This window comes from Clytia hemisphaerica, unplaced genomic scaffold (genome assembly GCF_902728285.1).
Source record: "Clytia hemisphaerica strain Z4C2 unplaced genomic scaffold, Clytia hemisphaerica genome assembly, whole genome shotgun sequence".
Taxonomy (NCBI): Eukaryota; Metazoa; Cnidaria; class Hydrozoa; order Leptothecata; family Clytiidae; genus Clytia; species Clytia hemisphaerica.
This window is the reverse complement of record NW_027103734.1, coordinates 15,813-87,009: the sequence shown is the minus strand read 5'-3', so window position 1 is coordinate 87,009 and position 71,197 is coordinate 15,813. Positions and strand designations below refer to the sequence as shown.

The 71,197-nt window shown below is 36.9% G+C and overlaps 5 protein-coding genes across 8 annotated transcripts in view; 1 reads left to right on the top strand and 4 right to left on the bottom strand.

Moving 5' to 3' along the window:
• Positions 1-7,336, bottom strand: part of LOC136805019 (dipeptidyl peptidase 1-like) — a 10,409-nt gene extending 3,073 nt beyond the window's left edge. Inside the window, exons 1-6 of one of the 2 annotated variants that reach the window (XM_067061550.1) lie at positions 7,059-7,336; positions 6,234-6,403; positions 5,254-5,479; positions 4,408-4,655; positions 2,784-3,053; positions 315-1,620 (exon numbers count right to left, since the gene is read on the bottom strand). In XM_067061550.1, coding sequence (XP_066917651.1) covers positions 1,400-1,620; positions 2,784-3,053; positions 4,408-4,655; positions 5,254-5,479; positions 6,234-6,403; positions 7,059-7,315 — 1,392 coding nt within the window. In that variant the 5' untranslated portion in view covers positions 7,316-7,336 and the 3' untranslated portion in view covers positions 315-1,399. Of the gene's footprint in view, positions 1-314; positions 1,621-2,783; positions 3,054-4,407; positions 4,656-5,253; positions 5,480-6,233; positions 6,404-7,058 lie in introns of those variants that run through there. The other variant, XM_067061549.1, reaches the window with a different exon arrangement.
• A 3,675-nt stretch (positions 7,337-11,011) lies between these two features.
• LOC136805016 (pre-mRNA-splicing factor ISY1 homolog) lies at positions 11,012-12,132 on the bottom strand. Its single transcript, XM_067061545.1, has one exon. It carries the CDS (start codon positions 12,069-12,071, stop codon positions 11,217-11,219), a length of 855 nt encoding a protein of 284 aa, XP_066917646.1. The 5' UTR covers positions 12,072-12,132; the 3' UTR covers positions 11,012-11,216.
• A 10,266-nt stretch (positions 12,133-22,398) lies between these two features.
• LOC136805100 (uncharacterized) lies at positions 22,399-30,353 on the bottom strand. Its single transcript, XM_067061662.1, has 9 exons — positions 30,317-30,353; positions 29,878-30,013; positions 28,401-28,593; positions 27,960-28,071; positions 26,740-26,865; positions 25,895-25,984; positions 24,442-24,563; positions 23,826-23,865; positions 22,399-22,911 (listed from the first exon to the last, which is right to left on the bottom strand). The coding sequence occupies exons 1-9, from the start codon at positions 30,351-30,353 to the stop codon at positions 22,757-22,759; spliced, it is 1,011 nt and encodes a 336-aa protein (XP_066917763.1). The 3' UTR covers positions 22,399-22,756.
• A 2,448-nt stretch (positions 30,354-32,801) lies between these two features.
• LOC136805017 (lysine-specific demethylase 7B-like) lies at positions 32,802-49,279 on the bottom strand. Of its 3 annotated transcripts, XM_067061546.1 has the most exons (17): positions 49,084-49,279; positions 45,095-45,180; positions 44,723-44,755; positions 43,982-44,023; positions 42,506-42,564; positions 41,785-41,843; positions 41,207-41,373; positions 40,997-41,037; positions 40,455-40,555; positions 39,819-39,905; positions 38,969-39,080; positions 37,991-38,153; positions 36,514-36,601; positions 35,867-35,973; positions 33,975-34,162; positions 33,329-33,518; positions 32,802-33,000 (listed from the first exon to the last, which is right to left on the bottom strand). In XM_067061546.1, exons 1-17 carry the CDS (start codon positions 49,182-49,184, stop codon positions 32,825-32,827), a joined length of 1,800 nt encoding a protein of 599 aa, XP_066917647.1. In that variant the 5' UTR covers positions 49,185-49,279; the 3' UTR covers positions 32,802-32,824. The 3 variants fall into 3 exon arrangements, with proteins under 3 accessions (XP_066917647.1, XP_066917648.1, XP_066917649.1); XM_067061547.1 differs by lacking the exon at positions 44,723-44,755 and having other exon boundaries at positions 32,803-33,000; XM_067061548.1 differs by lacking the exons at positions 43,982-44,023; positions 44,723-44,755 and having other exon boundaries at positions 32,803-33,000.
• Positions 49,280-65,544: 16,265 nt separating this feature from the next.
• On the top strand, positions 65,545-69,312 carry LOC136805005 (major facilitator superfamily domain-containing protein 6-A-like). The gene is made up of 2 exons (XM_067061536.1): positions 65,545-65,825; positions 67,914-69,312. Exons 1-2 carry the CDS (start codon positions 65,545-65,547, stop codon positions 69,310-69,312), a joined length of 1,680 nt encoding a protein of 559 aa, XP_066917637.1.
• Positions 69,313-71,197: the final 1,885 nt, after the last annotated feature.

Here is a 71,197-nt window from a genome sequence, read left to right as displayed (position 1 = left end):
TTGATAATACAAGCTTGCAGCCAAAATTTCTGCAAATTGGACAGGCGGTTATGCTAAAAGTTAGCATTTTGGGTAAAATACTCGCATAGCTAAATTGAAATAAATTTTGCACACAGCCCTCGACCGTCAATTCAGGTCTTCGGCCTTTAATTCAGGTCTTCGGCCGCTAAATCAGGTCTTCGGCCGCTAAATCAGGTCGCTGTGTCCGCTGATAGAAAATAGAATCTGCGAGCCCCCCGTCCAAGATGCTTCAACTAGTAAAAAAATAGGAAGATGCTCGAACGATCAAAAATTGAAGATTTTATTAGAGATCATACTGCTACAACAGAGCATTCTTTTTCATTTGAAGAAAAATAGTTTTAGAAATATATATAAACCTTGTACAAAAAACATTCTATGGAAAAATCAACTAAATGCAAAATAATGAAAGAAATACCACTCTATATATACAAATATTCTATAGAAAGAGGGAGTTGACGGAAAAAAGATATACCTTATCGGCCAAAACTTAGCCGGCCCTAATTTTAGTCACCTCGTCAAAATTTAATCACTGAGGGCCGACTAATAATTAAGACCGACTAAAAATTTTCAATAATTATATATTCGTAAATTCTTTGTTAAAGTAATACCGATATGAAAAGTGGGTTAAGGAAAGCTTAATTATAAACTTTCAATTTGGCCTAAATTTTAGTCGGCCCAAATTTTTAGTCGGCCATAATTTTAGTTACCAAGCCAAAATTTAGTCACTTAGGGCCGACTAAGTTTTGGCCGATAAGATAGTCGTAGAGTAAGCTAAAATTCCGGGAAGTTGTGGTGGCGAGCTTTAATGACTAATACACGGATTGCAAAATTATATCAATGCAGTCAAAACATGTCATTACTCGAAAAAGTTCACGTGATTTTATTCCCATGGGACTTGCTTTACAACTTACAGCTTTAATAGTGTCAATAGATTTGAAGCAATCAGAAATAAATATCATGTAACCTGATGTAACAAGCACAAAAAAATTTCGAATGAAAACGTGATTTGTCTTTTTGACTCATAGATTTATAAAGCCCGAACGGCTAGATAGATATCGTGCTTTTGCTGAAAAGTGTGCCGAGGTTAGGAAGGAAATCCTACCTAAGTCACGTGATATTACACAATAATTTCAGCGCTTGACCAATCAGAAGCTTCGCGGGTTTTCGAAAACAATGGCAGCAACATTTTTTGCAATATTCACTTTTTTTTGCTTGGAAGAGCTTAAAGCACTCCATCTAGCCCTACTTGTTATTTTGCAGCCGTACATGTATTGATAAAAAAAAAATTCAAAACTGTTAATTGTCATATAGCTGGGCTTAAGTTTACACACAAAAATAGTTCGACAAAACAAAGCGTGATGTCGTGTCATAACATGAATTAGTGTCCAACATAGGGAACAGCCCATACTGCCATAGTCTCGATTGCCAGCTCATCCGTACCGCGACGAATTCTAAAGTAACCTTCCTCACCCCATTCCGTTCCCCATGAATTTTTGACGGTCCAGTATTTCATACCGTCTTCCACTCCATACCCGACCAATAAAACAGCGTGGTTGGTGACTTCAAAAGGGTTATATCCAGGGTCATCCTCTAGCATTTCTAGAGAGAAAGGGAACATGATGTTATATCAGAACAGACTGACAGAGGGGTTCCAATCTTTAATGCACTTTTTTTACGGTTAACTGCTTCGTATAAAAAGTCACCAAAATTTCGAGTAAACAAACACTCTCATTGGCTAAGAGCAAAAACATAAACAACAAAAAATGTCCAGAGTAAGAGCACAGAAAGCCCATTTTTCTCATACTCTGCACATTTTTTGTGTATGTTTTACTCGTTTTCTCGAAATTTTGGTGACTTTTTATACGAAACGGCTAACCGGAAAAAGGTGTATTCACAAGAGAATCGAGTTTGACTTTACTACCAAGTTATTTAAAGTATGAATTTTACACATTTATCATAATTGAATAAAAGGTCGAATCAACCAGATCTTTTGTTCGACCCCCTCTTACAGTCAAAGTTTCTCTGATATCATTTAGAACCCCTTAAATCAAGTCAGTTTGGAAAAGTTATGTCATTTCAACCATTATGAAAGATTTGCGTACGTAATCGCCTGTTCAAATCTCCCATAATAATGGCTGAATATTACATTACTTGCGAAATACAGTCAACTCCCTCTATAATTCGAATCTTTCTGTAATTCGAACTAGAAAAACTTGGTCCCCTTAGCTGGAAAGTGGTTTAAATTACTCTCTATTCGAAAAATATTTTTTGGGTCCCTGGAAAATCGAATTAGAGAGAGATTCAACTGTACCTGAAAAACCTCTTCGAAAGCAAATGGTGAGCCGAACAACTATAGATCGATAAAAATTTGACAAAAAGAGATAAGGGGAAAGAGCAGAAAAGCAAATGATAAACTTTTGATAAATAAAAGCTTGAAACAAATAGGAAAATACCTTATCGGCCAAAACTTAGTCGGCCCTAAGTGACTAAATTTTGGCTTGGTGACTAAAACTAGGGCCGACTAAAAGTTTGGGCCAAATTAAAAGCTTATAATTATATTTTCCAGTATTTTAAGCTTTCTCCTATTTTCCATTTGCTTGTAAATTTAGAAATGGCCCAAATTTTAAGTCGGTCTTAATTATTAGTTGGCCCTAAATTTTGACGAGGTGACTAAAATTAGGGCCGACTAATAATTAAGACCGACTAAAATCAAGGCCGACTAAGTTTTGGCCGATAAGGTAGAAAATAAAGGGCATGCATACCTGGTTGAGTATAAATACCACTCTTGTATTGAAAAAACTCGTTCGTGACGTTGAAACCAATCACCAAAGGTCCAACTTTATGTAACGCCATTCTCATCAACGCCTCATTACACCCACCATAAAAGCCGCCCACATAACCGTAAGCGGACACGTGAACTGATGGAATAAAATCTTGCGGACACGATGCGTCTTTTCCGATATACGGATACTCCTGTTCAAGAATGGCTCCATAGTCTTGTGCGAATTTCCCGGCAATCAGATACGGAAAGCCTGCAAAAAGAAACCGGGCAAAGTTTTTTTAATTTTATTACGAAATTTACTAAAGTGTGCAAAAAATAATTAAAATGGTCCACTAATTCTAAGGTGGTCTAAGAATTTGATTTTTTAAGCTCTGTTGGTTTCAATGTCGTTAAGCCAAGTTTTTTCCTTACAAGCTTTACATATCTATATAATAATAGCCGTCCGTGTCTGGAGCCTTTTTTGTAGCGTTTTGGTTTTCGCGAGCGATTTTAGCTCTCGCGGGACTTTTATTAGGGGGTATTGTTTCATTTAAAAGCAACAGTTTTCTGCCTTACACGTTTTTTTTTTATAAGGAACACGTTTATAAGGAACTCGAGGCTGAAAATGGTTCAAAAAATAAGGAATTGTTAAGGAACTGCTCAGGCTGAGAATAAGTGGATTTGAAAATAATGTACCTTTTATTGGGACTAATTTGACCAAATTTTGATCTTTCAAGGGGCAAAAAGTTCAAAATTTCCTATGTAGTAAGGAACTCCATAAGGAACTTTGAGACTGAAATTCTCTGTAAAAATAAGGAACTCCAGGCTCAGAGCAAAGTTAAGGTTCCTTATAAAAAAAAACGTGTATTTTATTAAAAATAGGAAAAGTCAAATCCCCCTGTTGAAAATTCTTAACACATCACAAAATTAATTGCAAGATAGAGAAAAAAACAGCATTACTCCGAACACATTTTGTCAGTTATCATGTAAATTCTACGATAAAAGATTATTAGCAGTTGGAATAAATGATATTTTGTGAAAAGTCGTCTTCGACGACGTCTGGAAACGCTAGCTTTTACGGCAGCGACGCCGATTTCCTGGTGCGACAAGAACATTGAGTTTTTAAAGCCCGGAAAGAAGGGAAAAGAAGTTTAGAGTCCGAAAACCCGGGCTTAAAACATTCGGAAAAATAGCAAAATGGAATAGACGGTAATTGCGTAGAAAAAATACGTCTAATATAGGCTATATCCAAACCGGCTGGCTCTGGATCTCGTGAAAACAAATAAAAGACTAAAAGTAAGTCTGCGACCGCAGTCGGAGGCGACCCGAAGGCTCTTCTTTCGATAGCTATCCACCCGGTAGGGGAGGGCGCCACTCTTTCTCCCTGGATATCTTCATTTACCCTTGATCCTTCTCTTAATTGCCGAGCATCAAGCAGAGAGACATCAAGTACCATTTTGAGAATCATTGGTATGACCCGGCTGGAGGCTGAACCCACAACCTTGCGAACCGTAACCGGATGCTCTACCACTGCACTACGGTCCAAAGACTAAAATTCCTAGATTAGTGGGCTATCCACGTAAAATATCAACTCTATCTCAAAACTCAAAACAATTGAGCCTCACCTCCATCGCATCCTTGAGAGTAATTGGAGCAAGAAACGATATATTGCGGTGAAAACACAGGTTTGATTCGTCCGTTGGTTGCGATGGCAACACCAGCCTCTAGAGCACCCATGGAACCGAATGAATAGCAACTACCACAGCTTCCCTGGTTACGAATGGGCGTGACGTAACTTTGACCTTCTTTGTTGCGCCAATCGAAACTTTCTGGAAGATCTTTAACCATCTCTCGCATCTCCGGTGTGATTTCACTGAAAATCAGAAAGCAGATGGAATAAGTGAATGTCAGAGGAAATGGTAAACCACAGATTTCTGTAAAGCCCAAAGGGCTAGATGGAGTGCTTTAAGCTTTTCCAAGCATCACTTAGATTCGAAAAATATGATTAAGAATGGTAAACCGACTTGAATAATAGATTTGCAATGCCTTATCTTTCAAATAAAATCATTACTTAACTCATTTTTGAAACAACTAGAATCTTTAAAACAGTCCGCCTAGGCAAAAGCCTGAGATTAAGAACTCCCTTAGGACTGAGAACTGCCAGGCCACTTAATCGCGGCGTCCAGTCTATCAAAAAGTCTTAAGTGGACCCCGGGCTAGGTGAATGGATTATGGAAAAAATGAAAAATACATACTCAAATAGAGATGTAGTCTGTAAAATTCGTTGAACATTGCATTCAATTTTTGATACCTGTCCATTTAGCACACAACGTTGTTTCAGCGTTCATCTAACGTTATTTGGACGTTGTGAACATTAGATAAACGTTGAAAAAACGTTGTGTGCCAGCTGGGTGTCCACCATGCTATTTTTTCAATTCTGATTGATAAATACGTGAAAACTGTAAACTCACCTTGGGCGTACATTTGGAACATTTTTACGCCCTCCCGCCAATTGAATCATATCACTAATGGTCATATTTTCAAAGCGTGGGTACGCAGCCGCCCTCCACGTTAATTGGTGATTGTTAAGACGTTGTACGTAATCTGATTTGTCTCCGTAACGTTGACTTTCGAGGAAATGAGAACGCGACGGGCGGACGTGAACTTTACGTTGGGCGGGACCTTGGTCTTTGACACCTGGATAGAAAAGAAATTCATGATAAGAGCCCGCTTTTAGGAGGCCAGTGATCCAAAACCGTTTCACTTTTTTTCAAAATGTCCGTGACCGACTTTTTGATATGTTTCCTAGCCAATTTGAGGGTGCTGATTTTGAATTTAAATGTTACCAAGCTTTTGAGTAATTTGCGTTTTTAGGCAAAAAAATCCATGATTTTTGGGAGGGTCTCTAAAAAAAAAACCTATACTACGTGATATCCACTACCCTTGCCATTCCTATTACTCTATTATGCCTGATTTGTTATTGTTGCTTTATTCATCTAGTATCATCTTTTTGAGAAAAAATTTTGATTTTCCTGAAAAGTGGAAGAGTTTTAAGTACCCTTATTCCCTTGTGTCGCCTGATTTGCTCAAAGAATAAAAGAGAAAAATTTCAACATTTCTAGAGAGGGGAAAGAAAGAGATTTTTTCATTTTCAGTTGGGGGGAGGGTGATTTGGGGTGAACTGACCCAGGAGGAAACTATGCTATAATAAACAAAGTTACCATAATAGCAGCCACGATTTTTGACAGGAAACACGGGTTGTTGTGTATTCAATTCATCGCGAACCCATAAGCATTATTCTTAATTTTTTTGGCCATTTTCATAATGAAGTGTATTCACTTATAAAAAACAGCGTTTACTGATAGCGCCATATAATAATTCTCTGGTGTTCATCAGTAACGTAAATAAAGCCTGGGATACACAGGAACGAGATTGGTATAACTGTTCTTACCATAATAGCAGCCCCAATTTTGAACAGGGAACACGGGTTGTTGTGTATTTAATTCATCGCGAACCCATCCAGTGAAAGTGACATTACAAATGCTGACGATGACATCTTTAACGATTTCTTTGTATTGGAGAAAAGCGAAGAAACGACGCCCTTTAATGCTGACGTCAAACCTGGTATAGGAAGAAAAAAACATTGTTGTAATTTGAAGAAAAAAACGTTTTTAAAGCCTTTCCCACTTTAATCTATAATTCTAGAGAAAAACTTAAACTCGTTTTGTCATGTTTATATAAGACATTTAGCTTCAGAAGATTAGGTTAAATAAATCAGTCTAAAAGTTTTGACCTACGGTAGAAATCAGAGGGGAAGTAATCAATAATTTTACTTCCAAATCGTACAACTGGGTAGGAGGGGGAAGCAGAGTAGACTGAGAAAATATAATTTAAGTTCTGACATTGAAATATTTGGTTAGCCCATAATCAGTTTTTGGGAAGATCAGTCCCCTACCAGGGGCTTTTCCAAAAGAAAATTGAATATGGGGGGTGTAGGATATAACATTTTTTGGAATTTTACCCCGCGGACAGCATGTCTAACCCCCGAGACAAGCATCAGTTGACCCCCTGGACATTCAAAATTACCTTCAAACTGAGCAAAATTACCACCAAACAAAGCAATTTTATATGATTATATACCATATTCGAGCATCAATTGATTTTAATAGACGAAAAGTAGTCTAGCAAATGGATTACAGGAGAAATAATGGAGTTTTCTGTGGAAACTTTGAAAGAATAGGAGCCTTACAAAAGGGTGTAATATATATTCACTCACCCTTGATTATATACCATCGTCCAAGTTCCTATACTACCGTCAGAATCCATTACTTTATCAGGGAACATCAACTCCAAATGGATTTTCTCCACAGGATCAACTTTCCCTTCTAGAGGACACTGATAACCGGTGGTAAAATTTGACTGTCCGATATAAAATGTCCATTTTCCTACTACCTCCGGGTAGGAGCAGTTTGTCGGGACGTCGCAACGAACGGCAGCGAAGCAGAACACCAGGATGCAAATATAAGACAGCATTTTATTTTATACTTGTTTTTTCTAAGATAAAAAAAATGTAAATGAAAAATAAATGAATAGGATGATATAGAAATTCGTATTTTTCAAAAAACTTTAATAGCTCAGAATAAACATTCTGGCTGAAACATCAAAAAATCAATCAATCAATCAATCAATCAATCAATCAATCAATCAATCAATCAATCAAGCGAAAATTCAGTCAGTCAGTCAGTCAGTCAGTCAGTCAGTCAGTCAGTCAGTCAGTCAGTCAGTCAGTCAGTCAGTCAGTCAGTCAGTCAGTCAGTCAGTCAGTCAGTCAGTCAGTCAGTCAGTCAGTCAGTCAGTCAGTCAGTCAGTCAGTCAGTCAGTCAGTCAGTCAGTCAGTCAGTCAGTCAGTCAGTCAGTCAGTATATACACTTTCTACATTAACGCTGAGGTCAAATAAACCAGATCCTTGTTTATGATTTGTAAACTATATTCGGTCAGCTACCTCTTTTAAAGTAATCAAAGTAAATCGATTAAAAGGAAACGAACTATATAACACTCAACTGATTCTTATTATATATCATGCTTTAACATAAAACATGACGTTTATGACATAACGCATTGACAATAAAATCTAAGAGTTTTTTAAGCCACATAATACCTATCTCTTCTATTGTAAATAGAGGCTACGTTTAGACCAGCCTGGCATTTGTAATTGCTTGCAGTATTCTTTTGAATTCTATTGTTCCGCGCAATTGTTTAGTTTGTCAAATGCCTAATGATGCCAGCGTGTTGGCATTTCGTTGGCATTTGTAATGCCATTTTGAGCAAAGGAATCCCCTTTTCTGGCATTTCAAATAAAACAAAGGAACCAAAACAAAGAGAAAAAATGACATTTTTGATTGTTTAAAGTATTTGCACGTTTTTTATTCAGTTCTTTCTATAGATTGTAAAATTTGCAAGATTTGCCATAGCCTAGCCCTACGGCAAAAAGTTTCAGTCTTAGGGGTCTTCGACAAAAAACTTTCGAATTTTTTATCGGCATTGGGCCGATAAGCTTCAGACCCCCTCCCCCCTTGCTGTTATCGGCCTAAATTTTTCAAATCCAACTTTTACATCTTTGAAAACACAATTTCCTCCAATCTTGTCCGCCATCGCCTTCCCACCCGTTCTCGTTGAATTTTTGTCTATTTATGCACCAACATTGAGTTTGTTCATACCCGCATTGATATTGTTAATCAAAACGAAAGTTAAAATGACGGGATGAAGTCGCAATATTTCGAAGGAAAAGGCAGCGCGCTGGCCAATGAAAAATGAGTTTTTTATCAAAGCTATTTCAAAACTGTACTTTTAAAGTTGCAAATTTGCGCGCAAAGGTGAAAGCAAGTGTAATCATATGCTTTCAGTGGAGTTTGTGGACGAAATCAGAAAGAAATTGGCTGAATGAAAGGATTTTCGTCTCAATACTTGTTTTTTTATCGGTATGTAGTTGGACCCCCCCACCCCCTTATCGGCCCAATGCCGATAAAAAATTCGAAAGTTTTTTGTCGAAGATCCCTTAATGACTGCAGTTTTTGAGAAATTCCATGCTTTTCATTGTTTGATCTGTCAAAGTTGAACTTGAGGGAATCACCTTTTCAGTAATGACTCTAAAAAGACGATTCCTTAAATGCAATGACAGAAAATACAATGGAAAAGCTATTAAAATCGAATCCCTCATGAGCAAATGCCAAATTACAAATGCCAGTTGGTCTAAACGCAGCCAGAATTGAGTGATCTTTCTCTCGAAAGCAATAATCCATCGAAGTAATTAGTAAAACATTAAAAGTATTTAAGTTTAGTAAAATACATTTCCACTTTTTTTATTCAACACCAATTTGCAAGTTTACTCAAACTTTACTGATGTAAACGTGATCTAATGGAACATATGACTGTCTGGAGAGCGTGCTTTTGCCTCGATTATCTCAAACATAAACAAGAGAGGTTTCTATAAAAAGATTTCTTGTTTACATTATGTCATATGATTAGACATGTCTCGATTTTAACCTGATAAAAGTAATAAACGGTTGTATGAAAACATGATACTGTCGAAGTCTCAATCACCGATTTCTGCAAAGCTCGAAGGGCTAGATGTCGTGCTGTTTCTGAAAAGTGTGCCGTGAGGTCATGTGACATTATAAATGAATTTCAGCGCTTGAACAATCAGAGGCTTCGAGGATTTTCGGAAACAATAGAATATTTCTTGCGATATTCACTTTTTTGCCTGCGATGTCTAAGAGCACGACATCTAGCCCTTCGGACTTTATAAATCTGTGTCTCAATGGCACAGTGGAGTGCTATCATACTTGCTTTTGTTTGGAACATACTTAAAAAGTGCATGGAAAATATTTGCTCACTCAGGGTTCCCAGCACTTAAGAGAAATATTTTTCCCTGACTTTTTCCAAAAAAAGGCCCTTTTCCATGACTTTTAGATTGACCAAGGTGCCTTTTTCCCTGACCAGAGCAGAATATTGGGTCTTTTTCCCTGACCGTTCACCCCAACGGTATTTTGAAAAACACCATATTGAGATAAAAAAATAAAACTTAACAAAATTTCAAAACATATATTTTTTAAAAAGTGAGTCTACTAAAACTCCACTAAAACCAGGATACAAAAGGAGTGCCCCCCCCCCCGGATCATTTTTCTACCACTAAAACGAAATAAAAGAAACTAATGAAGAGATAAGTAAAACAAAACTGTCAGAACTGTGGAATAAATAAATATCACAGAGCTTACAATACACCAATACTTACTGGCTGATAAAATACCTGCAAAAATGAAAGATGAAAAGGATAATATCATTTCAATTATCATTTGTAATTTGGAGTTGACTGATTTTGGAATTCCCTGACTTTCCCTGACTATTCCAAAAAAAGTTCCCTGACTTTTCCCTGACTTTCACTACTTTTTCTAAATTTTCCCTGACTTTTCCAGGTTTTCCCTGACTTTTTCCAAAAAAGCTACTTTTTCCAGGTTTTCTAGGTTTTCCCTGACCGCTGGGAACCCTGTCACTCTCAATCAACCAAAAAAATGGAAGAAAAGATGTTTACGTAATCTTTTCGATGTCCTCGATGTCCTTTAATCAAAATAGTGCAGTAAGCTTTTTGAAGTTGATATAGAATTTAAGGTCATCATCATTTTCTACATGCAGTTCATTGTAAAAAAGTACTGATTTTTACATTTTAGAGCTATAAATGTCGCATGACCCTCATTATCTATGACAAGTCTCTTCTGTAATCCAAATAAGAGATAATATAATTTCAAGCTTATTAGGCGAGACCAGTTTAATTTGTTGTTCTATGGGCAGATCGTTAACAAAATATGGGTCGGTCGGTCGGTAAAATAAGAATAAATTTTTCATTTATCAAGGTTGGTAAAGTACCGAAAATGTTTTCTAAAAAATATCCGGATTCAAAAATTCACTTTTTTCTTGAATTAATTTTCAGCGTTATTCAAATTTAATTCTTCCAAATAACTAGTGTGTAAAATATATTGTAGTGGAAATTCAATATTATTATTTTTTTGATTTTAGCAAAAATAGGGTCGGTCGAGCCCGTAGAAACAACAAATTAAATTGGTCTCGCCTTATATGATTATGTATGCCATGTTATATTATCAAAATAAGATCATTTTCTCATCAAGCTTATATCTTCACCATTACGTCATTGAATCGTAATGAATTCATGGATAGTTCTACAGAATCAAAATGAAACAAAATATTATTTTCAATTTTCATAGCATCGCCTAGACTGATAAAAAACCATTTAAAAACCTCTGAAGGTGTCAAAAAATTCAAAAATCTGGTCTGATTGTATATACAAAAGTAACCAGGAAAAAGACCCTTCAGCATAAAGAGCGCCATAAGTCAAGGGCGGAAATGCCTGAAAAGGGTGGATTCAAACGCCCATCAAAGTTTTAGCAGTCGAGCTTTGTTTTTGAAGAAGCTCACTTGCATATCGTTCCATTAGTTCTTGTTTTTTACGCTGAATCAGCATATCTTCGACATCTTTTTGAGTCGGTACCGGTACATGAGAGACGAATCGTTTGTCTCGATTACCCGATTCTTCCTCGCCTTCCCCGTCACTTTCGTTTTCACCGAAATCGAATTTCTCCGACGTGTAGATATTCTCGTCCGCGTCATCTGGCACTTTTATTTCTCCCCGATCACGTTTCTTTTCCCATTCCGTTATTTCCTCTTTCCGATTCCGTTGTTCTAGTTCCATTTCCAAAGGCGCTAAAATTCCGTCATCGTCGTCTCGGTAACCATAGTAATCAGCATCAATATTCTTATAAAGTTCTCCTCTCGTCTTACGGGGCGCTTTGGGTGGCTCCTGCTCAAAAAGCTCCCTTACGCCCGGTAAATCTTTAGCCGCCCCGAAATACTTATAGCCTCTATTCCCTGGTAGTTCCTTTCCTTCATGATCAAGCATCCGCGGGCCGACTTTTGCGTAATTCGGCCCTTCTAATTGAACAATACGTTCCTCCCAGTGGCGTTTCTCTCGTAATAGCTTATTAATCTCATCATTCAAATCACGGATCCGGAACTCACCCATTCCCGCATTTTGAATCTGTGAAACTTTTTTTGATATCTCACGGATAATCTGGTGGCGCCACTTCTCCGCTTCCTTCAAATTGTTGCATTCCGTAGCTAGGAACGGCCGCCGGGTTGCCACTTGCGGTTTGTCTTCCGCATTCATCATAGCCGTCCAACGGGACAAAATGGCCATTGCTTTTTCCGCACTACGAGCCATGATGGATGACTATGGACTTAGGTCTTGTTTTTTTATTTTTATTTAGTTTTCCTGAAAGAAAATCGACAGTTACTTGATTGTGATATCTAATATATTGTAAAACTACGAAAGAACAAAATGAAGGGAAAATCACTGTTCTGTATTACGGTGCATTAAAAGAAGACTTTTTCAACAAAAAACCTTTTGGTAGCCATAGAATCCAAGCCCGGGAACCTGGTGACGAAAACCCGTTTGCTGAATCCGATTTTCCCGATGTTTATGCCGGCGATGGTTTCAGGAACGGATTAGGTCACCTGGAGAGAGCTAGCAAAATTTTCTGTGGTTCTCATATCCATAGTTCGTGTAAAAAACCTTAGTCTGGGAGCCTAATGTTATAACTTTTTGTTAGCTTTTTCTTTTGTTGATATGAAAAGATAAAAATCGATTTGTTTGCTCAGTTATTGTTCACGTTACCAAATACCCAAAAATGTGGATTGGTCCACAATTCATGATGAATTCATGACGTAATGTTTGCTACGGAAATATCCCGGTTTTAGCCAGTAGTGGCAAATTTAAACTAGACAAAAGTTGTATTAAATTTGTCCATACTGGCCAAAACCGGGGTCTTTTCGTAGCAAACATTACGTCGTGAATATCATGAATACTTAGAATAGGAAGGGACTAGTTCTAGAATTCTGAACACGAGTCTTGTGGAGAGTTTTATTGGGAATGGTATCCTTAAACAAAATTAGGGTGACCCTAAAAGCAGTTTACACTTTTTTCTTTTATGAAAACAATTTTATTTCAACAATGAGGCTCAAAATCGCCAAAAAATAAGAACAGTTTAAGAACAATGTTGAGGCTGAAATTACCCAATTTCAAGCAATTCAAGGGTCAAAGTAGAAAAATTGGTTATAAAGCCTAAATACCTCTATTACACCCTATAAATGAGAACAGGATAAGAACAATTTGAGTCTCAAAGTGACAACAAATTAGTACCCGAGTTTCAGCAAAACTTTACTGATTCTTTAAAAGAGAAGTTTGTTAATAATACGCCGTTCAGTGACATCTGTAAAGATATACAGGCAGAAACAGGAAAGGGTCTCAAGTGATCATTCCAGTCGAGAATACTTTAAGCATTGGTTTTTAAAAAGTGGTGTGCAAAACTTTTAAGTGTCAATGTCACATTAAGTCGTGTCATATTATATAAGAAGTTTGATATTTTAAGAAAATATAATTTACACATGTTTTTTATAAGAACATCCAAAAAATTTTATAGTCTTCGGATGTTCTTAATGTTCATATCATCTCATTCTGACGTCAAATAAAAACTGAACGGACGTGTTGTTAAAAGATGTAAAGATGGCGGAGAAAATTCAGGAAAATCTACGAAAACAACCGAATTCAGCATCAACTTACGACCTTTGCAGCCCATCTGAATGTGTTACAAGTGAAGAAGGAAGATCCAAAGACACACTTGAATGCAAAAAGTGCAATCGAATCGTACACTACATTTGTTCAAAGCTCCCCGTCTATCAAATCCAGTTATGTCTAACATACAAATCGAGAGCTTTTATCTGTCAAAACTGTGTCGTGATCACCCCTGATCTATTGGAACGGGTCAATTCATGTGAAACATCAACAGTTTCAGGATTCCGAAAGGAGATAAAAGCTTGCGAAAATATAATGAAAGCCCAGGATGTAGAAATCACTCAACTTAAGTCCAAAGACGTTAATACAATGATCAGCGAAATAAAGGATAGCTTTGAGACCAGAATGGCAACGATCGAAAAGAAGATGGAAGACATCATTGAGAAGAAAGGAGAAAATAGATCACAAAGCTACGCAGCAGTCGCGTCGAGGCAAATCGAGAAAAACATAGAAAACGTACTTCGAAGGGAAAAACAGGAGGAACGACAGATTCAATCCACGGCGTGCAATCTAATTCTTCATGGTGTTGACGAATCCACTGAAGATTCAGAGGAGTCAACCAAAATCTACGACGAAGAATATCTAAATGAAAAAATCTTACCTAAGAAACTAAGCTTAAGGAATATAAAGATTGAAGAAACTCAAAGAATCGGAAAATTTTCGAAGGAAAAGGAAGATGAAAAACGCTATCGACCAATAAAAGTCCGATTTGCAAACGAAGAAGACAAAAATACAGTGTTAAGAGCAATCACTAAAGGAGAAAGATTGCCCTTCCGTGTGACAGAAGATCTTACGAAAAGTGAAAGGAAGACAATCAAAGAGTGGTGTATGAAAGCCCAAGAAATGAACACGTCACTAAAGGATGCAAACTTTAAATTCAAAGTCAGGGGGAGCCCTAGGAAAAAACTTTATCTTAAGAAAATTGTAAACCGAACAAAGAGCGGTTCATAGAGGCCCATGTGCTCGCACGGTGGCCTGCGAACTTGTATAGCATTATTATTAACCTTTTGAGCTTTTAGCCTAAAATATTCTTATTTTCGCCATTTTGTGAGTACTTTTGTCCATTTTCATAACAAACCGTGTTTTTTAAAGCACGCAAAGTTTAGAATGTTCTTTGCTTGTTCTTAAACATTCTGGCCATCAAAGACTTATGTTCTTATATACTTTGTACTAATAAAAAATATGTACGTCTAAACCTATTGTTCAGCCCAGTGAGAAAATAGAATTTGGAGCGAATACACGTTATTTTTAGCATGGTTATAATTTACGCCCGCTTCCGCCCCGGTTGAAATTGCTTAGGGATTTCAAGGGGTTTAGAATTCTCTAATTCGGGCAAAGGCATGGTTTAACGGGCAATCCATTTTTACGGAATCTTCTTCTACGATAAATTTTGAGTAAAACTGCCCTGACTTTTGAAATTTAACAGAGCTTTCGGAAGGAATTGCGTGTCAAAAATATAGGAAATTTTAAAGCGTGCAATTGCACGCTTACCGCAAAAGCCGTCACCCGTCAATCTTGCTTAACGATTACCGCCCGTTTCAGAACAATTTCGAAAAGAGTGTAAAAAAATTCTGCCATTTTGATAACCGTAGTGGTCCTAAAACCCGGGTAGGTGGGAGGCACTCGATTAAAAAACAACTGTACTTGCGGCCCAAAATTAGGTCTTTGAGATCAGATCCTAACAATGTGCAGAGAAACTTTAGCCAAATTTGAGTAAATTTGGGCGAAAAATCGATCCTTACAGTGCATTTTCTTGAAAAGTTTTGACCATTTTTAGGGAAACTATAGTCAGATTTTCCAAATTTTACACCCTTAGAATGTACTTTTTCTGACCTTTGCTCATTTCGACCCTTACAGTGCACTTTGGGAAGCTTGGAAAATGGACACGTACGGTAGATCGTTTACCTTGAGTGTCCTCCCCCGGGCCCTAAAGCCAGCCTCTTTATTATACACCGTTCAATCTGTTGACGTCTGTAAGATATATACGGGAAAAGACAGGTAAAGATCTCAAGTGATTACTCTAGTCGACAATAATTTAGCATTCGTTTTTACAAAGTGGAGTGGAGTGCAAAAGTAGCAATGTGATATCAAGTCGTGTCATATTATGAAAGAGGTTTTATGTATAAGAACATAAGGCTTTGATTGTCAAAATACTAAGAACAAGTTAAGGACATTTTAAGACTTCGCAGACTCCTAAAAACCAAATTTCTTATGAAATCGCACAAAAATACTGAATTGTGAAAATGAGAACGCTAGGCTACCCAAAAATATCCGAAGGCTTCACAAAAATTTGGGATGTTCTTAAAAAAAACGTGCGTCTTAACTTAATCTTAACCTTGACCTACTGTTCAGCCCAGTAGCGAATATCGCCGAAACCCTTACACAAGTGTGAACATGACTCTGAATAAAAATAACATACTGGAGTAGTAGAGGAACACGAGCATTGCTTTGTTTTTAGTTTCTTTCTATGATTTGACTTATGTCGTTTCGTCGTTCACATGACTTAAGGTTCAATCTCAAAATAAGTGTCTTGGAAGATTGGAAATCTTGCAATTCTGTTCTGCCTTTGAGATTGGTCTTTTTGTCATACGAAAGCATTGACTATTCCTCTACATGAAAAAAAGGGCAATCTCAAAGATGACCACCACAGTAAAACTTTGAGTTTTTTAAGGTACTATAAATTTTGAGATTTAACCTTTAATCATGTAAACGAGGATTTGTTATTGCATGGCGTAGAAAATTAAAGAAAAGGTGACAGTCTAGAGCAAAATAAACCAGTGCAGTGCTATAGAGTGACAAATATAATGTATGATTTGTTATGTGTACCAGGGTTGGGTTTTTCTGAGAAAGGTTATTTAAGGTTTTATTTTTACATAAGTATTTCCGTTTCATATTAGACACATATTTCATATCAGGACAGTGTCTCCCTATTGTTATATTGTGCTGAATAAACAAAAAAATGTATTTCTTTTCCTCTTTCTGACCAATATTGCTCCACATTCGTGTCAATCCAATGTGAAAAAGCTTGTGAATTAACTCTTATTTAAAAACAAAAGCTTTCAAAGATCTGAGTGTTCAAGATAAACTCAAGTATTTCTTAAAATGAATTTCAAATGGTGGTGTTTTGGTACTAAATTGCAGTGTGAAAGGTGCATAGCAAGAGATGAATTTTGGAAACCTAACTTTTGATCAAGCATACTGAGTGGCTCAAACCCGATCGTTTAGACACACCTGTTATTGATCTCAAATTAATTTTAGACTTATTGAGCTCCTGTGAACTTGTTTGATTCTGTACAGTAGTTATCTGATATTCTGATGGCGGATTGGCGGCCAATCAGCCCCCGGGGGAGGGTACGGGTATGTACCGCCCTTAAGGGTACCTTTTTTGGACTTCCAAAGTCTCTTTAAGGGGTTTGAAGAATCAGAAAATGAAATTTCAGTCCCACTAAAGGGTCGGAAGAATAGGAAAATTTGAACTTTTTGCCCTCGAAAAGATCGAAGTTTGGTTAAATTTGTCCCAATAAGGATAAAAAAATTCACAAAATTTTCTTTTTCTCCTCCTTTTTAGTCCCGCTAAGGGTCCGAGGTTTGGAAGGCTGAAGCTCTTAAAGGAGCGGGCCAATTTCCCATCAGAGAGGCCTTTGATGTGCTGCATCTCCAGTCAGGTTCATCTACAATTACGTGTAAACATTAAAATATTTCAATTGGACCCTCTAATCCCCGGAAACGAAGGCTGGGGTCCAGGCTTCTCGCTACAAAATCCTTGACGCATTCTTTAATCTCATTCCGTAATCTAAACCTTCCGGATATTGCAAAATTTTCCCGACCTTCAGAGCTTTGGCATGTTAGATGAGAATTTCTGCATCTTGGTACCAGTATAGTGTTTTCTATTTTTTTAGATGTTATTAAAAGTTGAGTATGTTGAGAAAGCTGGTTTCAAGGCTTTAATGGCAGCGTGTGATATCAAAGCCGGAACGAAGCTTATTGACTTATCGGGAGATACGGAAATTCTCCGGGAATCTGCCTGGAATACTATACATATTACTGAGAAAGAACATTTAGTGATCACAACAAAACTTTTGTATACAAATCACTGTTGTAGAACTCCTAATGCTGAGTTTGAGTTCAATACGCAACCATGGCTGTTGGTAGCTACGCGAGACATACGTAAAAACGAATGGGTTACGTACGATTACGCAACAACGGAATACGTAAGCGGAAGAGCGTTTGATTGTCAATGTAGCAGCGGAAAGTGTCGTGGAAGTTTTAATGGTTTTAGCGCCCTATCAGATGATGAGAAACGTGACATGATTGAGAAGAAGAAAATTTCACCTGTCGTTTTGGCGCTCCATCTTAAAGAAAAAGCGTGACCGCCATTTTAATTGGAAATGCGTAACTGGACTCTCATGCCGACATTTTTTCTTGTCTTTAGAGTTGGAAATTATTATCATAGTGATTATAAATAAATAATTGATTGTTTGAATTAGCAACGTTACGGTAGTAGTGCAAACACAAACGTTTTGGCACGTTCATACCAATGTTAATTTGCTATAAGATTCTATAATCTTTTATTTGTATATAATGGAATGTACGAATTTTTAAAGAATTGCAGAGCTAAAATTTCACCCCTAGAAATGCGTGACTTCTTTCTTACACAAGCCCTTCTTAGACAACCACCCTTTTAGACGACTACTTTCTTCGATGACCCCCTCTTAGATGACCCCCCTCTTAGACGACCCCCTTCTTAGACGACCCCCCTCTTAGATGACCCTCTCTAAAATGACTCCCTCAACGTTGAAGAATGTCGGTACCAAAAGCTTAGAAAATGTTGAGTGTTAAGATTGCATAATACTCAAGTTACGCTCTAAAATTGTTTTTGAAATGTTAAAGACATAAGGAAATGTACAAACATTGGTCAAAGTTCAAAAGTACCAGAAAAAAAGACACACCTTTCTGACAAAAAAGCTTTAAGCTTTAAGCGTGATCCCAAAGTTTCTTGCCGCCATTCCTACACAACCTCCACAATAGAGAAATCTGTTTCAGCTACTTTGTTTACAAACTTAATTTTAAACATCTCTTCAGTTTGCAGAATTACAATACAATTGACATTCCCTAATTCGAACTCGAACAGGGAAAATTTGTTCGAATTATAAGGATAACTGAAGGTCCCACTTGACAGGGAATGGCAATTACAGAAAACTTTCCCTAATTCGAACTCGAACAGGTAACTCTCTCTAATTCGAACTCGAACAAGGAATCTCATTTGTTCGAACTACAGAGAGATTCGAATTATAGAGAGTATTTTAAGAGAGTTCCTCCCTGACGAGGACTGGGAATAAGTTCATATTATAGAAAGATTCGAATAATAGAAGTTCGAATTATAGAAATATTCAAATAATAGAAGTTCGAATAAGCAAGATTTTACTGCAAGTAGACTTACAGACCATGGATTATAGACAGTAGACAGCACTTTGAAATTCAACATTATGAAACCAGACAAAATTGATAAAAAAATCCAACAATCAATCAATCAATCCAAATTATCTTCAGTTCTCCAGTTAAAGTGTTTTATTCTTTTACTTTTTTGTTTTTTCTTCTTAATTATTAGTTCCCTGAAAATAAAAGAAATATATAAGTGAAGCTGCTAAAATTGACCTAAAAATACTTATATTTATTGCTTATTTTTGACGATTTTATCGATTAATTCATATTAATTAAGTAAGAGAGAGAGAAAGAGAGGTTCTACTCTAGGTATAGCGACCGTAGTGTAGTGGTAGAGCATCCGGCTACGGTGCGCAAGGTTGTGGGTTCAACCCCTAGAGGGTCATACTAAAGATTCCCAAAATGGTACTTGATGCCTCTCTGCTTGATGCTCAGCAATTAAGAGAAGGATCAAGGGTAAGTGGAGCAATCCAGGGGGAAAGAGTGACGCCCTCCCCTACCTTCGGATAGATAGCTACCAAAAAGGAGCCTTCGGGTCGCCTTCGACTGCGGTCGCAGACTTACTACTCTAGGTATAGGAACCAATAATTCGAATATTCTCAGGTGCCAAATAAACAGGGGGCGGGAAGGTCGGAGAAATTATACCTTTAAATACCCCAAAAAGCAACTATAGGCTAAGGAATGGCAAAATAAGGAAGTTACAGGCTAAAACCTGGCTATTTAGAACAAAACAAGGGACTGCGCTTTTGACAGGTGAATTAAAATTTTTTCAAAAAATTAATTGCCGGAGGAGGGGGACTATTAGCCCCTCTTGGGTGGAAACGATAGAAAAATGGACCTACTTCGCATGGGGGGTTTAATTGTTGCCTGAGAGTAGGGCGGATAGAAAATTTCGACTCTTTTTACAATAGATACAATAATTCTACACCGGAAAAAAAACAACGCACAACCACGGATAAAGTGACTAAAAAAAGTCACATTAAAAAATTGTTTCAGATAAAAAAAAAATTCATCCTAAATTTATCATAAGCAGTTTGAAATAATATAATACAAGGAGAACTAATTTTAGTGAAAAAATATTTGACTATATACACGAAAAAACAACCAAGCACCAATCAATCGTAGCTATATACTAAGAATAAAAAATCATTAAAATTTTGTTTAAATTAACTAGCCATTCGGTTTTGAGTTACTCGAACGAAATTTCAGTAAAAGGACGGCCTATACAGTCCCAAAAACCTTGAAATGGGCGTGCGTAATATTTTACCTTAAAGATGCTAATATTCGCAGTGAAAAAACATTCTGAAAAGCCGCATTCGACGGGGAAAATATTACAGAGCAGCCAGCGGCGAAATATTTCAAAACTTCTGTTCTTTTTTTCCAGGAGAGAGAATTTTGGAGTCAGGAGCCAGTTATTTTCCAAGCATTTAAAAAAAAAATCCACAAAGGAGCATTAAATTAGAAAAAGTTGCATTTATTTTTCCAGCACTCCTCAGATTTCCCTGGTCAAAAGACTCCAGGACCAAATTTGAACAAAGAGCCGACGCTCAATTAAATACCATAAGAACAGAGGAGTTTTTACAATAACCATGATTTGAACTAGCCTAGTTAACTAAGCCTGTATTCACAAGGCTAGGACACACGACTTATGGCAATATAGCGTTTTCGGCGCTTTAAAGATTTTTTATATTTACGGATTTTAAGTTTGCCTTGGAATACTGTTATTCAGTCACAACTTAACCATCAGATTTAAGTGACTGAATCAAACTAGCTTAGATTTCTAGGCTAGATTTAAATTTAGAGCAAATGGAAATTTCCAGGCACCTAAATCTTTTTAAGAACAGATAATTTTATCCAAGAGTCTGGCAAGAAAAGAACATATATTTTTCCAGGGAAAGTTACCATTCAGAACAGATCATTTGTAATTTCTAACCGTTGGCTGCTCTTGTATTGTCGGCTATAAGACTATGTCGGCTTTTATAACTTCGGTCATTTTTTCGTCCCTTTAATTCACCGGGTTAAATGTTCATTGTTCATTTACGAAAAATTCTTTCTTTTACGGTAATCAAAATTTTGCATCACGAGTGAATAATCTTGACGTGAAATTAGATACCGTCAACTCACTCTAACTCGACTTCTATTGTTCGAATCTCTCTGTAATTCGAACTAAAATATTGGTCCAAAGGGGCTTAGAAAGTGGCTTAAATAAATTACTCTTTACAAAATAAAATTTTTGGACCCGTGAAGATCGAATTAGAGAGAGTCAATTGAGTCTCCGAATAACAGATAAAAACTAAAACAAACACTACACAATTATTTCAAACGAAAAACAAGTCAAGGTATAGATAGATCAAGTGGAATTAAAAGTTTATATCTTATATACAGAAGTAGATTCAACATAAAGGTTAAATCATAAAACTTTCAAGTTGCCACGTATAAAAATGAGCAGTTTTATATTTTGATGCTCTGAGGAAGCGGTGATAGAAAAAACCATACCAAAGAACTACATAATGTGAAAGTTATTGGACCCTCCCCGTTGAGGAGGTCCATTTCCGTTCCAAGGGGGTAAGGTTTGAAATGCAGTGGAATTCCATAAGGGTAGGCGAAAATCCGTCAAAAAGAAGGGGAAATTCCAAAGCGGATAGTGATTGAAAATTTGTAAAAATTCGGAATTCCAGAGGGGTATGATCCTAAAATTGCCTGGAATTCCAAGGGGGTAGGTCACAAAAGGTTGGAGCTCCTCAACAGGGGGTGTACGGTTTTTTTCTGGAAAAGCCCATTGAAGGAAACCAGCATTAAAACTTAAAACTTAGAAGAACGTTGGGCAGTGGCGGTGGCGGTGGCGCCCTAACAACAAAACAATCGGAAGGGCGGGTCATCGACAGAGACTGGGTATTAAAAACATTACTGAATATAATAACATACATCATTAAACTACGTCACTTAATTACATACAATAAATTATTAATTTCTTAAAATGTTCTTATAAAAAACAACGATATCTTGAAAGGTAAAAGTTTAAAAAGAAAACAAAGGGACAAACTAGACATAGATCTTATCGGAGTTTTTGATTTTTCTAAAAACGCCATGCATTGTGGGATTGCTTCGGGGGTATTACAATAGAAATCTCTTAGGAATTCCTGGAGGGAATTCTATTGTTATACCCCCGAAACAATCCAACAATGCATCGCTGTTTTAGAAAAACAAAAACTCCGATAAGGTTTATTGAAAACGAGTTGGCAGGTCAAATCAAGATCCATAATTCGCGAGTTATATTTTGTGATTTATGCGTTGTTACGTCATTCCGAATTTGGAATAACATCACTCCCAAAGAATAAATCTGTGAATAACTCGTCATGTTATTTCTAAGAATATTTCTCAGTGTTGATATTCTTAGTAATAAGATGAGTTAGCATGCTTATGATGTGAAAAGTATTGAAAACGTCCAAAAATCAATTAAACTCAATTAAACGATGGAAGCTTTCGACTCTTGACACGACTAGAGCATAGTCTAGGTATTTCGCTGAAAAGTTCAATTACAACTTTACGTTTGGGTATTACCACTGACTTTTATATACCCTGGACCAAGTTTCTCATTCCCAGTCAAGCAAAATCTTTGATATATAGATCTACTTTCCCTCGAAAACTTTTGATAATATAGCGCCGTTAGACGTTAATTCTTAATGGCTTCTTTACGGGTACCAATTCAAAAAAACTTCGATCAAAGAAGGCAGGTATAGCTTGGTCCAGGGATATATAAAGGTCAGTGGGTATTGCACATGACGAAAACGATCTAAATAGAAAGACGAACGTTTCACAAATGTTCATTACCATCATCTTACATACCGGGTACCAGTTTTGTCCAATTTCAACAATTTCCCTAACCGTTGCTTCGTGGTTGAGGTTTTAGGCTTCTTTTTTATTGGTGCTTTTGAACTCGGCCCCAGTCCTCCAACAAGGTTTGATTTGACGCTTTTCTGTCTCCCATCTAAAAGAGATTGAGGAAAAATGCGTTAGAGCTATCAGAAGGATGTGGTGATACAGTGTTTAGTCTCTTGGTAAACTTTACACTAAAAAACTCACGAAAAGTAAGAGAGCCGCTCAATGGGTAAACCTTAAAGTAAAAAAAGTTTGGAGCAAGAGGGTAAAGTACAGTCTCTTTAACTCGAACATCTATAACTCGAATGTCTTGAATGTCAAGTTTCCTAGTCCCTTCAGTTAAAAATGTCTTATAAACCTTACTCCATAACTCGAGAAAAGTCTCCGTGCGTGTTCCAGTTATGATGGAGAGTTATATTAGTTCTAAGGTCTTTTCCCTCACCCCATGCGAAGGTTACTCGAATGACTCGACGTTTGTTATAAAATGATGAACTTATATACTGGAGCTCCGGGTAACTTTTCGCACTAATTGAGTCTCTCTAAGGTCTAGTCCGGTCTGCACATACCCATTATTCTGCAACCCTAGTCACCCTCTCCGCTGGGCCTGTAAATAGCGAGTTTATGTATTCGAGATAAATCGAGGGGGACGGTATAAAGCAAAGCTGACACAGGACCGAAATCACCGTCCACTTTGCTCGATGACGGTAAAAACACCAAGATATCGTCGTCTGTTTAGGTGAGCAAAGGCGATATAGAGCCGTACATGAACTATCGACTTTGTTTTGTATCGATTTCACTTACCGTCGCCCTCGATATCCTCCGATACATAAACTCGGTAATGATCAAAGGAGTGGGGAGAGGAACGTTCAAAGGATGGGATGACTGTTGGTTGGGTTTCAGTGTTTAGGTCAATCTGAAGGAAACTTATTTTACGGCATTTTTATAATACTCAGAAGAATTGTAAAAAAACTAGGTATATGAAATGATATAATCTGCTTAAGATATAAAATAGCATACACTTACCGCTGGTCGAAGAAGTGCTTCTATTTCTTTGAGCCGGTTTCTTTGAAGAAAGAATATAATAAAAAAGTGCTTTTAGTTTGGATTCATTTGTAAACTTCAACATGTAAAAATATGATTTTCGTTATCAAACTATACAATGGCTATCACTGGTCCCAGCACTGCTCTCTAACTATTTGACTGGATCGGATTTCTCATATAAAAGAAAGCGTGTCCAGTTTTAGAGCTCACTAGTCCGCAATCTTGTTTTCAAATTTTGTAAACAACAGCGCAATTCAAATGTTTTGAAATTCGAACGTTCGAAACTCCAAGGTAAAATAGAATGCATCATGGCGGACTAGTCGACTTCAAAACTGGACACACTTTCACGGAAAATCTTTAAACAGTTAGCCTATCTAGTTTGTAAAAGAATATGATATCTGTGATTTCCATGCATGAACATAGAGAGCTTAAAATTGAGACCAGAATTGACAATACAAGGCAGCAAAATCAAAAAAAAACTTTATTTTTTTCCTTTTCACTAGAATTTTTTTAAGTAGTCACAGAATAGAAGAAAAAGTCTTGAAAAATATTTCTGGACAGAAAGTGAGACACTTATTTTAAGAGTTTGGAAATTTACTTTAACATCTTCATCAGGTGCAAAGAAAGGGTCGAAGTCATCTTCTTTTAGTTTCTTTATCGTTGTCATCGTTGTTGCTGATGTTGATGAAGCTGAAGGTGTCACTCCTGACGGTTTGCGGGCTAAAGAAATATTAAAATATTTTCATGATTCAATAGCGAGCTTATGTCGCCGTTGACAAATCAAGTCCACGGTTTGCGGACTAAAGAAATAAAATGTTTACATGATTCAATAGCGAGCTTATGTCGCCGTTGACAAATAAAAAGGTCCAAACTCAAAATTATTGCCTGAGAAAACTAAGAATTTTTCTGTTTATCTGAGCATAAATTTTGAGATTGACCCTGTTTCATGTAGATGGGACCCTCCTCACCATACAAAATGGGCCAATCTCAAATTTAAGGCTAGCTAGACAGAAAAACTCTTGGCTTTCTCCGACAGTAACTTTGTGATTGGCCCTTTTGATTTGTCAACGGCGATGTATTCGTCGAAGGAGATGGTATAAAGCAAAGTTTACATTTCACCAAAATCGCCGCCCATTTTGCTCGACGACGGCAAAAACACCAAAATACAGTCTATTAAGGTGAGCAAAGGCGATATTTATATTCGACTTTGTTTTACGTCGACTTCACTTACCTCCACCCTCGATATCATCCGATACATAAACTCGGTAATAAATTACTGAGAGTCGCAACCTTCTCATTAAGAGGCAGGTACCCAGCTGGTACCCAGCGGGCACACAACGTTGTTTCAACGTTCGTTTAATGTTTACAACGTCCATATAACGCTAAATGAATGTTGAAGGAATGTTGTGTGCTAGCAGGTACACAAGTCTCGTCTAACTAGTGGTACAAATACGGTTTTTTTTTTAATTTAGAAGAATAACGTTTATAAGTATGCTGAGATTTGGGCTCGATAACAATACATCCATTATTACAGAACAATAGAAATTGGTTATGCCCGGCCTCAGGTCAAATGAATTCTATGCTTAAAAAAAATAACGTGTAATAATGCCATATGCGTCCCTGACAATTTATTTTTTCAAAATTTTTTCGACCAGGACTAAACCAACATTTTTGAGAGATTTCCAACCTTCCCATTTTATTTTACTGTCCCCGACCACAGATATCATATATAAAACACTAGATAGAGCTACTCTGCATTTCCCAAGCAACGACAGGTGAAGCAAAACAATGCGCCATCTTTGCAGAAAGTAGGTCACAGTTTGGTACCGGAAAATTCAACCAGGCAAAGAAACCTGAATGGCGCCAAGCGACGAGGCGACAGATAGGCTTGATCGATCAAATTGCCGGCACCGAACTACTTTCTCCTTATCAAAGATGGCGGATTATTTTGATTCAAAAAGTGACAGAGTAGCTCTATCTAGTGTTTTATATAAGACATATGTGTCCCCGACAGTCCATAAGGGTACCAATGAGTTCGTTATCAGACATACTGCGTTTCCTTTTGGGTGGTTTTCGGTTATTTGGGTTCCAAGAGAAATCGTCCCCGTATAATTCGCTATCAACGTCAACTCGTGGATACACTGAAGTAAAAGAAAGAAATTATATATCAGTAAAGATATGAAAAGAAGCTCGTCCCCGTGTATCCCTAGTCTTATTTACGTCACTTATGGACTTCAGAAAACTATTGTATTGTAAGCGATGGCCAAGTGGTCAAAGGCGTCATCGTCTTAAACCAGGGCTCCGCGGTTCGAATCCCTGCTCCTTCCAATATTCTGTTCAGTTCATAGATAGCCAAGCCAGCTGGCCGTGGACCCCGTGAAAACAATGACTGCCTAAAAGTCCTAAATTACTGGGCTATCCACGTAAAATATCGATTCTATTCTATCTATTTAAGCATCAAAAAGACAAAATACGCGAGGAACGGGTATGCCGAAAAAATTCAAATTTATAACCAGTTGAAAAATCCGATTTCGTTTTGGAATAATAAACATCAATATTGTGAGAAAACAATCTAAAAAACAGGAACAGTCACAATTATTAAAAAAAGTAAACCCAACTTCTACACCAATCTGAAAAAGCCTTGAGAAAGATATCACATTACAGTTTTGAGACAAAAAAAGGAAACATCCAAAAGAAATATCAAACCGAAAACGGCGTCTTCATAATATTTGTTGGGGGGGGGGTTAGACCTGCTGTCCTGGGGGTCAAAAACCAAAATGTTCGGTTGGCAAATCTCCAAGAAATTATTATCTCCTCCATTCCCAATAATCAATTTTTTTCTGGAAGAGGCCACTACAATATCAAAACTAAAAAATTCAAAAGAGAGTTATCAAACCGAAATCGGCGTCTTCATAATAATTGTCTTCATCTTCTTCTTCTCCTTCGTCCTCACTAATCGGGTTGTAATCGTAATCCGAATCGGATTGACTTGACCGATGTTTGTTTTGACGTTCAGGTTTACCTGGCAATGACAACGGTAAATCGGATTATAGGGATTATAATTCTCATTTATCGGGGTGTAATCACTGACCTTTATATACCCTGGTCCAAGTTTCTCATTCCCAGTCAAGCAAAATCTTTGATCGGAGTTTTTTGAAAAGTGGTACCCTAATGGCGGCACTACTAAATAGCGGTGTAAATGCATCGAGAGCACTAGGTCTACTTTCCCTCAAATATTTTTGATGCTGTGGCGCCGTTAGACGTTAATTCTTAATATTGCGATGGCTTCTTCCAATCAAAGATGGCGGATATAGATTGGTCCAGGGATATATATATAAAGGTCAGTGGGTGTAATAGGTATTGAACAAATAAGGCAGATGTTTCTTAATATGCCGTTCGGGTTTTCTTGAATCAAAATATGAAAATATGATTATTGGGGAAACTTTTTCATATACCACCGGGATAAGAAAAAACGGGATTGCTTTGATCGAAGCTTTTTGACGTTTTCATACCTTATTGGAACTAATTTTCGCGGGAACTAATTTTCGCGGTCGAAAAAAAATATCCGAAAAAATGCATTTCGCGGGTTTTAATTTTCGCGGTTTTTTCCATACTGGAATTTTCGCGGGTTTTAATTTTCGCGGTTATGCCTTTTTATGGACAATTCTTTTCATTTTCCTAGGGGTTTTTCAAATTTTTCGATAAAATTGGAAAAAATTGTATTTCGCGGGAATTAATTTTCGCGATTTTGACAAAAAACCGCGAAAAACGCTAAAATTAGAACCCGCGAAAATTAGTTCCAATAAATGTGGATATAGTCGAAAAAAATGACTTCTCAGGGAAAAATCTTTCAGCACGAAAGTGAAAAAAGACCTTTGCATTGTGAGAAGGAAAGTGTAAACAGACCTTTAAGCTTGGTGAAGAAAGGGAAAACAGAACTTTAAGTCTGTCAATTAAAATGTAAACAAACTCGAAAAGTGAAAATAACAGACCTTTAGGTTTTGGAAGGAAATCGAAGACTCGGGAAGTGTTTCGAAGGAAAGTGTAAACAGATCTTTAGGTTTTGGAAGGAAATCGATGACTTGAAAAGCGTTTCGAAGAAAAGTGTAAACAGACCTTTAGGCTTGGGAAGGAAATCAATGACGTAACCATCGTTATCTTCGACCTCTTCCTCTTCTTCCTCAAGTTCCGTTGAATGTTCAAAAAGTTCTTCGCTATCCCCATTCCCCTGAAATGAAAGGAAAAAGTTGATTAGAAAGAGTTACACAAGTGTAAATCTACTCGGATTAACTCGATTGATTTTCTATAGGAAGGTGTAGAAAAAGTGCAGCATGCTATTAAAAAAGGCATAGCTCAGAATATGGCATTACAACAGATTTGGACCGAAAAGATATCTCCCGTCTCCCAAAAATGAGACTGGGATAGATTAGGATGGACTCGGTTGAAATTTTCAGAAACATTTTACCTGAAAGTTTAGAAGCTAACTTAAATTTCGAAAAAAAATACCACTAAAAGTTTCAGATAAAAATAGATCTTCGAAAAATTAACTTCACTCACAAAGTTGTTACTCGGATTAACTCGATCTTGTTGGTCCGGGTTGAAAGAAACAGGGCGTACAGTGATATCGTTCCCTTCTTCTTCTTTGGGCGTGAAATAAAGAGAGTTTCCGCCACCGCCACCGCCACCGGGCGTCGTGTTGTTGGAAAGGGCGGATGAGAAAATATCTTTCTTTGCAGCTTCGATCTCCTTCCTACCATTGGGGACGAAAAATCAGTTAAAATGAGCATTTTTTTTGAAGTTGAATTTGTAATAGTCGAACGTGCGCAACGCACTGGGCTCAACTTCAGTGGCTTCAAATTATTCATAAGCCCAATTGTAGACCCCCAGATATTCACCCAAGGAACAAGTGTGCCAAATTTCAGCCAAATCCAACCATTTTTGAGGCCTGTAGGCTCTGCTCTAAAGTTTTAGCCTCGTTTTGGCGGAAAACTCGTCCCCAGGCCCCAAAAATCAAGATTTTTGAAAAATGAAAAAAAAGTCTTCCAGATATTCACCCAAGGAACAAGTGTGCCAAATTTCAGCTAAATACAACAATTTTTAAAGTCTCCAGGCTGCCACAAAGTTTTAGCCTCGTTTTGGCGAAAAACTCGTCCCCAGGCCCCAAAAATCAAAATTTTCAAAAAATGAAAAAAACACCCCCAGATATTCACCCAAGGAACAAGTGTGCCAAATTTCAGCCAAATCCAAGCATTTTTGAAGTCTCCAGGCTGCCCTAAAGTTTTTGTGACAGACAGACAGACACACACACACACAGACAGACAGACATTGTCAGATTGTAGCTCAACTGAAGTTGAGAACTACAGCAGTGTTTTTTATACAGAAAATGAACAGCACACGGCAAACTTTGCCAAATTTTCCATAACCTTGTTGGATTTCGAGATTTCGGAAAGAACTGTTTACATACAAGTATAGGTCCTCCTTCTTCTAAGTCTTTTCCAGGAATTCATGATATGCACCACTGCGATGTCTTCTGACATTACATCATGGACCCAACAGCTGATTGGTTGTAGGTGACGTAAAATCAGTCAATACGTCACTTTCAACCAATCAGCTGTTGAGTCCACGGAAGACATTGCAATGGCGCATATCATGAATACAAACACAATCTGAATTACGATTTCACTGATTTCAATCATGGGATCGGTTTATACGATTCCCGGGGGGGGGGTTACTTAGACGAATGAAGGGTACGTGTAATGAAGGGTATGTGTCGCCCTTAATGGTGTCTTTTTTGAGACCTTAAAGTTCCTGTAAGGGACCAGAAAATTAAATTTCAGTCCCACTAAGGGCCAGAAAAATAGGAAAATTTCTACTTTTTGCTCCTTCAAAGTCAAATTAGTCCCAATAAGGGTCGTAAAATTCCTGCTAAAGGTCAGAGGGTTGAAAGTCGGGCGGCACATACCCGTCAGCTCGCAACCCTAGTACACCCCCCTCCGGATAAGATTCAATAAAGATGGCGAATAAAGGAACTTACTTTAAATCGAGTGGATTCTTTTTGTGTAGACGAGCCACAGGGATAGGTAGACGATCTTCAAGTGTTAAATCTTCCGTAGAGCTCGAAAAACCCTCTGTTTTGATTTCATTGTCATTATTTTTGGAGGGTTGAGATACTGAAAAGAACAAATACGAAATACACGATTTTTTATATAAGAACAAACTATATAAGAACGATGGCCAAAATATTAAGAACATTTTAAGGCTTTGTGGACTCTAAAACACCTGAATTCCTAGGAAAATGAACAACAAAACTCAGAAAGTAGTGAAATAAGAACATGCTAAGAAAATTTTTAGGCTTAAACTGGTGGAGAGTCTTTATTTAAGACGCTCACTATTTGTATTATGTATTGCTCGCTGCTCGCAGTTTGAGCACTCTTGTGACTCCACAATGCAATCCACAAAATGTGTAACCGTACATCCTGTGCCCAAGTTCAGGAGTTGCCATAAAGCCATTATGGTAATTACCGGGAGGGCACATTGCTCCACATTAGGCTTAAACTAAAAAAGTTAAGAACATCCAGAGGCTTCGAAAAGTTTGGATGTTCTTATGAAAAAAAACGTGTACTGTAGTCTAAGTATTTAGGTAAAAAGGTTTTCGTGAGGTATTAAAGTGGCAATCTCTGTTTTCATTCACAATCGTGAAAAGACTTCCGAACGAGTAACCATTTCATATAATTTAGCGGCATGCGTATCGTGTACTGCTCGGCCGAAAGTTATCCCCGCCTTGTGTTTATGAGTTTTAGAAACTTGATTAGTAAATTTTATCTAAGAGATCTTCAAATTTCATTAAATTTGAATTAAAAGTTTGAATGGCTAGAGGTTAATACAATCATTGGGTTTCTTAACCTTTTATTGAAGAAACAGTACCCTAAATTTGGGGTAACTCTTGGACCGGAATTTTGAAAACACCCTCTATATGAAAACATATCAGAGAGGATGGATGTAGCCTCCAAATGAAAACGTCAGGGTTCACTTAGTAAGCAAGACAAAAGTTGAGTGTTAAAAAAAATATTCGACTTTTTATTAGCTTCAAATATATTTTACTTACGAGAAAGTTTTAATTTAATTCCAGTTGTCGGTTTGCTATAAAGAGAAAGAAAAATAGTGACGAATCAAATAAAATTAAGAAGTAAACTGAAAACCCTGGAAAAACGTACAACTTGAAATACATCATGCATGAGGCTTTTACTGTTAGCAAAAACAAATTTTATTTTTTTTATTTTTTTAATCTATAGTATAGGTAAAGCGAACAAATAGTACAAAACTAAAGGTTCCTAACCTCCCGCAAAAGGACCACCAGGTCATACCGCCAGGAGGAAACAAAATTTCAAGGGAAAACTTTAAGGGATTTTAAACTCTTCTTCTTCTTCACTTAGGAAGGGCGTCTGTTGAAGGGTTTCATCATATTTAATCCTATTAATGAAGTATTTCCTGAGTGGAGGTCACTAATGGCTAGCCTAGAAGTTTATAAAGTTAGTTTTATTCAGTCACTAGGATAAATCTGATGGTAAGTTGTGATCGAATAACAGTATTCCAAGGCAAACTTGAAATCCGTAAATATAAAAAATCTTCAAAGCGCCGAAAATGCTATATTGGCATAAGCCGTGTGTCCTAACCTTGTGAATACGGGCTTAGTTAACTTATAAACTTATAAACCTATAGACAGAGAGGAAGTGAAAATTCCTGTAATTGTTTGTAGAGATTTTCGTGTTTTGTTAAGTTACCTAATAAGCGGGCGGGGGGGGGGGACTAATTAATTTTTCGAAAATTTCCTTCCAGGATATTCTTATTGCAACCGCTTATTAATTTTTGCGAATTTTTCCACCCACCCCGCTTATTCCAAACCCCCTGCTTAGTAGGTACCAGAGAGTATATAATTTCCTCCATTATGGAAGCAAAAGTTCCATTTCCGTAAGAGATCGCCTCTATAGATTCGAACCTTTATTTTGCCATAATGGCGGAAAATTACGAAAATTGACCAAACGTAAAAAACCCACATATATCTTATACAAAACACTAGATAGGGCTACAATCTATTTTCTAGGCAACGGCAGTCGAGGCAAAAAAACCACCATCTTCGGTGCCGGCAATTTGTTCAAACAAACAACCTGCATGTCGCGAGAGAAGCGAGGAGGCTTGAGAATGGGCCTGATCAATCGAATTGCCGGCACCGAACTATGGTCTACTGTGGTCTACTTTATCAAAGATGGCGGATTATTCTGCTTCAGCTACGGACGGTGTGCTGTATTTAATGTTTTATATAAGATATCTGTGGAAAGCCTCTATAGAGTGGACTAGGACTTTCTAGGAAAACTCTCTATTCACCTTTGTCTAGGTTCAGTGACATCTAATTCATCATTAAAGTTCTCAGAAGACTCTCCAGTGGTGCATATCACAAATAGAGTAGTTAAGGAAAGTCTCCATTAGTAGGGGTCAACCTTTAGGATCCGTTGCATTTTTTGTGGGACGCAACCACATGTGATTGGTTCGAAAGTATATAGGATTTCTATGGTCTATTATAAATCACCTTTGTCTAGGTTCAGTGACATCTAATTCATCATTAAAGTTCTCAGAAGACTCTCCAGTGGTGCATATCACGAATAGAGTAGTTGAGAAAAACCTCCATTAGTAGGGGTCAACCTTTAGGATCCGTTGCATTTTTTGTGGGACGCAACCACATGTGATTGGTTCGAAAGTATATAGGATTTCTATGGTCTATTATAAATCACCTTTGTCTAGGTTCAGTGACATCTAATTCATCATTAAAGTTCTCAGAAGACTCCCCAGTGGCGCATATCACAAATAAAGTAGTTAAGGGAAGTCTCCAATAGTAGGGGTCAACCTTTAGGATCCGTTGCATTTTTTGTGGGAGGCAACCACATGTGATTGGTTCGAAAGTATATAGAGTTTTTATGGTCTATAAATCACCTTTGTCGAGGTTCAGTGACATCTAACTCGTCATCATCTTCTTCGTATTTCTTGACGGAAACACTTCCACCCTCTTTCAAGTTCAATTTGATGGAGGGTAACGTGCGCTTGTTTTCTAACTCTTCTTTCATCTTCTTCAGTTTGTCTCGTTTCTTCTTTAAACGTTCTAAACCTGAAAAAGGGAAGAAAAAATATTCTTTTAGCACAGATAGATCGAACCTCTATTAATCAAATGTCTCCTTAACTCGAACAATTTTAATGGTCCCTTCAGTTAACAAAGCTTTAAAACTCACTCCATAACCTTATTTTTCCGAAAAAGGGAACAAAATATTTTAAGCGTAGAAAGACGAGGATATCTAAGCTTTCCTATCCGTTGATGGACCGATTCACTTGTCCAGAAATTCTCTTGTTATGACTGAGGGATTTACAAAGAATTCCAGAAATTTTCTTTTTCTTAGGAGTACATCGTCTCTATTATTCTTCAGAAAAACCAACCCTACCTTTTGCATGATCTAATTTCTCTGGACTTGAAACCTCACTACTATTGCTCTGGCTCTCAGCGGCCGAAGCCCTATTACGAGTGGTCCGGTTGAATTTCAATCGAATAATATTAGGTTTGTTGACAACCAACTCAGAACCATAGACTGCTGGTGATAGGAGTTCCTCTGTGTTGAAGTCTTTCAGCATTTTCTGGGAGAACAAAACAATAAATTTTTTATCAAATTTGAAACTAATCAGTGTTGCAGCCACAGATATCTTATCTTAGATCTAAGCATGACAAACAAGAGCCCTTCACTAAATAAGCATAAATATGGTACAATATCAGGTGTGTTCAAAGCAAACTTGTTAGAAAATGATCTAGAATGCTAAGCAAACCCTAGCCCTGACCCGAAAATTGGAGTTGCTTAAGGCCGGTCTCCACTTTCGTGCGACACGAGCGAAAACTTTTTGACGTTTTTGTAAGGTCATTGGTCGGTTGAAAAATGAAGCAATTCCATTGGTCGAAATTGACGTAACGGATGAAAAAAGTAGAATTTCCTTCAACTTTTTTTTTGTTCGTGCGAAACTTTTTTATGACGTAATCTTTTCTTCGGGCAAAAAAGGTTGGAAAAAAAACTGTTTATTAAAAAATGTGTATGTACTTACAATGTCCATTTTCAATTCTTTTTCGAGTGATTTCATCAATTTCTGCGCGTTCATCTCCAACGGTATTTGAAGCTTGTGAAACTTGGCGAATTCATCTTGTTTCTTGGTCCACTTTCGAAAAGCCAGTAACATGGTTTCCACTCCTTTGTAAAGGAATATGGGTAGCCTGTATCCTCCCTGGTGAATTTCTGAAAGATATAAAAGATGCAAATGTTTTTACAAATTGCGCTGTTCCATAAAGTTTCCATTCAGGGGGTTGGACAAACTTTTTCAAGATACCCCCTGGAAAATGGAAAAATTTGCAAAAATACCCTTGGAAAATTTTTATATCTTAAAGTGAGGATGGACGAACTAAAACCAGTTATTAACCCCCTGGAAAATCAACAATAACTTTTAACCCCCTGAAAAAATGAAAACCACTTTAGACCGCTGGAAATTCTTCTCGGATTACTACCCCCTGGAAATGTTCGTCCACCCCCCTCTGTATGGTCATTAAATGGAATGGCCCATTCTATAGAACACGAGAGGGAGCTTTATAAAGCATCAGGTCTGTTTTCTGAAGCAATACAAACAAACGAAACAGTGAAGCTTCCATAACTCGAACGCACACGGAAAACAAGCACAAATGTTTTCGAATTATAGAAATTTCGAGCTATGTAGACGATTGCATGAAGCATTGAAAACTTGTTCGAGTTTCGAGTTATGGAGATAGACCAGCGTCCGAGATTCAGAAAAGACCTTAAAATGGTTCTCGTAGGGCACCCCTTAGATCAGGGCAAATTTTGATATTATGCTCCTAATAGGGTGTAGAATTGACAAAAATAATTTGCCCTTCGAATCTCCTGCAGTTTTCGAGTGAATCGATTTTTAGTTAATCGATGAATCTTAACAAGGGTCCCTGAATTAGTAGTATCCTTAAATGGTATGGTTTGTTAACTTTCGATGTTCCGATCTTGAGATATTTCATTTTTAAGGTGGGTAAATATGCTGAAAAACTGCTGACTCAGCAAAAAATATCGATAATTTTCAATATGTAAACCAAAATATCTCGAGATCTAGACATCGAAAGTTAACAAACCATACCATTTTCGGATACTACTAATTCAGTTCTATTCAGCTGTGAGAATGATTTTTTCGGAAAATGCTCCCAGAAAATGGTGACGTCATCGGAAAACGCCAAAAACGTCGATTTTTCGCCTTAAAAATGCCATTTCTCGGCACCAGGTCCCGGGGGGGGGGGACTCGTTTTTGAAAACGACCGTACGTTCGGCCAAAAATCAGGTCTCTAAAATTGGAGCCTTACAGTGCAGGAAAAATTTGGCTGAAAATCGACCCTTATAGTGCAATTTTTCGAAATTTTTTGCCCTTTTCGTTGCCATTTTCAAAATATTTTGAAATTTCTCAAAGTTTACCTCAAAATTTGGTATTTTCTCAAATTTTACACCCTTACAATGCACTTTTTCCCACTTGCTCACAAATCAACCCTTACAGTGCACTTTCCAAAGTCCAAAAAAACTACCCTTAAGGGCCGCACGTCCGGTAGGTCACTTACCTGGAGTGCCCCCCCCCCGGGCACCAGGTGGTCGAAACTTAACAAATAACCCATTTTCTTTATCTACTTTTCACGCTGAATCCGTTGATGGCCTCAGATATTTGATTTTCAGACTTCGAAAAAACCGTTAGTAAAGGGGGACCCTTGATAAGTTCTATCGATTAACTAAAAATCGATTCACTCGAAAACTGCAGGAGATTCGAATGGCAAATTTTCTTTGTCAATTCTACATCATATTAGGGGCATAATATCAAAATTTTGCCCTGATCTAAGGGGTGCCCTACGAAGTAACAGTGTATGAGAAAGTCGTGTATGAAACTTAATGAGAGCCAAAACCTACCTCTGATTTTCCTAAGTATAGATCTTGCGGCAAACCAATTTGTTGTTTCAAAGTTTGGGAAAAGAAATTTCAAAGGTGTGTGCAAACTCTTCTCCAATTCGTAGATTCTAAAGGGAAACCATGAACGTTATTACCATTAGCTGTTAAAAAAAGCAACTGTAGCATGAAGGTAGAGCATCCAGCTACGGTGCGCAAGGTTGTGGGTTCGATCCCCGTCATACCATAGATTCCCAAAATAGTACTTGATGCCTCTCTGCTTGTTGCTCGGCAGTTAAAGAGATGGATCAAGGGTAAGTGGAGAAATCCAGGGAAAGGAGTGGCACCCTCCCCTACCTTCGGGTAGACAGCTATATGAAAAGGGAGCCTTCGGGTCGCCCTCGACTGCGGTCGCAAACTTACTTACTTACTTACTTACTTAGCTGTTAGAAAAAATCCAAGACAAAACTTCACAAGCGAATTGTCATAAAAAGCGATCGGTGATTTTGGAGACATGTCAACTTTGATTTATACCGTCCCCCTTGATTTATCTCGAATACATAAACTCGCTTTTTTGCTGGATCGAGAAGCAAAAGGACTATGTTCTTGCAAAATAATAATAACTTTATTACAGCATTTCGTCAAAATAAGTTAAAATTAATATTCCAAACCTTAGTTGCAGCGCAATGTTGTATGAATGAAGAAAGTTTCCACCAAAGACTAGAGAATCTTTTGGTGTCAACACAGCATGGATCCATCCTAGAATCATAAATAATTACGTGTTGAAAACGATAATGGAGCTAGTTCTTTAAATGAAGATTTCCAAAATTTAGAAAAACTACAACATTTTCATGGAAAACTACAATCAGTGTCGAAATATATTAGCAAATTTGGGTATTTTAACGTTTTTCAGAATTTAAAGCTCGGGCGAGAATTGCAATTTCAGTACTTCCACTTTCTTTATTTGAATATTTCGATTTGGGAAGGGTTAAGTGACTTCCAGGCTATGTTCTCAGCCATATTGGAACATTTTTGAGCTTTTAGATCCTGAAATTCTAAGTCTTAAGTCTCATATTAAAACTCAGAGTTGAAACTCTACTTTCTAACTATACTTTAAAGCACTTAATAATCACTTGGCAGTTTTGGGGGAATTCCCCTTTTGTGCCAAATAATTTGGCGCCGATTGTAGTTCGACATTCAAGATGAGCCCCACAGCTAAATTCTTATTTTCAGAGGTGTATTCATACTGTGATTATGATTTGGGATTTTGTTTCATTGTACATGAGAGAGAACTATACTGTCAAACCTCTTTAGCTAGAATCTAAATTCAGTTGATCTTGTACCGTAAGTTGGTCTAATATCGACATCCCTTGTCTAATTCCGACACCCTTCTTTAGAGACAGGAATAATATGAAAGCTAGAATCACTGATTGAAAAAAGGATTATTCCTCTGTGACCACTAAGCCAAGAAAAACAGTTTCAACCTTTCTATCAATTTCAGCTGATAAAAAGGGTGTTGGAATTAGAGGAGGGATGTCGACATAAGACCAAGTTACGGTAGAATTGAAACTAATAACTAACATTGATTAGCCCCGAGCCCAGACACATTGCATTATTTTACAACAACTTTTACAAAAAAAAGAAGCTTAAAAAGGTTTTGTTTTTAAATAAAAGTGATATCGTTTGCTTACTCATCAATTTCAAATTACAAGTTTTTTCACATTGAATTGACACGGATGTGGAGCAAGATTGATCAGAAAGAGGACAAGAAAAACAATGTTGATGTTTATTCAGCACAATATAACAATAGGGAGATGTCCTTATATGAAATATATGATATGAAACGGGAACACTTATGTAAAAATAAAACCTTTAACTTTGTCCAAATGTACGTAAAATCATACTTTAAGACCTTCAGGAATGGGCAATTTCCCTATACTTACGTATTGTTTTAAGGCCTTAAGTGAAGTTTGCTTACGTTCAAAAAGTTTTGAACGGAAGGAAAAGTCACGTAAGACCCTCTTAATCAATAAAAACGCTACGTAATGTCGGGGAAATTCCCTAAAGATAGCCTTACGAACGAGGTCTTGATGAAGATTTTACGTGCACGTGAAAAAACCTTTGACATAAATAAACATTATAGCTTACCTGTGGGTAATATAAGTGTGTTTCCTTGCGTTAAACGCACTTTATAACATTTGTCGACTTTCTCTCCGAAGAACACTTGGCCTTGATCTGAGGATGACACCCATTGCGCATACTTCTTTAGGTTCTCCTCCGTTGGTTCGATGAAGTAGAAAATCTTCTCACCCTAAAGAACAAAAAAAACATTAATTCTTGATATAATATGCGTAACTTACGATTACGTCATTTTTCATATCGGAAACACCCGAAAAAACTAAAACTAACAACTAAAAATAGCAACACAGGAGTCAAATTCCAGTTTTTTGGGGGTGTTTGCGATATGAAAAATGATGTAATATTGAGTTACACATATCAAGAATTTAAGCAGTCTGATAAATTCCCACTAATACAGAAAGAAATTATGATTGAATGACATTCTAGATAGATATTGTCTGGTCAATCTTTTAGAAACCATCCGAAATATAAAACACTGTAAGTTAAGAAATTGCAATAGAAGCTGGCAGTTCTGGTCAGGTTTTTAAACAAACCACATTATGATATGCTTTGTTCAAAACACATACAACTTTTTTTCAGACGTGAAAAACTCGCATAAATATTTTGATCGGCTTGGAAGCAGGAGGAGATATTGGGCTGCTCCATTAAAAATCCATACAGGGGGGTGGACGAACCTTTTTACTTCTAAAAAATATTCTTTTAAATTTGTGGATACCCCCCTCCCCCGGAAATAATAAAACTTTTAATTAAATACCCTTGGAAAGATTCTTTTCCTAACTTTAAAGTGAGAGTGGACGAACTAAAATCAGTCTGAAACCTCCTGGAAATTTTGAAACAAGTTTTTACCCCCTACAAAAATGAAACCACTCTTTTAGATCACCAGGAAATTCTTTTCAGATTACCCCCTGGAAATGTTCGTCCATATCCATGTTTGGATATAAAATGGAATGGCCCCTTTGATGACTTTGATGTTTTAACAGCACATACCCGAACAATATGGTACCATACAGACGTCCCACCAAAATCAACATGAAAATCTGTGTAACAATCTTTGACACTCATCAAGCAGTATTTTGCTACGATCGGTTTGGTATGCGGACTGTAAAAACAAAATATCTCAGTATAAAAGTAAGGATCAGGGAGTATTTAAAAAGTGGTTTTACAATGATGGTTTTGTGATCAAACTTTTAAAGGAGGAAAAGATGAAAAAGGGTCATGACAATACTTATGAAAACGCTAAGTGAAATCAATTTGTCAATAAAAACAGTAACTAAAGACAAAAAAATTAAAAAGTACTTTTACAATTATGATTTTCATAGCATCAGCCTAGGTTTAGGCCCCCACCAAAGGTTCATGATATTTTTGGTAGCCCCCAAGGCTTTCGAGGCTCGACCATTTGTTCCACAATAAAAGAGTTATTTAAAATGTAGATTGTGTTGCAGTTGGAAGGTTTAAGATAAAACATTTTGTTAATTTAAAGATTTTCAGCTTCACGAGCTTTTATGAGATTTCAGCTCCCCCAAATATTTAAAACATCTTTAGCCCCCACCCTTTTTTGTTTTTTTGGAGGGTATGACCCTCCGATCTAGCAGGGTAGCTGACGCTATGGTTAAGCGATCAAGCTTTTAAAGGAGAAAAAGGGCCATGACAATACTTATGAAAACGCTAAGTGAAGTCAATTTGTCAATAAAAACAGTAACTGTAAAATCGAATCTATTTCCTCAACAAAATAAAAAAATTCCAGAAAAGAAAAGTGAATTTAGTGAAATCTGAAATAAGGTAACACACCATAGCACACAGGATTTAAAATTATTATATGATTAAAAATGCGTCATACTCTTCGCTGTTCTTCTCTTTGGGCCATGCGTTATCAACCCACGAGATGTTACGGACAATTTCAGGAGCTTCAACTAGTTCAGCCATACTATTAAAATAAAAGGATTATATTCAAAAATTAACAAGGTGAAATTGGCTGTTGTGATTTATTCCATTGGTCCTGATTTTACTTATTTCATTCTTTTACATTTAAAAAACATTAAATGATTGACCCTGTAGTGGTTTAGCATCGTCTTGCTTGCAGTGAGGTGGCTTGTTTACAATGACTTAATCAGAGTTTTTAAACAAGTCAATTGGTACTGGGTGGACCAGAAACCAACAAATTGTAAGGGTCAGCTTACCAATAAGGTTTACCATATTCCTAAAAAATGCTTTTTCATGATCAGTCACAGAAAATCAAATTTGAGTGCCCCCTAACAACAATAATCATTAACGTTAACAGAAAAATAGTCCTTAAACTCCACGAGATGGAGTTTTTACTTGATCTCTTATTTGATTTGGTTGGTCGTTAACCAGTAAAAAACAATTTTTCTAACGAATGCGTCATGTTTATTACGTCAAATGACTAATTACTAGAGTATCTTATAAAAACTCCATCTCATCTGTAAAGAAGTAACAAAAATCAAATATCACTTACTTTGTTTTTGAGAACTCCAAACTAATAACATTGAGGACTTTCCCACGTACAGGGCTGTTGTAATATTCTGTCCATTCTCTCATTTTCATCCGCAAATCCTCCTGAAAAATGACACAAATCACACACATTTTTACAGGTAAAATATGTAGTATTATGGGAAATATGTAGTACAGGTTAAATATGTTGCATTATGGGAAATACTGGTTCTCCTTCATATAATCAGATTCCCTATTCATGATATGCACCACTGCAATGACTTCACGAAATTAAGCAACTTTTCTGTTTTTGTTCCACCCAAAACGTCACTTTTTCTATTGTTTAAGTGACGCATTGGGTGGAAAATTTTCAAAGTTCTCAGAAGCCTCTCCAGTGGTGCATATCATGAATATTCTATTTTCAAATTGATGGTAACAGGGAGAAAATAGGAAAATTTCACAAATATGTGTAATGTTGGTAGGGGTGAGAGTCAGAAAATGTTATGATTTAAAGGCTTTTATACTAGTATAAAAGTTGTACAATGGATAATATGATAAGTCACAAACCTGTCTTGCAACATCAATAACATGTAACTCATGCATTGAACCTAAAATGAAAAAAGTATTTTTGTTCATTGAACATGGTATAGAATAGAAAACAAACGATTGCATTCACAGTTAAAGAGAAATAACTTAGTCTTCTCCTACCCTTAAGAAACAATCTACCTAGTTATTTCTTGTCTGGAAAAACCTTTTTAAAGATATTGTTCAACATACCAACTCTTTTCTCTACATCATAGATGGTAAAATTTGGTGGGGGTACAGTAATTCCAAGGCCAGATTTCTCTTGAATAACCATTGGTTTGTCAAAACCGTTCTCGTGTAAAAATTTCCCATTGAGCTCGGTGCCATCTGGCAAAGTAGTGAGGACATCTTCTGTAGGCCTAAAGGAAGGAAAAGGAAAATAAATTGAATTTTTCAGCTATGATATGATATCTTGTCACTTTTACCCTTTACATACCATTTACCATTGCAAACTGTCTTGTAACACCAAGAACAACAGACAACAAACAATATTTGACAATATCGCTTTCGGACCGTAGCATGTACGAAGTAAATATATAACAGGTGCTCTATTATAAAAAGGAATTTTCTTTCTTCAAATAATCCCCCATATTGTTAGAAAAATTGCAAATCAAGCTGACAATATATTGCGGACAACTTTTCAATATATTGCCTTAAGATTTGGATGGGAAATTGTTGTTAAAGTAGCTTTGTATTATAAATGACGTCATAAAGAGGTCATGTTAAACTTGGTTTATGTTTTTACATTGTTTGAAAAAAGTGATACGTACTCTTTGAACTTCCTAGCCTTTAGTTGGCGGACAAACATCACTGTCCCTGCAGTTATTTGCTAAAATAAAAAAAAACAGATCAGTGCAGTAATAATACAGTGCTGGGCAGGACTAACGTATGGCCAATGCCATTAAATTGGTAAATTGGATTATTGCGCCAAGCCAGCGTAAGCTTAGCTTATTGCTTCGGCAAAAATACAAATCTTAACTAATCAATACGGTGTGTGATCTGCAAAATAATGAGTAATGAGTATATCTTATTGAGATTTTTAAAATTACATCAATATAAGTCAATCTTGAAATGGGGATTTGCAAAGCATGAAAAATATAATGAAAATTGTTTGTATTTCATTCAATTATTTTTAGCCAAAACTCTATAATAACTGATAATAAGGCATTGCAGGTAACTCATGCATATATACACGTCTTTTTTTTTTTAAGAAACACACTTTTAAGAAACATGAGGCTCAGAATGCCTAAAAACTAAGAAACATCTAAGAAACATGCTGAGGCTGAGAATGAGAAAATAACATTTTTTGATTCGATTTTTTATAAGAACCTTCCAATCAAGGCTAATTATGTCAAAAAGTTTAGAAACATGTAAGAAACATTTAAGGCTCAAAAGGTCGATTTCTTAAGAAACATCGAGGCTGCTTGGTAAAACTATAAAAAAAAGACGTGTAATCAAAACATTGTAAAGAATCAAGATCATTTTTTTTACCTTGGTGCCTTCATGGATCTCTTTGTAATTGTGACGTGCTATATTTCTTCGCTTCTTTACTAAAACCAAAAAAGCAAAATAAATCAAACTTGCTGCTTGAAAAGCTGTCTAAATGGACCAAAATTTCTCATCCTTTATCAATTATCATGGAACAACTCAATTTCATATAAAAAGGGAACTTTTTTTAGCAAGAACTAATTTTGACGAACGGTCGATTCAAAAATAATTGTTAATTTTGGCGAGAACTAATTTTAGCAAACAAGGTTTTTTTTTTAATTTTTGTGAGAACTTAATTTGGCGAAAAAATTAATCTTGGTGGGAACTAAATTTGGCGAAGTTTGAGTTTGCTAGCCAATTTTGCCAAAATTAGTTCTTGCCAAAATAAGTTCCCTTAATTAAGGTATATCAATGCAGTCATATTAAGGCAATTCAAATAAACTGAAACACTGAATTTTCTTGTTGAAAATTGAATCCAATGAAATAATTCGAGTAGTTATCCTCGAGGCTGCATTGTCAAAATAAAAACTTAGCCTAAGAGAAACTACCTAATCTTGCTTTAAATTGAGGAAACTCTCAGAAATAAGTATGTTAATATTATAGAGCGTCAGTTTTTGTGTAAGATTTTGTGTACGTATGTATGTGAGTGGGTCGTGAATAAGTGTGCATTGTTTTGTAAATAAGTCAGTAGTTGATAGTAAGACTTCACAAAGACTAAAACTTTAAAAAATTGAAAAAAAATAAATAGCCAAGGCACTTTATGTGAAAAAGGTATTTTTATGAATCGAAAAATGAAATTTATCTTTTTGAGACTTGATGAGCAATATTATAGGTTCTTTTAGCAGCTGTTATTGATATCACTTTTCACATGAAATGCTTTGAAACTTAAATAATGTCCTTCCAAAGAAACTCATGCTAGCATTGGATAGTGACAGAGAAAAGATCTCATTACATTTGCCAACAGAGTTATAACATTAGAAATCTCTAAAATATCATAGATTTGGTCAGGCTTCAAAGTTTTAAGATATATTCATGATATACACCACTAGAGAGTCTTCTGAGAACTTTAAAATCTTGCACCCAATACGTCACTTAACAGCACTTAAACAATAGAAAAAGTGAAGTATTGGGTGGAAGAAAAACAGAAAAGTTGCATGAAGCCATTGCAGTGGTGCATATCATGAATTAAAAACTAGAAAAATTTCTTAGACTAAATTTAATAATTTTGAAATAGATTTTGGACCATTTCTTTTGGCTTGGTTTAAGAACAGTGATACCAAAATCGAAAAATACTGTGTTATTTATTTTTTATTTTTTTTAGACAAAGTTGATTCAGAGTTAGCAGAATTGGGTTGATACTTATTGCATTCTTTCAAAATTTATAAATATCTGAACAATTATAAAGTTCTTTATCTAATAAGTGCATGAGTTTCTTTGTGGAAGAACACAAGTGAAGAGGCAACTAAAGAAAAACGATACCTTCCAAGCCACCATCGGAGCAAGTCGCATCTAGGAAGGAGTCTAATGCAAGAAAAAAGGGATCTCTTCTTAACAAGAAAGACTCAATTTCCATTGTAAATAAGCAGAGTGCAAATTTTATTGTAATGTTGAAGTATCCTAAGTTAGTCTAATGACAGCATCCCTTCCTTCTTTAAAGATAGGAATAGTAGGAGGGTTGGAATCACTGATGGGCAAGATAAATTTTCCTATCTAACCATCAGCGATTCCAAAGGTCTTATTTTCCAATTCCTAAAAAGGTTGTTGGAGTACACCTATCAACTATTACAGCGTAGTCAGAGACTGGTAACGAAAATACAAGGAAAATTCTTCTCGGCGAAGTTATAAAAACACAGGTGTAGGAGTGCTCTGTGAAAAAGGTAAGATACCCTTGCATTGAAGCAATAAAGTAAGACCAATATAGTTGAGCTACTAGAAGGCCAAAAATAGTTTACCCTTCACGGCAGCGACTTGGGAAAAAGTCTCTAGAGCTTTGGTGGGAATTTTGCTAAGAGTGGATAGGTGAATTAGATGAGAGATGTCAACATTAGACCAACTTATGGTATGACTTACAGTCTTTAGTAGTAAGTAAACCTCTGAGAAATTCTGATAATCTTCAAACAAAGCTTTCAACTATTTTCTTGAGAAAACTATCATGTTATCCTTTTTGCTTTTTCCTTATGTTGATAATTCTAGCAAAATCAATCAAACTACAAGTCTGACCTTGCTTTTTGGACTGTTTATCTTTGCTGCTTGCTGTTGGAAATATGAAAAATTTTAATTATACAACATTTTGATAAAACTTCTAGGAACAAAAAAAAGAGTTTATACATCTAGTCAGATCTAACTAGTACAAATCTAGATTTCTCTAAGTTTCCTCAAAATAAAACAAGATTGGTTTGGACAAACTCATACATAAAGATAATTGTGTCTAAAAATGTCTAGATCTTAGGATATTTCAAAAGTCTTATTAATCAAACTGATTAGTATTCCATTGCATTGGAAACTAGACGAATACACTCAGAAAACGACTGCAAATAACAAGTAAAATGCTACAAATGGCATCAAAATATTTTTAAAACAGTAATTTCTTACAGACAAGTGGACCATGTTTTGGCTGACATTTTGGGCAAACATAAATATCAATGTCGGCAGCTTGGTATTCTTCAATTCCAACACAACTATTAAGAAAAAAGTAATTAATAATCCCAAATTAATAACCAGAAATGACCAGGCCATTTTCCATGCCCTTTAAGTGTCCAGTTATCGGCAGCACTCCTGAAATTACTAAAATATTGGTAAAAAAATTTGCCTTGCCTTTTCTAAATATGACCTGATGTCAGAACATTACAAGGGCTGTAGTTAACGCAAGAATGAAATTTATAAGTTTTAGAGAAATTAACGATTACTGACTTTTACAAGGAGACAGTAAAAGTAAAGGTAGGTAGGGAAATCTTAAAATTTATCCCATGCCAGTTTTATATTGAGATTTCTAGGCCAGAAATTTGAAGACCAAAATTTATCAGTAGATAGTGATCCTATTAAAAAACTTTTGCTTGTTTGACCAACTTGATTCATCATTAAAATTGTTGTTTTCAGCAAATATGCCAAAAAGAGCAATAATTCTAATAATTGCCATCCTCCACTGATTTAGCTACACCAGAAATGTTTTCAAATACTCATTTTTTAAAAAACCTAACCCCTCTTGTAGAGCTTTGAAGAAAATAAGGGGTCTGAGGCCTCCATATGTGGATAGGTGGTTTTAAAGATATTCAAATTTTATAATTTTATATCGATAAAAAATTTTTAAATGGATTTTAATTCTTGTTTTTATTGATTTTAGACCTGAGGATGATCGTAAATCAAAATATATAAATTGTCAGAAATAAAATGTCACCATTGTTGGTTCATTTTGAATATGTTCATTCAAATTTTACATAGCTTTAGCCAGGTTTCTAGCTCCCCCCAACAAAGCAAGGTCCCCCCCAAAACAATTTAGCTCCCCCAAAAAAATTGCCTTGTGCTAGGTCCCCTAACACTTAAGGTCCCAAGATAAACTAAAACAAAAACATTGTTCTCCCGCCCCCGTAGAGAGAAGTCAATAAAAAATATATGCGAGTACAGTACTGATAAATGAAAACTAAATTTTACTTGTATTTTAATATTTATGTTTACAAATCTTTTGCTTTTTATATTTGATTTAATAGTAAGATAAGCAGGGGGGGTCGGTACTAAAATCTCAGACATCATGACATTTAGTGACGTGGTGGTACTGCAAAAAAGCTCAAAAATAATTTTAGTACCATGTGTACTAAAATACCAAAAAGGGTGGTCCCTTAAAGAAATATTTGAAAAATCTTAGTATTTTGTTCTAAAATCAGCCAAAATGGAGCATTTTTTTAACAATTTTGGTAAAAATTTGATTTTTTTTTTCAGGAATTTTCGAAAAAATCTTCAGAAATCTTTCAGAGTTTTTCCAATTTTTTAAATATTTTTTAAAAATATTTGTATGTACAGTTTAGCACAGTTTAGTAATAAAATCATATTATTTTGCAGATTGATGCGCTAAATTCGACTAGGTTTGTAACAATGACCCCATTTTGGTAAATTTAAACCCGTAAAAGGGCAAAAAATGGGTGGTATCTATGTTAAATTGCTCAAAATAATTTTAGTACATGTGTACTAAAATAACATTTTCGAAAAATAGGTGGGGGTATGTTAAAAATTAGCGAAAATCCTTTTAGTACTCATGTATGTCTTACATTTTAGTACTGACCCCCCCCTGAGATAAGAGATCTTTTGAAATAAGCTGAATAGCCCCCAGAGTCTCAGTCAAATCATCTGCTCCCCCCAACAATCTAGGTCCCCCCGAATATTTTGGTAATTTTAGCCCCCAGGCTCTTTAAAAGCCAAAAATATATTTCTTAGCCCCCCCCCCCCAAAAAAAAAAATAAGGGGGGACTGATGCTATGTTTTAGTTCAACAATTTGTCTAAAAATGTAAACAAAAAGATTAGGAAAAAACAGCTTGGAAAAAACTTGACAAAGAAAAAAATTTCCAGTGGTTGCTTTAATTTTTCATATCTCTTTTTCTAATGCTTGGAAAAGGTTGAGTTTGAGACATAAGATGAGTCGTTAAAAAAAAGATGGTAGGTGTGGCCTCTGGAAATGGAAGAAAAAATTTCGAGAGTAAAGGATACCGTAACTTGGTCTAATGTCGACATCCCTCTTCTAATTTCGACATCCTTCTTTAGAGATAGAAATAATTAAGGTCAGAATCACCTGATTGCTTAGCAAAAAAAAAATTTCAATCAGCGATTCCGACCTTTCTATGATTCATATCTTTAAAGAAGGATGTCGAAATTAAAACTCCAGCACCAGCACAGGGATAAGAAAAAATGAATGCACACTTATGATAATTATGATAAGGTTCCATTGTTTTGATGCTGGAGTTTTTAAATATTCAACATGACACCCAGACTAGCAAAAGGTCTATTCCTCACCTGTTTTCTGATTTATTCCAACATTAATTTCTTTTCCTCCATTTCCAGAGACATTTTGTTAATGGATGTTTGCAACAATTTTCTGTCTGCTGCAGACAAATGCAATTTACCAATTTTCCGTCTAGCCCAAAAGGCGTTCATCGAAAAATTGTTCTATTCGCGTCACCCGCCCGCATCAAATTTTCCGCTGATTTTCCAGTGCGGAGATATGCGGAAAAAAATCTGGGAAAAGCAATTTGTTCTTTTTAAAGTACCGTGAGTGGTCCTAAATCCGACAGCCCTGCCTAAATCCGACCCCCCAAATAACTGCTATGAAAAAATTCTATGTTTTCAAACATTCCCTCTCCAAGTTGAACAATAAACTATATTGCAAGAACTCTCGAAAATAAACATCTAACAAGATGACTAAAATGTCAAGATGTCAATTAATGTGATAAAAAAAGTGTGAGCTACCTCTATTATTCTGAATCCGTTGCTTGTGTTTTAAACGTTAACAATTTTGTAATAAAAAATTATGTTTTGTATAAGAAGCAATTAATGTTTTGGTTCATTTGGTTCAGTGTATCAAATCTCTCAGTTTAGTTGACACTTTGACATCTTCATAGCGTCACAGCGAAAGGTTTGTTTTTATTTTATAGTTTGTATCTTTGAAAGACCCCATCGGATTTAGCCAGGGCTGTTGGATTTAGGACCTCTCACGGTATAGCTTTTTTCTCAATTGCTCTGACAACCATTGAAAAATTGTTTTGCTCGCGTTACCACCCGCCCCTGAGTTACTGGCGTGATTAAAAAAAACCAGGGAATGTTTTTGACCGCCCGTCCGCCCACTTGCATTTTTAACACCCGTTGGAACGCAAACAGAGCATTTTTTCGATGACCGCCAAAGAAATGTGAAACGAAAATGAAGAACTCTCCCGCATTTGGGCGGAAGACTCCCGCATTACATACCAACGTTTTCTCTCGTGGGAAAATTCAGCCATATCTCTCGCATTTTCAACATTTTCTCTCGCATCTCCCGCATTCCCAAAAATTTCCTAATTTTCTGAAAAAAAATTCAGGTTTTGAAATAAATGGAATGGCAAAATTTCCTGATTTTGGAACAATTGAGACAAAAACCGGATTTCCCAAAAAAAGTTTCTAATCTAATCAGATTTCGCGGGAAAATTCCCCTGATTTAACACCGATCTTCCAATTTGGAAAAGCAAAAGTCAACAGTATTATATATATAGTGCTGGAAAACTAAGATTGCAGGCTTTCTTTTAGTAAAAACCGGAACAATTTAGCACAGAAAAATTTAAAAAGGGTTCAAAGTTCACAAAAAATGAAAGATTTGCTTTTGATTTGATTTCCCAAAAGCTGCATGACTTTATTCTGCCTGGAAAATTTAAGGAAAAAGTTTCCCCCTTTTGCTTTTCTGATTTCTGAAAAACAATTTTGGTACCAACAAGCTGTAAAAGATTCCAAATTTTAAGAAATTTGAGGCTGGCATGCTTGCTTGTTTAAGCAGTGGTTTTAGATAAGTCAAATGTTGTATGTTGATGATTGATCATCAGCAACCAACAACAAAAAAAAAAACATTCACCTTCCGTGGAACCATCCATTGCATTTTCCGCATTCAATCATAAATTGCCCATCTTCGTATGGCTTCTTACAGACACAAAACACTTCTTCTTTATCGCTCATCTTCTTGAAACATCTAATACTAAAAACACGCACAAAAAGTAAAGAAAAATATCAAAAAATCATTCAAAACGGCGCCAGCACGAAGGTGAACAACAAAGCCTCCATCTTGAAAATACAAATTTTGAATCGGTTCACGTAAAAATGCCATAGTTCCCGCGCCACCCCGCCAAAACACACCCACATTTATACGCCTCAAACAACTACTCAGAACCACAGATATCTGTAAAGCCCCCCGAAGGGCTAGATTTGCGGCTTTTATCGAAAAGTGAAGCCTAGGTTTGGAAGGATTTCCTACCAAAGTCACGTGACTAAAATATGCAATTTCACCGGTTTGAGAGATGTGAAATAGCGTTTGCCGCCTACGTTTTTTGATCTCGCGCTCCGAAAACAATTAAAATGCTAGATCCTATCCATCGGCACGAAATTTAAAAAGTCAAATTTTGGCTTCACTTTTTTTTGCTGGAGAAAGCTTAAAGTTGCTTATCTAGCCCTTCGGACTTAGATATCTGTGCTCAGAACCATTCGCTTCAGAGCGTATGCGTTGAATGCGCGAAGCATCGAGGCCTGTTTGGAGGTTAATGTCTGAGAAGAATATGATCTGATGATAGAGCCGCCCACTTACTAAAGTATAAGAGAAGAATGGAGTGGTCGTCTCCCTAGTCTAGCAAGCTAGACGACTAATTCAGACATATTAGAAATAAAGCAAAAAAGTAAATTTTACTCGTCTAGAAACCTTTGTGCACTAACTCCAAACAAAAAAAAAGTGTCAATATCGCAATTAAATTTTTTTCCCGCTCAAAAAAAATTCTTGAAAATAAAATGTGTGTGGATTTGTGTGTTAAAAATGTTTCATTTGAGTTGATTTTATTTTGAGAGTTTGTTGTTGCTTAATAAATTGTTTTCTCGCTACGCAAGTTTCTGCGTAGCTAGGCCCGGTATCTATAAGGCTGGAACACCGGATTCTTCCAGTCGTTTATACAAACTAAATCCCGTATCATTATTTGTGTTTATTATTAGTATTACATGCATTATAAACGACTCCAGTCTATCGTCTCCCTTATGATCATTTCGATAATAAATCTAAGTACGTACAACAATATAAATTTGTGTCAACTCATTCAAACTCAGTCCCAAGCCAACCGGTTGTTTGGAAGAAAGATTATATATTTCATCCTCTGGTAGTTCTGAGAAATGTCATTCGGTCTTCATTTCCTAACGAAAGATTTCGGCGGATCAAGGACACTTGTATAGTGGAGTGTCCTTGGGCGGATTGATAGTGCCAAGAACTTTACACAGTAGTATATACGGTATATTATACCTGAACCGCCCCTTACACCCGCCAAAAATGCATCGCCACCCATTAGAGGATTTACATAAATAATGAATGGCAGACCAACGTTGTTTGAATAATATTTGTATCACTATTATGTGATTTTGAGATTTTCCCCTTCGTAAAAAAAAACATCAAAAAAAAGAGAAAAAAGATGAGAACATGCGGCGAAAGGATTTTTCAACTTTGAATTTGTTTTTCGAAAATATAGCGTGTTTGTAACAAGTCAAACTCTAGGAAACTCAAAGACTCAAAGAAAAAACTTTTGACAAATAACCAAAATGTGTTTAATATAAAGCCATTAAAATCGGATAATTTAATATTGTATTTTTGATCCAAATAACGTGTGAATCTCATGGTAGTAAAGTATGTTTGTTGCCCCGGAGGGGCTTTTGTTGCTTCAAGAAGAGGAGATGCTCGCCAGAAAAATCTTGTTGTTGTTTTTCCCGATCGAGAAAAAAAGGACGTAAAATATAGTTGTATGTTATGTTTTGAAAATCTTTGAATGGAAGCTTACCTTTAAATAGTTATTGTTTTTTCTATCAACGCGCGGAGAAAAATAATTTCGTTAAACTTCGCTCGATTTTCCCCAAATTTTGGTTAATTTTCAGCATATTTTGGGGGAAATTTTCCAAAATCGTGATCCTTTGTGAAGGAGATTTTAAATTTTTGTGATTTTTGGACCCTTTCAGAGACTAATTTTGGAATTTGAGAGACCCTTTGAGAGACTTTTGAGGTATGAAAAAGGGTACCTTATGGTTCGCACATACTCGTCACCTGTTTTGCCTAGGTGCCCCCCCCCCATGGGGCGCAGCACGTAAAAATACCATAAAGATAAAAAGGGAATTTCCCAAAGCAAAAAGGGAATCTCCCATTCATCTCAGATTCATTAATTCTCTAGGGATAAGAAAAAGACACACTTAATACCGGGCTACCATTTAACCGGTATAAGAAGAGTGACAAACAAATGCGCAAAATTGTGAGCTATTTGTCTAACTATCCTTAGGCGTGAAGCTATGAATGCCATCTTCGGTCCCTTTAGGCTCCCTGCGGTGGCAACTATAAGTGTGACTTAGTGCACGTGGATTACTGTCAAGAACGTGAGATTAAGCACGTTTTGCACATTCTCCATGTGGATATATTGTCACAGAAAATTTCCTTACATTATAGTATTGGATTTTCCCCTTAGTGTATACGATGTACATTTTTGGTTTTAGTCAGTTGACAAGTGTTCTCTTTCAAAAGAGCAACAGAGAATTTATTCGATTGATAGTATTTTGTTAAGAGGAATCACGTGCTTTTATGATAAAGATAATAAAGTGATTGGTTTGGTGCTAAATATTGAATTTTGATGCTAATGCTCTTTTTCGTATTGGCATTTACAGTGCTTTGAATGGGAAGCTTTTTATTTTGAGAATATTTACTTTGCTTTGATTCTTCTTTGTCTCGTTTAGGTTTATCGACCATGTACAGATGGAAATTTTAGTCCACTAGTGAGTTAAGCTGTAGTTTTAATTTTTGGACTTAGCTATTTCTTGAGAAACTGTTGCTGAAACGGTTGAAACTGTTACCGCGACTATATCTTGCAACCCCTACCGTGAAAAGCACGACGCCCTGCCGACCAATCCAGATTCTATTCAGCGCGCAATCAACGAAGACAAAAGTAACCATGACGACCATCCAAGATCTCGGATGGAGTTTAAAGTTGATATTTTTATTCCCGTCGTTGAAAACACAACCCAAAAATGTCACCAATGCTTTTTTTAAATAGTCAGTGATAGAGAATCATAACATAAAATCTTTCTATTATTTCGATTCAATTAAAGTGACTTATTTCCATAATCAAAAGTTTAGTAATTACTGTGTTATACATTTGGGGATCATGTAAAAGGTTTCTTTTGAAAGAAACTCATTTCAATTACACTTAGAAGTTTCTGGGGAATTCGTAAATAGTAAACTGCATACGGATACAGTCTGCTAGACATTAATATGGTAATATTTACTCTTCATCTTTGATCTTTTTAAATATTTCCTTTCCAGAAGGAAATATTTGTTAAAACGGTAATTTTTCTTCTCCTTCTTCTTCTTCTTCTTCTCCTCCAAGTCTAACGCTCGGTTTTGGTCAATTTCGTGAGCTTGTACATGAGTCTCTTTTTAAATCAAGCTCCGGCGGTAAAAACAGTAGGATGTTCTTTTTTCGAGGCGGAAGACGACATTTTTCCAAGACACGTCGTAGGAAATATGCGTACGGTGGTCTATTCTCCTTGCCGATCGGAAAACGTCGCCCGGTCCAAAAGCGTATTGTTGATCGGACCATACTGCTTTTTAACAGTCATAACAAAGATGGAGGCAAAAAAGAGACAACAAATGTTGCTCTTTCGCTATTTTTCTTTGGTTTTTGTGGAAGCCCGAAACAGTGTGGTGTTACAACGCTCTTTATTGATTCAGAGGCTAGAAAAATACAAAGAAAGCCTAATTAGAATTTAAAATAAAATAAAAATAGCTAAGTTCCGAATTCCGGAAATCAGTCAGTTCCGGATGGAAAGGGCCAATACCAGAATACGGAAAACTATACGGAACTCCAAAAGTAAAATGGCCCTATGGCTAACAGAGGGCAAATAGAGGCCAGAAATAGAGTATGAAGCCAATACGACCAAAGGACGAAATGTAATGCCCAAAAGACTAACGGTCTGTGACCAGAAAAACGGCTAGGAAAATGACTCCAAGATCGACTAAACAAAAGTCACAGACCAGGTCAAAAGGTGACCAAAATTCAAGGAAAAATCTAAAGAATCCTAGGGAATCTAGTACCAAAAAAATGTACAAAAATAGGAAAAATTACAAGTCAAAAATATAGGAAAAACTTACTGAAACATAAGCTCCAAAGCACTGTGTATGGATGGCTCCACAGGAAATACCAAAATTTATTCTCAAGTAAATCCAAAATGAAAATTCAATTCAATAACTCTAAATGTAACTTTAAAGTTTCTCCAACGAGAAGTGAAAATGGAGTTTCTACAAACTCCTCAAAACGTCTACACGTTCTCATAACAATTTCTAGATTTAATTCAAAAGCAAAAAAGGGCGATAAAAATAGAGAAAATTGTGCATTGGAGCATTAAAAACTAATTAAATTAAACATTAAAACGCGATATCATACGCTAATTCCCAAATGGGAATATAGCTACCAAAACAACATACGTCATAATATGACAAGTCTCTTGAGGCCAATGTTATCATGGCCGCAACACATGGCTCCTCTCATATGATTCGCGATCATATGATTACTCCAAATCGGATGGCTCCTCGTCGGGGGTCGAACACTCAATCAATAACACTAATTTTGTTATTGGTCGTCTGTAAACATTTTTCCCAATTCGACAGTCTACCGAACGTACTGTGCCAGTGTCGTCTGGATACACCTTTTCAATCGTTCCCATCGGCCAATCGTTTCGTGTGTTTGTTAGTGTGTTGTCCTTTAGTAGGACTATGTCTCCAGATCGAAAATTCCTTTCTTTGGTTCTCCATTTGGTGCGGTGCTGCAATTGAAAAAGATACTCTTTCCTCCACCGCTCCCAAAACTCGTTTGCTAAGAATTGAATTCTTCTCCATCGTTTGCGAGAATATAAATCGGATTCGTCGAACTCTCCTGGTGGTGGTAAGACGACTTTGCTTTTCATGGTCAGCAAATTCATAGGTGATAGTGCCATTGGTTCTGTTGGGTCGCTTACGGTGTCGACAGTTAATGGTCTTGAGTTGATAATTGATTCTACTTCGACAAGCAGTGTTGTGAGGGTTTCAGTGTTGAGACTTGGTCCTTGAGATTTCAAGAGTGCAGCAAGGATCCTTCTGATACTTCTGATGTGACGCTCCCACACACCACCCATATGACTTGAGGCTGGGGGATTGAATTTCCAAATCCAATCACCGTCTTGCTCGTTCATGTATTTTGCAATTCTTTCGTGGTCCATTTCTGAGATAGCCTTCTTCAACTCTCTTTCGGTGCCAACGAAGTTAGTTCCATTGTCTGAGTGCATTGAACGAACTTTTCCTCGTCTTGAGATGAATCTTCTTAGAGTCATGATGAATGTGTCGGTTTCTAAGCTGGATGATACTTCAAGATGAACAGCTCGTGTTGAAAAGCACGTGAAGATAACTCCATAGCGTTTTAATTCCCTCCTCAGCTCTTTGACGATGAATGGTCCGAAGAAATCCACCCCAACGTAAGTGAATGGTGGAGATTCGACAACTCTTGCTTTTGGTAGATCAGCCATGATCTGATTGGATGTTGATCCTCTGAGGTAACGACAAATGACACAATGATAGATAATTTTTCGAACAAAGGTGTTTCCATTGACAACCCAGAAACCATGATTTCTCAATTCGTGAAGTGTGTGTAGACGACCTCTGTGAGCACACTTCTCGTGACACCATCGAACGATTGACTCAGATAACTCATGATTCTTCGGTAATAGAATAGGGTGTCTCAGTTGGAAGTCTAGGTTGGATCTCCGCAATCTTCCACCAACACGAAGTACTCCTGACTCATCAATGAAGGGATTGAGACTGGAAATTGGGCTGTGTTCTGAGACATGGTTTTGCTTCTGCAAGGCTGCAATTTCGTCTGCAAATTTTACTTGCTGGGTGGTGGTGATGACGAGCCTTTCTGCTCCATTTACTTCTTCAATGGTGGGATGAAGCGATCTTTCGATGTTTGGAGCTTTACAAATGATGCGTACGAAACGTAAAATTAATGCTACGATACGACATAGCCTTTTCCAATTTGAGATCTGCTTGATTAACCTCAAAGACACATTATTTGTTGCATCTTTGATCATGATTGCGTTCACTTTCTTTAGTTCTGTATCGTTTGCGTCTAGCTTGGTCGAGGGCTTTGATTTCTTCCACATACTTTCGTCTTGCCAGAGGAATTTTGGCCCATGTATCCACATTTCGATCTTGTTTGCATCTTTGGTAGAAATTCCTCTTGAGGAGATGTCAGCTGGATTGTCAGTCGTTTTGATGTACCTCCAGGCTTCAAGGTCAGTAGATGAATGAATAGTTTGGACACGATTTGCCACAAAAGTTTTGAATCTCTTGGTAGTGTTGTGGAGATAGCTCAAAACCACCTCACTGTCGGTCCAGAATACATGTTTGGCATCTTTGATTTGTACTTCTTTCTCGACAAGATTGCAGATCTTTGTGGACAATACTCCTGCTGTCAGCTCAAGCCTTGGTATTGATACAAATTTAATTGGTGCAACACGTGATTTGCCAATTACCAAGGAACAATGGATTTCTCCTTCTTGGTTGATTTGTCTCAAGTATGTCACTTGTCCATATCCTCTCTCAGAAGCATCTGAGAAGTGGTGGAATGATTTCTCAACTGGTGTACCGAAGTCTTCTGGCTGATAACATCGTGGTATGCTGATCAATTTGATATCTTGAAGGTCTGAATACCATTTTGTCCAATCGGTTGCAATATCCTCTGGAATTTGATCATCCCAGCCATGTTGCATCTTGCACAAAGTTTGGAGAATAAGTCTTCCTTTCAGGATGAATGGTGATATCAATCCAAGAGGGTCATAGATGCTGCTTATCATAGACAACATTCCTCGTCTTGTCAAAGGTTTCTGCTTCAATTCTGTCAGATCGAATTTGAACACGTCATCAGTGAGATTCCAGGACACACCGAGTGCTTTGTCAGTGAGTCCACCCAGTAGGGATGCATCCTTGAGTGACGATCCAAGATCCTCTTTTGGTAGAGAATTGAGCACGGTTTGACTGTTGGTTACGAACTTTACGAGGTTGAATCCTCCTCGTTTACATAGCGATTTGACACCCTGTATCATTTTAATGGTTTCTTGTTCGTCATCTTCTGATTTCAACATATCATCGACGTAGAAATTGTTGAAAAGAATGTTTCGTATCTTGTCGGGGAAATCTTCTTGATTGTCGATGGTTGTTCTTCTGAGTGCATAACTTGAACAGCTTGGTGATGATCCTGCACCAAAGACGTGGACGTTCATTTCGTAGTCGATAGGTGTTGTAGTTAGATCGTTGTCTTTCCACCAAAGGAAGCGAAGAAGGGATCGTTGGTGTTCAGGAACAAAGACTTGGTAAAACATAGCTTGGATGTCTGCCATTACTCCAATCCGACCTTGACGAAAACGTGACAGAACTCCAACAATTTGATTGGTCAAGTCTGGTCCGGTTAACAATTGTTTATTCAGTGATTGATTCTGGAACTTAGCTCCACAATCCAGGACGACTCGGACCTTCTCTGGTTTTCGTGGATGATACACTCCATGGTGAGGAAGATACCAAACTTGCTTGTCATCTGGTAATGGTTTGGCGATTCTTGCATGACCATTCTTCAATATGGTATCCATAAACGTCATGTAGTGGTCGAAAAAGGTAGGGTTGCGTTCAAGTTTTCGTTTGAGACTTGCTAATCGTCTTTCTGCAACGCGTCTGTTGTTTGGTAAGTTGCTTTCTCCATCTCTGAGTGGTAATGGTAGTTGGATGCAATGTTTGATTGCTTCATGAGCTTCAGCTGTGGTGTACTTCATCAGTCTTGTCAGCCTTCCTCTAGGATTTGGGATTTTCGATTCAACTGCTTCCTTGAAAACAGAGATAAAATGTGCATAGTTGAGTGGATCTCCATCGTACGATTCCACGTCCACACGTGGTGCCTCTTGTTGTTTCAACATGGCAAATAGTAGATCGTTCGTCGACAGCGGTTCAGGAGACGTCCTTTTCGGTGACGTAATTGGTGAATAAGTCTCCATAATATCATCCATCGATGCAGCCTGAACTGGTAAGCTTGAATGTTGAAATGGTTCTGTGTTAATTGATGTCATGGAATGGCGGGGATGTGATATCGCAGTCGGATTTTGCTTGGCTTGATGCATGTAAATCGATGGGTACAATTTTGTCTGTTTGGAACATTGAGATGCCGCAGGTGGCTCCTGCATGGCTTGGGTATTGACGGGTGATTGGTACATCCTTGACTGATCAATGTTGAATGTCGCCTCAGGTGGGTCCGGCAAGGCTTGTTTGATTGACGATAGGTGTCTCCTTGATGGATCAAAATTTATTGATGCCGCAGGTGGCTTCTGCATGGCTTGTCTACTGGTTGAAGATTGATGCGTCTTTGGTTGATCAAAGCGTGACGCCGCAGGTGGCTCCTGCATGACTTGTCTGCCGATTGACGGTAGGAGTGTCGACGATTGATCAAGGTGTGACGCCGCAGGTGGCTCCTGCATGGCTTGTTTGCTGGTTGAGGATTGATGCGTCTTTGGTTGTTCAAAGCGTGACGCCGCAGGTGGCTCCTGCATGACTTGTCTGCCGATTGACGGTAGGTGTGTCGACGATTGATCAAGGTGTGACGCCGCAGGTGGCTCCTGCATGGCTTGTTTTCTGGTTGAAGATTGATGCGTCTTTGGTTGATCAAAGCGTGACGCCGCAGGTGGCTCCTGCATGACTTGTCTGTAGATTGACGGTAGGTGTGTCGACGATTGATCAAGGTGTGACGCCGCAGGTGGCTCCTGCATGGCTTGTCTTCTGATTGGCGATAGAGTCTTTGATGGATCAATGATTGTTGGTGCCGCAGGTGGCTCCTGCTTTGCTTGACTTGTGTCAGTTTGATCTTCATTCGAGGTTCTTGTACGAAGCACATCAATCCTTGCTGAAGATAATGCTATCTGACGTTGTAGTGTCAGTTCCTTTGTCCTTTGAGCATGGTCATATTCTTCTTCGATGAATTTTGACTCTGCTAGAAGTTCGGCTCGTTTGATCTCTTCTTCAAGCAGTTGATCAGAAAGTTGACTATGTCTCGATCTTGGTGAACTCCATGTTGGTGATGTGGATCCTGACTTCTTCGACGATTTGGAAGAGTGAGTGGATTTTGACAACTTGGAAACCATTGAAGAACTTGAAGAATGTGACGATCGTAAGGATTTAGGTGACCTTGATGATCGTGATGATTTAGAAGATTTTGATGATTGTGATGATTGCAAAGATTTACGTGATGGTGCAGTGCTTCTTTCTTCTTCTTGAAGATTTAATGTCTGTATTCTGTCGTAAACTGACTGTTTTACGACATTGATTTGATCATCAACTGTGGTAAACCAATACTGGTCTTCAGCCTTTTCGTGTGGGTCGAGTAACTCGTTCAGCTCATTGTGAGTGCCCTCGAAAGTTAATGCTGTCTCGTTGTACTGTTGAAGTCGACTCTTGATAAGACTTTGATCCAGCAGGGCTAATGTTTCCATCATAGACTTGCCTCGTTTCTCTAATCTGTTGAGAAGTCTTTTTCGTTCAGCAAATAAGTGTTGAATGCGTGATTTCTTACCCTTCTCAGTTAGTTGTCTTTCTCTTTTTGGGTAGCGACGTGTTGGGGATAGAGCTGTTGCACCAAGTAAAAGCGATCCTGTTTCATCATCTTGAGATGGTATGCTCTGTTTGTCATCAGGTTCCTCGACAACTTGGGTACCTGCGCGACTAGCATCTCCCTCATCTCTAGGTTGATTGACTTCTATGGCGGTCTGGTCAACTTCTATGGTGGTACGGTCAACATCTGTGGCGGTACGGTCAACATCTGTGGCGGTACGGTCAACATCTCCATCTCCATTGTGAACTCCAACGAGTTCTAGGGGACGATCGACATCGTCTCCATTCATTCTTATGTTTCACTTTGTGGAAGCCCGAAACAGTGTGGTGTTACAACGCTCTTTATTGATTCAGAGGCTAGAAAAATACAAAGAAAGCCTAATTAGAATTTAAAATAAAATAAAAATAGCTAAGTTCCGAATTCCGGAAATCAGTCAGTTCCGGATGGAAAGGGCCAATACCAGAATACGGAAAACTATACGGAACTCCAAAAGTAAAATGGCCCTATGGCTAACAGAGGGCAAATAGAGGCCAGAAATAGAGTATGAAGCCAATACGACCAAAGGACGAAATGTAATGCCCAAAAGACTAACGGTCTGTGACCAGAAAAACGGCTAGGAAAATGACTCCAAGATCGACTAAACAAAAGTCACAGACCAGGTCAAAAGGTGACCAAAATTCAAGGAAAAATCTAAAGAATCCTAGGGAATCTAGTACCAAAAAAATGTACAAAAATAGGAAAAATTACAAGTCAAAAATATAGGAAAAACTTACTGAAACATAAGCTCCAAAGCACTGTGTATGGATGGCTCCACAGGAAATACCAAAATTTATTCTCAAGTAAATCCAAAATGAAAATTCAATTCAATAACTCTAAATGTAACTTTAAAGTTTCTCCAACGAGAAGTGAAAATGGAGTTTCTACAAACTCCTCAAAACGTCTACACGTTCTCATAACAATTTCTAGATTTAATTCAAAAGCAAAAAAGGGCGATAAAAATAGAGAAAATTGTGCATTGGAGCATTAAAAACTAATTAAATTAAACATTAAAACGCGATATCATACGCTAATTCCCAAATGGGAATATAGCTACCAAAACAACATACGTCATAATATGACAAGTCTCTTGAGGCCAATGTTATCATGGCCGCAACAGTTTTTATGCTTTCATGAGTTGAATTGGATCATGTTTTTTGTACGATTGTCTGGATTTGATGTTTCGTTTACATACTCTTGGTGTGAGAGATACAATCTCTTATCTTGATGGTCTTGGAAAAACAGGACATTTTGTTGTCAACTTTCACAACAAGCTAACTTCAAATTTTGCCTGTATATTTACCTCCTAAAGTGATTGTGGATAAATCTGACCATGTTATACCTGGAAAAAAAGTTTGAACTCACTTTTATGGTATGCACCACCCAATGCGCAATGGTCAGATGGCGATGGTTGGTGATGAACTATGATTTAGCTAGCTTTGAGCTAAAAATTTAAACATGGAGCAAAATTGACTGGTTAATGATTGAATTTCCCTTGGTGTTTTTATCTAAAACAATGAATTAACTGGTTAGTGACAGTTAGTGAAAACTCTCTTAGTGGGGGGAATTCTGTTGCGGTTCACAGAACTGTAATTTCAAACTTTTTAAGCTGATATATATAACCGGAACACCTTGGTCAATATGAAGAATGTTAACTCTTAAAATTTTGATTGTATTGAATATGGAATTAAACAATTGGAATCATTGTCTTGAACTTGGTACTTGGAGATTTTCTTCCCCATGCATTTATAATGTGGAAAACTTTGGTCGTGGAGATTTTTTCCCACGTGCGTTTTAAACGTGGAAACTTTTGTGAATTTGGAGATTTTCTCCCCCGTGCATTTAAAACGTGGAAAACTTTGGTTGTGAATTTGTAGATTGTTTTCCACATGCGTTTAAAGGCAAAAGGTTGAAACTTTTGTTATAAATTTGGAGATTTCTTACATGTGCAATTAAACGATGGAAAACTTTTGTTATGAATTTATTTTCTTCAATGCGCGTTGAAAACGTGGAAAACTTTATAAATTTGGAGATTTCTTACACGTGCATTTAAAAGATGGAAAACATTTGTTATGAATATATATTTTCTTCAATGTGCCCTAAAACTTGACATTTTCTTCCACATATGCATTTAAAAAATGAAGAAAACTTTAGTGTCAATTGACAATTTTTTCAAGTGATTTCCTGGCCTGGCATGACAACTTTTTTCCTTTTTGTCATTCTTTCATTTCAGATATTTCCCCTTTTTGGCTACCTTAAAGGAAGAAATTTTGGCGGGAACTTAATTTTGTGGATTTGGCGGATTTGTTCGAAATCCACCAAATTAAGTTCCCGCCAAATTTAATTTATTCCGTCATCCGCCAAAATAAATTCCCGCCAAATTTAAATTGTTCTATTTATTCCCCCAAATGTGTGTTATTTCAGGCTTTAAAACGGGTTTTCCTTTTTTAATAGCGTTTTTCGGACAAAATGTCCTTCATCTGCAAAATTAAATTCCCGCCAAATATAATTTTTCAAGTTAACCGCCAAATTAAATTCCATCTGAAAAAACTTTTTCGGCCTATCCCAAGGCCTTTTGATGTGTTCAATAACACAACACTCTACTCAGCGGGTGCGACGCCGGGTGACGGCTAGTATAATACTAATATCCAACTAAAGTCCACCTACTCTCGGGTACCTAATAGCCGGGGGGATTGGAATAAGCGGGGGGGTTGGAAAAAATCTCAAAACATTTTGAAATAAAAATGTCCTGGGCGGCAAATTTTTTAAAAGGAGGCTAATACAGCAGAATTGGGACAAAAAAGGGAACTTTCAAAAACATTTTCCCAAAAATTAATAGGCAGGGGGGGATGGAATAAGAATGTCCTGGGTGGAAAATCTTCGAAAAATTAATTAGCGGGGGGGAGGGGCTATTATAGGTACCCGAGAGTAACGAAAATTAAAGGTTGTCTAGCCAATTTGGTTTCTGCATTGTTATTCTCAGTCGAGTTCAGCTTGGATATACTCCGTAATCCGTAGGTTTGAACCTTAGTCATCTTAGGAATAATCCTGCAAATACTAGCAATTACATAAACGAATTTTGAAATTCTTGGGGACTTGTGTTGCTTGATGTTATCTGAGATAAAGCACTTTGAAATCTTTTGAGGACATCAATAATTATTTTATCATTTGTAAAGGAAATATTTATCCGCATCTTTGCGGCTCTTGTTTACAGTTGATTAGATTGACACATGCGCGATAAAATTTATATTATTGGTCTTCAGAGGTTGAAATATTCTCAACCTCTGATACCCAAAGGTATGCAACCCCAGTTTGCAGAGTGTGGCACGTTTTATCGAGATCTCCAGTGCACAACTCGGAAAAAGTCGAGTGCAGGTGCAAAATTTGAGGTTTTCAGGTGCAAGAGCAGTCGGGTTTTTAACCCCAAGTGCGCTGAGTTTTGCTATTTTCTCCTCAAGTGCAGCTAATTTTAGCATTTTTGGCCTTTTTGGGCCAATTTCGAGGTATAGGTGCACCTTGTCCGGACCAAAATTTATCAGGTGCGCTCTTCCAGTGCAGAACTTAGTAATTCCTTAATAATTTTCCTCGAGCGTAGCCTTGCAATACTCTGCAAACTGGTTGCAACCCAGAGTGTATCGTTATTTATAAGAAGAACATTTATAAGAACATAAGCCTTCGATATGGCCAAAAATGTTAAGAACATGTAAGAACATTTTAGGGCTTGTGGACTCTAAAACACCCAATTTCTATGGTTGCACAAAAAAACTCACAAAATGGCAAAATTAAGAACATTTTTGGCTCAAATCTCAAACAGTTTAAGAACAGATCCGGAGGCTTCGAAAATATTGGATCTTCTTAATGTTTATGCTCTAATAACAAGGGTATTTAAAGGTTTTGTCTTTAAATAAGAGTGATATCGTTTGCTTACTCATCAACTTTAATTCACAAGCTTTTTCACATTGGATTGACACGTATGTGGAGCAAGATTGGTCAGAAAGAGGAAAAGAAAAATTTTTTTTTGCTTATATCAGCATAATGATAAAACCTTTAAGTAACAACAGGAAATCTTCTGTGTTTTCATTAATTTTTCTGCATGAAATAACATAGGCTGCACACATCCCCTCTGATAAGTTTTGATATATATCAAAAATAATTTGGGGATGCATGCAGCCTAGAAAGAGGCCCCCCCCAGCGGACCCAAATTTCACGCATTCACGCAAAAATTTTTCGCAATTCACGCATCCACGCAAGTTTTTCTCGAAATTCACGCAAACCAAATTTTTTGGGGAATCGGGGAAATTTTCGGAAAAATCGGGGAAAATGTCAAAAAATAGAGGTCTTGCACATTTCGCTAAGTTACGTAATTTACGTAATTTCCGCCATTATGGAGTAAAACGTTCGATTTGCATAAAAAAGTATGACTGTACTGGAGATATTATTCGACCGGATCTGGTCATGCACTTGAGGAAAACTTAACTCAGTAGTGATTTTTTCCTGTAGACCTGACTATAAAACACCGTGCTTGATAGCGTCATAAGAAGCCCCCACAAATGGAAAGCGTTACGTAATTTTTCAACTTTAATCACATGCCATCACGCAAAATATTTGATTCTTCTAACTAACGATCGTTTAGAAAAGGTGAAGCTTCTGCAGTTAACGGATCGCGATAGTAAGTGAAAAGATATGCGCCGCAGGCGAATTTTTGTACAAAAAATAGCTTAAACATTATCAAAAATAGGTCAAACAAACTCGAGTATGACACCATGATGCTTAGCTCAGGGGTAAGGAGGCACAACCATGGTTTACGCAGAGAGGAAATTTTTGCATTTCTGTCACTCGCGTTTGGCTAAAAATGCTCTCTTTAACACCATTGAAAAAGAATGTAGTCTAAATTCGTTAGAGGCAAGGTACGATCGCTTGATAGCTTGTAAAATGAGGTAAAAGAATGAACATTTGTTGCGAGCGAAGCGATCAAAAAAATTTCAAAAGAAAGGTTTTAATCAGAGCTCGCGAATTAATTTCCTAACGTGGAGGGGCCGAAAACATAGTGACTAAGGAGGCGCAACCATGTTTTGCGCCGACAGGAGAAAATTTCTATTTTAACCCTCTGATGTGCTTAAATACGACTCCATTTCAGACTAATTTTGCCAAGAAATCAGGTTATCGAAAGTCTACATCATGGGTAAAAATTTCTTTAAAATAAGTTTCTTTTTATTTGCAAAAACGTAGTGAAGTCATGACCGCCTCCTGCCCCCAGTGGCTTTGGCCCTGGCTGGCCCTGGCCCTGGATCACTCGTCATGCATAACCATGGTTTCAAGGGGGCAAATTAGAGTTATTTAAGATTCGAGGGCCAATACATGTTTGGCCCGAGCGAAAAAATCTGGAAATTTAAGGTGTCTAGATTGCAAGAAAGCGCCTCTAAATCATGAATCGTTTTATAAAATAGAGAATTAGAAAGTTGCTGATTTTTTTGTGCACTTTCACCTGCCATCCTTTGAATTTGGGATAGGTGCGCACCTTGGGGTTTTCTACAAACTGTAAAAAGGAAAAATTCACGCGTTCACGCAAAAAACAGGGCAGATTCACGCATTCACACAATAGAAATATGGATTTTCACGTTCACGCACGTTTTTTCAATTCACGCATTCACGCAATTTTTTTTCGATTTTCACGCATTCACGCAACCAAAATAGCCCATTCACGCATTCACGCAAACCGCTGGGGGGGGGGGCCCTAGAAATGACATTGGAAGATTTAAAGACCTACTTCCTCTCTCTACCGTGCTTTGTTTACAAATTGGAATCAATGCTGAATGTATGTTCTATGCGTAAAAAATGAAAAACATCTAAAATTTAAATATTTCCTGAAATGAAGAACAGTGGACGATTGTGTTTACAGTATAGAACATAGAACATACTAAACGCAGGATGGGAAGTCGTTGCAATGCTTTTTGACGTCAATTTAAATTAAAAGTAGAAACCTAACGATTTGTTGACAACAGTTGGGTGGCTGTTGAACGTTTTTGCCACGGAAAGTCATGTGACATCTTTTTCAACCAATAAGATTTAATAATTTCGAGGGTAAAACAAACACTATGGTTTAACTCACTAAAAGATTATGTTTACTGAAAACACATAATTAATCTTTAAAGTAAGTGTTCTGTTGTACCCCAGTTCTGTCGTCATGTCGGCGAAGAATTATCTTGCTGACTTTGGTCTGGCACATAACTGGCACATAGCTCTTCAGTTGACTCTCGCTTATTCAAACTTCTATTGATCGAATCTTTTTATTATTCAACGTTCCCGTCAAAGAACGTCCCCTCTTTACATACATACTTTCTATAAATTAGTTCTCTCTTTATTTCGAACAGATAACATTACCCGGGCATTACCCGTTCGATCTCGAATTAGAGAGAGTCAATTGTAGCTTCCCAGCTGGTACACAACGTTTTTTTCGAAGTTTATATAACGTTCACAACGTCCATTCAACGTTAGGTGAACGTTGAAACAACGTTGTGTGCCAGCTGGGTTCTACCAATTCGTTCTTTTCAATTTAGAATCGTTCTATCAATAAATAAATAGCAATAAAATTTTCAAAGATGACACCAAAACAACCAAACGCAGAAAGTAGCGATCACTCAACAGAAGACAGTAAAACTCTCATGTTGGGTAGTGAAGACAAAGAGGGGGCTCAAGATGTAGAATCCAAAAGCAATCAATCCAAATACAAGTGGTATCATATCAATCAAAATGCAACCCCATCTAAATGTGCTTATTTCTTTGAATGTGCTCGTAGGATTGGCTATCAACCGAATCTAGTGATGTTTTTGACTAGTATTGGTTTGAATAAAGCTGAAGCTGGATTCATTGTGGGTCTAAGGTATGTTTTTGGTTATTTGTTTATCAGCTAGGATAGAACGACACTTGGGGGGGGGGGGTTCACTTTTACGGTATGACGGTATTGGGCCTTTTTACCCCCGGTAAATCGGTATTACGAGAAAAAAACGACGGGATTACGGTATTTCATTTTCTACCGGTATCGGTAAATTGCCTGTTTTTTTGTCGGTATTTCGATATTTTTATCAATAAAAAACGGTATTTCGGTATTAACCTTTTAGTTTCTTCATGAGTTTCATGCAGAAAAGTCTATTCCGCTATTTTAACCAGTAAAATTTTCTTGCTCCCTTCGCTCGCACAATCTTGGATGTCCTATTGACTTATTGTCATGGTAAGGTTATTCAAAATAAGCAAAACTTTACGATATCTAAACAAATATTTTCGTTTTTTTTCTGCGGGCGCATTTTTTTAATGACAACTTTTGTAATGCAAATACTGCATCCAACGAATGAGTCTAGATAAAATTTTCTCCGTCAGCACTAAATGATATGGTCGTCTATCCGTATTCACTTATATTGCTACTACAATACAATACACTGATACTGCAGAGACAGTAAAGGCGGTATTTACTCCTTCAATAATTAGTAAAAGTAGGTAGTTCTAAAAATATCTTGTGCAGCATCGAACGATTAAAAAATAGTTAACATCATGATGCATATTTTTGCCAACAAATGGTCAGTGTTAAATAAAATCAAAAATTGTGTGACCAAACAAGGCATACTTGGCTAACAATAGCGTATTAGGGCCGTTTTTCAATAACAAAGGAGAGCGAAAATTGTCGAAAAATTTTCGCGCTCGCTTCGCTCGCGTTCTTATTTCCTTTTTAGTTTCTTTCCTCCGATAGGGGGGTTAAACTTTAGAATTCGCCTCCTCTAGTTGCACCACAGCGGCACCTCTATGAAGCCTGTGTTGAAGTCTACGGCTTCTCAGACCATGATTGGCCCAAACCTCGATTTTAAATTAATTTTTAATATAAAAGACATCTTACGGGTCTGCGAGGAAGAAATTATTGGGGGAAAGGCTTAATTTTGCATTTGCCTCCCGTAACAAGCAAGTAATTTTGGCGCGGCAGACCTAAAATATTGCTTTATGAAAGCTCAAATAGCTGTAAAAGAGGCCTTAAAAAGTCGACGATATCGAGAATAAGGTCACAAAAGTAGCAAAAAACTTTATATATTGGTGAAAATGTTTGGTATAAGAATAGGTCAATCTGTTTAAAAGAGACCATAATGCATAAAAAGGTTACTCGGGTAAATTAATGCGTGTCCAAATTTTCGTTAATCTTTCGGAGGCAATTCCACCCCTCCTAGCATTATAAATTATACCTTTAAAGAAGCGCATTACGATGTAGAACATGAAAATCGGTGTTACTTAAATTTAGATTTTGCCAATTTTGCGAAAAACCGCAAAAACCAAAAAATGCTGACGTCAGCAAAACTTGTTCTTTAAATAACTCCAGTTTAGCCCAATAAGGTCACAATCGTTTAACCAAAGATGTAAAAGCAAAATTGGTGCGTGAACGTGAAAATGGTTTTTTTTGCGCGTGAATACGTGAATTGGTAAAAATTTGTGCGTGAATACCTGAATTGAGGGTTGACTGGGGGGCCTCATAAAGTACAAGACTTGTTTGTACAGTTTCTAATTTGTTACTATACAATAGATTTGATAACTGAAAATTCATTATTTTCGAAAAAAAAACTTAAATATTATATCGGTATCGGTATTAGGCTTCCTTCACCGACGGTATTACGGTATTTGACCCAAAATTTTGTCGGTATGACGGTATTTAAGACCCCTGAAACCCCCCCCACACTTAACCTACTTTGTTTACTTGTATTTGGGCTACAAGGGGAAACATGTTAGGTCAAGTGATTCACCCCTGTCTCGCTACCCTTAAAAGGCATATTATCTTCCCGGTTACAGGTTGTCCTTTTGATTTAGGAGCTAAGCTTTCCTTGAATCTCTTCATGACAATGAACTTTTATTTTCTAGTTTTTGCTTCTCTGAAATGGAACAGAGGCTTGCGTATAAAATTCAACAATTACTCTTTACACTTTCACATTTATCATAGGATGATTGGTATGATTTTAGGAGGACCATTTTGGGGATTGATCGCTGATAAATGGCATTGTCACCGTATTGTGATTCTCTTGATGTGCATCACATCTCTATTGACCATCTCCACTCAACCTTTTGTTGGACTGCATTTTGGAAACCCTGAAACCAACAAATGTCCTTACGTTGAAGACACTGCTTTAAGTAGTATGAACGTGTCCTATGGTGCTGTGAATGAGACTGGATATGTATATAACAGGACTGTGGCGACAGCCTTACCGAAGTCAAATGAAGATAATGAAAACATAGAATCAAACAGATTTGGGACATTCTATTTCGTTATGGTTCTCATCAACATTGGTGTGTCTTTTGCAGAAGGAAGCGCTTTAGCGTTCGTCGATACTGGCACTTTGCGACGTAGTCAACTGGCACCTGGAGATCGGCCCTTGACGTACGGTCGCCAACGCATGTTTGCAGCCCTTGGAGCTGCGTTTGGGATCTTTTCCACCAATTTAGCTGTTGATTTCTTTCCAACTGCAAATATCACATGCTACGCTGGCATATTTGGCGTTTATGTTTTCTTTACTCTCTGCTATGGTGCATCGTCGATTACGCTTTTCAGAGGTGTTTCTTTCAAAAGTAACCACGAGGAGGAAAATAAAGAAGAAGATGAACAGACCTTGCAACAGAAAGAGAATGGAGAAGAAGGAACAACAAACAAAACGAAAAAGAATTTACGTAAAACTCTTATCAAAACATTGTTCCAGTATGATGTTATCTTTTTCTACTTGACCACGTTTGTGAGTGGACTTGAATATTCACAATTCACCAGCTTCTTGTACCCATACCTCCGTGAAATGGACGCGCCATCCATCCTCTTAACCTTATCAGTGGTAATTTCTAATCTTGCGTCGGTAGTTGGTTTCGCGTTTTGTCAAGATATCATTCACAAACTCGGTGGTACATACAGATCCTTTGCTTTTGTGTTTTTAATGTATTTTGTACGCTACTTTGGTATTGGATTCATCCAAAACCCATGGGTAGTCCTCATTTTCCAACCTTTACATGCTGTCTCAGCTACCTTGTTTATTGCTACTGGACTTACACATCTAAAAGCTACAAGCCCTCTACCAGTAATAACCACTTTGATTTCTTTGTTTAACACAACTCATTATGGATTAGGAACAATTATAGGTTCAAGTATCAGTGGAATCATTTATGAGAAATATGGTGGACGAACATTATTTAAAAGTACATCAATGTTAGCTTTAGTTTGGTTATTGGTGTTGATTGTTTATATCGTGTTGGTGGTGAGAAAAAGAGAACGAAAAGAGAAAGAAAGAACTGGAAAAACTAACGGTTTATTGTTGATGGAACCTGTTCAAGATAAAAACATTAAGGAGGAAAAAGCGTAACTTTTTTTAACACATTTATGCTGCTGGTATTATTCAGATATATAAAGTAAAAATTTGGAGATTTCATATTTCACAGAAAAGTGCTACCAAGGGGTATTTTGGGTTCCATATCATCCAAAAGACCTCTTTCTCCCTTTGACTTGAAATCTGACAACCTTCTTAACCTAAGGTTGAACTACCACTGGTGTAAAAATGAACGTTGTAGCATAAGTAGAAAAAAGCTCAATTTATGCAATCGCAAATTTAACCGCTAAAAATCGCAAATTTTTCAACAAAAAATACATTCAAATATAGCGCTTTTGAGTCTCTAAAATAAGCAAAGTTTTTGCAATTATATTTGACTATCAAAAGTAACAGGCATTCTTGTTTCCACTGTCAATTATATCTGGATAGATTTTAGTATAGTTTTCTTGAAAGTTTTTAGTAGACATTTATACTTTTAGATTTTTATAATCAATTAATATTCATCATATATTCAAGAAAATATTCAATTTACCATGAAAAACGTACAAGATTTTTTATTTTGATTAAATTAAACTCTTAAATCTTATTTTTCTTTTCCGGCCAAGTGGTAAAGTTCCAAACTTGGCGAGATTATATCAAAGAGACAAAGATGTGATTTAATTTTTCTGCTGTGTTTTCTTTAGAATACAAGTTTTTTTGTAAGAACAAACTATATAAGAACATAAGACTTCGATGGCCAAAAATTTTAAGAACATGTTAATAAGAGCATGTTATGGCTTTGCGGACCCTAAAACACCCAATTTCTCAGGTAAATGGACCAAATATGCTGAAAATAACAACTTTAAGAACATTTTTAGGCTAAAAACTCAAAAGTTAACCCTATTCGGCCTAGGGGGGGGGGCCGTTTCTGTTCGGAGGTCAAATTATTGGTAATAGCTCCTGAAGTAATAGAGCATGAAATTTTCTGTAAATTCCTAACTTTTATTTAGCTTCAAAATAAAAAAAAATTTGACACCTAGAAATTTTCAGCATGATGACATTTCTGACAGTAAGGTGTCACAAAAATTGACACTTTTCCCAATACAAATTTATTTTTAATGTCAAATTAAAAATAAAAACCGTAATTTATTGAATGTTTAGGATAAAATAAGCATTTTAAACTCAGGCAACTTTTTTCTAAAGCCTTTGTTAGAATACAGTAGCTATTTATAAGAACAAAGGAAATTTTCTGTTTTTGCTCACTTTGGGCATGATGAGTGACGTCATCAAAAAAATTTTTTGTCAAAGGTTACCTTATGTGACAAGGATCTTGTGTGCCAAATTTCATCCAAAAATACCCACTAGATCAAAAGTTAAGGGGTGGTACAGAAAAAGCTCCCCCCCCCCACTAGTTCTAAACCGCCCCCATGAACATTTTGAATATTCTTGTAATAGTGGCCAAGAGAGATCATAGAAAGAACAAAGAGCCACTTTATAAAAACCTATCGAATCTCCCTTCTGTAGGATTTTTTCTGCCAATCGGGGTAAAAATAACAGACTAAAACTCGATGGGAATTGATATTATATTGTTATTGCTGAGAATTTGAATTCTTTTTTTTTTTCAAGTCAGAAAATTCAGTGGGGATGGGAAGAATAGCGCAATATTTTGCAGTTAGGATTTGTTTACCTGGTAATTGTTAGCAGGGATAAAAATCGGAGTCTAATTTTCAATTGGGGACGATATTTTGGGAGGGGTCCCACCAGAAGGGGGAGTAATAAAAGAAAGAGGTAAATCTTTTACTAACATTTAACAATAAAATTATTTATTTACATTTAATATTCAAAATGGGCTAAAGGGGTTGACTCTAAAAGTAGTGTTGGTAATTGACTGTTGTGATTCCTTAAAGTTTCCCTGTCCGCTTACTATCTTTTGAGAGGTGTT

Coding starts and splice junctions, on each gene's coding strand:
- LOC136805017 (XM_067061546.1), bottom strand. CDS start 49,184: ATGAGCGATAAAGAAGAAGTGTTTTGTGTCTGTAAGAAGCCATACGAA. Junction 41,844..42,505: donor AGATCCATGAAGGCACCAAG/GTAAAAAAAATG, acceptor TTTTTATTTTAG/CAAATAACTGCAGGGACAGT. Junction 35,974..36,513: donor AACATTGCGCTGCAACTAAG/GTTTGGAATATT, acceptor GTTTCCCTTTAG/AATCTACGAATTGGAGAAGA.
- LOC136805100 (XM_067061662.1), bottom strand. CDS start 30,353: ATGGCTTTATGGCAACTCCTGAACTTGGGCACAGGAT. Junction 28,072..28,400: donor TTAATCCGAGTAACAACTTT/GTGAGTGAAGTT, acceptor CTTTCATTTCAG/GGGAATGGGGATAGCGAAGA. Junction 25,985..26,739: donor TTATGAAGACGCCGATTTCG/GTTTGATAACTC, acceptor CTTTTACTTCAG/TGTATCCACGAGTTGACGTT.
- LOC136805016 (XM_067061545.1), bottom strand. CDS start 12,071: ATGGCTCGTAGTGCGGAAAAAGCAATGGCCATTTTGTCCCGTTGGACG.
- LOC136805005 (XM_067061536.1), top strand. CDS start 65,545: ATGACACCAAAACAACCAAACGCAGAAAGTAGCGATCACTCAACAGAA. Junction 65,826..67,913: donor GGATTCATTGTGGGTCTAAG/GTATGTTTTTGG, acceptor CATTTATCATAG/GATGATTGGTATGATTTTAG.